This window comes from Coregonus lavaretus, assembly GCF_964263955.1.
Source record: "Coregonus lavaretus genome assembly, chromosome: 20".
Taxonomy (NCBI): Eukaryota; Metazoa; Chordata; class Actinopteri; order Salmoniformes; family Salmonidae; genus Coregonus; species Coregonus lavaretus.
In genome coordinates this window covers 41,283,707-41,355,410 of record NC_140007.1, presented here as the reverse complement: position 1 = coordinate 41,355,410, position 71,704 = coordinate 41,283,707, and the positions used below count along the sequence as shown (strand labels likewise).

At 43.3% G+C, this 71,704-nt stretch overlaps 3 protein-coding genes and 2 pseudogenes across 5 annotated transcripts in view; 2 read left to right on the top strand and 3 right to left on the bottom strand.

Annotated features, from left to right (window-relative positions):
- The window catches only part of LOC311147899 (protein FAM107B-like), a gene marked incomplete at both ends in the record, with an annotated part of 3,823 nt that extends 505 nt beyond the window's left edge, over positions 1-3,318 (top strand). Inside the window, 5 exons of the mRNA XM_084184736.1 lie at positions 1,050-1,089; positions 1,370-1,544; positions 2,018-2,093; positions 2,766-2,834; positions 3,214-3,318. Coding sequence (XP_084040862.1) covers positions 1,050-1,089; positions 1,370-1,544; positions 2,018-2,093; positions 2,766-2,834; positions 3,214-3,318 — 465 coding nt within the window. The remainder of the gene's footprint in view (positions 1-1,049; positions 1,090-1,369; positions 1,545-2,017; positions 2,094-2,765; positions 2,835-3,213) is intronic.
- Positions 3,319-14,379: 11,061 nt separating this feature from the next.
- On the top strand, positions 14,380-21,695 carry LOC311148169 (innate immunity activator protein-like; annotated as a pseudogene). The gene is made up of 11 exons: positions 14,380-14,431; positions 14,734-14,855; positions 16,847-16,969; positions 17,237-17,474; positions 18,795-18,848; positions 18,952-19,130; positions 19,563-19,675; positions 19,898-20,059; positions 20,341-21,166; positions 21,502-21,598; positions 21,640-21,695. The product of its transcript is annotated as an innate immunity activator protein-like (transcript).
- Positions 21,696-25,373: 3,678 nt separating this feature from the next.
- LOC311147900 (large ribosomal subunit protein uL1-like) lies at positions 25,374-29,939 on the bottom strand (annotated as a pseudogene). The gene is made up of 5 exons (XR_014615645.1): positions 29,922-29,939; positions 27,533-27,613; positions 26,644-26,782; positions 26,131-26,304; positions 25,374-25,835 (listed from the first exon to the last, which is right to left on the bottom strand). The product of XR_014615645.1 is annotated as a large ribosomal subunit protein uL1-like (transcript).
- Positions 29,940-30,087: 148 nt separating this feature from the next.
- Positions 30,088-35,789, bottom strand: fance (FA complementation group E). Its single transcript, XM_084184712.1, has 10 exons — positions 35,453-35,789; positions 34,657-35,284; positions 34,517-34,561; positions 34,375-34,431; positions 34,143-34,286; positions 33,792-33,915; positions 33,524-33,599; positions 33,338-33,404; positions 30,795-30,920; positions 30,088-30,589 (listed from the first exon to the last, which is right to left on the bottom strand). Exons 1-10 carry the CDS (start codon positions 35,659-35,661, stop codon positions 30,485-30,487), a joined length of 1,581 nt encoding a protein of 526 aa, XP_084040838.1. The 5' UTR covers positions 35,662-35,789; the 3' UTR covers positions 30,088-30,484.
- Positions 35,790-52,140: 16,351 nt separating this feature from the next.
- LOC311147887 (peroxisome proliferator-activated receptor delta-like) overlaps positions 52,141-71,704 on the bottom strand; it is a 20,047-nt gene continuing 483 nt past the window's right edge. The window contains exons 1-7 of the mRNA XM_084184714.1: positions 71,577-71,704; positions 71,132-71,283; positions 70,761-70,899; positions 70,323-70,522; positions 67,200-67,406; positions 53,152-53,395; positions 52,141-52,820 (exon numbers count right to left, since the gene is read on the bottom strand). The exon at positions 71,577-71,704 is cut by the window's right edge and continues 483 nt beyond it. Of these exons, the coding sequence (XP_084040840.1) occupies positions 52,573-52,820; positions 53,152-53,395; positions 67,200-67,406; positions 70,323-70,522; positions 70,761-70,899; positions 71,132-71,283; positions 71,577-71,704 (1,318 nt within the window). The 3' untranslated portion in view covers positions 52,141-52,572. The remainder of the gene's footprint in view (positions 52,821-53,151; positions 53,396-67,199; positions 67,407-70,322; positions 70,523-70,760; positions 70,900-71,131; positions 71,284-71,576) is intronic.

Here is a 71,704-nt window from a genome sequence, read left to right as displayed (position 1 = left end):
GGCTGTTACATTGTTCAGTTCTAATAGGTTGGTGCTTGTTTTCACTGGCCTCAAAGGTATAATGACAAGGACGGAACATGCATTGTTTACTACGATTTCTCCTTATATTTGTTGATTTTTGTCATCAGATGATTGACATGGCATTATTATCATGATGACATTGAAGCTCCTTAGTTGAAGCCCCTATGATGATGATGATGATGATGAGCTTGAGAATGGACCGGACTGGGAAACCTTGGCAACCTTGAGTGTAGAGCCAAACCATTAGTAATACCTGACTCTCTGACAGGAATTCCCTCCGTGTGACATCACTATGAGTAAATAGAGACGACAGCAGGCAGCCTAGCCAGGGATGGCTCTTCTTCTTCATGTGTTAGTAACACAGCAGACAGCCTAGCCAGGGATGGCTCTTCTTCTTCATGTGTTAGTAACACAGCAGACAGCCTAGCCAGGGATGGCTCTTCTTCTTCATGTGTTAGTAACACAGCAGACAGCCTAGCCAGGGATGGCTCTTCTTCTTCATGTGTTAGTAACACAGCAGACAGCCTAGCCAGGGATGGCTCTTCTTCTTCATGTGTTAGTAACACAGCAGACAGCCTAGCCAGGGATGGCTCTTCTTCTTCATGTGTTAGTAACACAGCAGACAGCCTAGCCAGGGATGGCTCAGGATGAATCAACAAGCAGCATGATTAACACAGGGAAGACTTGATTACGTAGCACATTGTTTGATTAAAATGTGCTATGTGACGGAAGATGTTTTACACTATAGGAAAATATTACCCACACATCCAGTGTTTCTGAGCAGATGCTTGAGATGGTGATCAAATAGGATGTTCAGACTCCACTCCACATAATGCACCTGTGGTTCATTGACAGTGTTTCAACCCTTATGTCTCCGTTAGCTCTCTAATGTTTTACACCATGCCCTTGCTACCGTGTGTTGCGGATGTGTGGTTCCCTACTGTATCATATTACTGGACATTTGCAGTACAATGTTTTGTTATACTCTGCTGGAGTTAATTAATGGCCGATCTTCTCTCACATTTCAGGTGCTTCCTCAGCGGCCAGGATTTTGGCACCATAGAAAAGGTATATCTATAGTAAAAGCTAAGACTGACTCAATTAATAAATGATGTGATCTCAGATTTGATGGTCCAAGTTGACTTGTGGTAGCCTGAGTTGTAAGTAAGCATTTCACTGTTGTATTCGGCGCATGTGACAAATACAATTTGATTTGTTTTGTCTGTTTTTGCCAACTCATGGAATTGTCTGACAATGACAGCAATGGAGTCTGCACACAGCACACAAACAGATCTGGAAAAAGGCTAGACTTGTGCCAGACTTGTGTGAACCCTTTTCTCTCCTGTAGAGAACTATGTGTGCCGCGACGCCCTGTCCCGGCAGTCTACAGAGTGTAGTGAGGTCCAGGAGGTGAGCCATACGCAGTCCCAGCTGCAGCAGCCCAGGGTGAAACTGAACGGCTCCACGGTGGAGACATCCAGTCACCTCGACCTGCACCGTGAACTGCTGGTCAGCACCAAACGGTGGTTGAAATAAACACTCACATATACTTACAATATGCACAGAAATCGACAAAAGGCTCTGTTATATGTCTCTGAAGTTTTAAGAAAGATCACATCTGCTGAAGCATAGACAAAATGAATAGTGCAGAGATAATAGTTTAGGTACAGTATTATTAACTAAACTATGCTGCTTTTATTCCCAGCACCACAAGGAGAGACCGAGTAGTGTGTGTGTGTGTGTGTGTGTGTGTGTGTGTGTGTGTGTGTGTGTGTGTGTGTGTGTGTGTGTGTGTGTGTGTGTGTGTCTGAGCCCCCTGTGTGTAATACCCTTTTCACACAATCATGCCAACCTGAACCGTTCTCTTCTGACTTAGGACAATGTGAAAATAAATATCTATCTAGCAACTATGGTGGATGCAAACCAGGCCAGCTCAGCTCTGCTTGGCGCAGTAGTGTAAATATGTCTGGACATGTTGTCTGTTGTGCCCATTTACAGGCCTGTTGCCAGGAGAGAAGCCTGAGCTGAAGCGAGTCCAGGAACAGAGGAGGCTGGAGCAGCATAGAGAGCAGGAACTGGCTCTACAGCCTCCTCTGGAACTGGAGCAGCAAAGAGAGCAGGAACTGGCTCTACAGCCTCCTCTGGAACTGGAGCAGCATAGAGAGCAGGAACTGGCTCTACAGCCTCCTCTGGAACTGGAGCAGCAAAGAGAGCAGGAACTGGCTCTACAGCCTCCTCTGGAACTGGAGCAGCAAAGAGAGCAGGAACTGGCTCTACAGCCTCCTCTGGAACTGGAGCAGCAAAGAGAGTAGGAACTGGCTCTACAGCCTCCTCTGGAACTGGAGCAGCATAGAGAGCAGGAACTGGCTCTACAGCCTCCTCTGGAACTGGAGCAGCATAGAGAGCAGGAACTGGCTCTACAGCCTCCTCTGGAACTGGAGCAGCAAAGAGAGCAGGAACTGGCTCTACAGCCTCCTCTGGAACTGGAGCAGCATAGAGAGCAGGAACTGGCTCTACAGCCTCCTCTGGAACTGGAGCAGCAAAGAGAGTAGGAACTGGCTCTACAGCCTCCTCTGGAACTGGAGCAGCATAGAGAGCAGGAACTGGCTCTACAGCCTCCTCTGGAACTGGAGCAGCAAAGAGAGCAGGAACTGGCTCTACAGCCTCCTCTGGAACTGGAGCAGCAAAGAGAGCAGGAACTGGCTCTACAGCCTCCTCTGGAACTGGAGCAGCAAAGAGAGCAGGAACTGGCTCTACAGCCTCCTCTGGAACTGGAGACTGAACTACGCAAGAGACAGCAGATACTGCTGGAGGTAACACACACACACACACCACACCACACACACACACACGCCAAACACACACACACACACACGCCAAACACACACACACACGCCAAACACACACACACACACACATACACTCACCAGATACACACACACACCACACACCACACACACATACACCAGACACACACACACCACACACACATACACCATACACACACACACCACACACACACACACGCCAAACACACACACCAGACACACACACCAAATACACACACACACACACACACACTATGTAATAAAACACCAATAACATTGGGAGAAAAACAAAGTGTATTTACTATTTACAAAAACAGCAGAAGGCTATGACCATGTTTGAAATGAATCTACTGTCATGTTTCAGTATGAGCAGGAGGAGATCAGGCTCCGGGAGGAGCAGGAGAGAGGAGTCCCTGAGTTTGTACGTGTGAAGGACAACCTGAGGCGCACACAGATGTCTGGGCAGTGACGGCTACTTGACATTCCGTCCCGTCTCATCACCCCCCGCAGCCTCTCACCACGGAAGCCGTGGCTGCGGCCCATTTCTTCACCCAAGGGTCCAAAGAGTGCACTTGTTCACCTCCCTCACCACAATGGTTCTGCCATTGCAATGAACCCATCCTCCTGTTTCTCCCTACACCAGCCTCCACTGCACCCCATAACCTACAGCTATATGATGAGGGTCAACTTCACTGCAGCAAGTTACTGAAAAGACTACTCCTAGGACTGATATGCATCTCTCGCTGGACTGTTGTAGGAAAACCGGTCATAGGTTTCATATAGAGAATGTGAAAGTGCATAGGTCTACTGAAAACAATGTGTATGTTAAGGACAAATATTTTATTTGATTTATGAATAAATGTTTTTTTTATAATGATTCACTTTTAGTTTTGAAGTCTGTATTCAACACAAGCAATTGGTTTACAGCAGCATGGTGTCATAATGTGGTGTGTTCCATGTCATTTTGGTTGGTTCATTTAATTCAAAGGCCATACATTAAGTATATGTTACTCCACTATTGGACACAGGGCAGTGACTGGAACTCTGAATTCTCTTTATGTAATGCAGTTATTTTCTATTTTCAGTTGTCACTCATATAGCTAAACCCATCATGACAGATGTTATGTGGATTAGTCTGTTGTTGTTGCTCCTTTTCTTTTCTTAGCAATGTGTTTACCAAGAAGACAATAAAGATTACAAACATTCCCGTTTAAATAACCCTAGTGTTGTAGAATCTAGGGGACAACAGCTGTGACAATCAATACTTGGCCTGGCCAGCTCTCCTGCGCTCAACTGTTCCCCAAGGGCTCTTCCGTCTTTCACATGGATATGGGACTTTGTTTAATTAGCCGATCTTTTCATTCCATCACGGGATGAGAGAAAAAAGCTGGCCATCTGGAGGGATGAGGCCGGGGGAGGGATGAGGCCGGGGGAGGGATGATGCCGGGAGAGGGATGAGGCCGGGGGAGGGATGAGGCCGGGAGAGGGATGAGGCCGGGGGAGGGATGATGCCGGGAGAGGGATGAGGCCGGGGGAGGGATGAGGACGGGAGAGGGATGAGGCCGGGGGAGGGATGAGGCCGGGGGAGGGATGAGGCCGGGATAGGGATGAGGCTGGGTGAGGGATGAGGCCGGGGGAGGGATGAGGCCGGGGTGGGGATGAGGCCGGGGGGGGATGAGGCCGGGGGAGGGATGAGGCCGGGGGAGGGATGAGGCCGGGGGGGGATGAGGCCGGGGTGGGGATGAGGCCGGGGGAGGGATGAGGCCGGGGAAGGGATGAGGCCGGGGGAGGGATGAGGCCGGGGGAGGGATGAGGCCGGAGGAGGGATGAGACCGGGGGAGGGATGAGGCCGGGGGAGGGAATGGTAGCTAAAGCGACATGCTTGCTCTACCTCTCCACCCCCCTCTCTGCCCCGACCGGGCAAGTAAAGGGATGACGGCGGGTCTGATCTGGTCAAGATGCTCCGGGGGTCATTTGTGACTCTGGGGGTTGGGTTTTTTAATTGATTTTAATGTATTCTACAATCTATCATCCTTCTTCAGTGACTTTAAATACCTTTTTATACCGTTAAATATAATCTGTCAAAACAGCATGAAACAAGTTAGATGTAATTGTGGATGCATGTCACGCATTTGAACTGTATGTCATTGTATTATTCAAGAGGCATGCTCCATCACACACTCCTACCAGCCAGCTGTCCACCGGCACTCGTCTCTGCCTCTCCCACTAACTTTTATTTTCTCCAGCTATTCTTCTCGATCACCCCTTTCTGACATATAACATATCATGTCTGTGTCAATGGGGCATAGCGTGTCTGCAGAAAAGAAAAATGCTCTCGAGTGAAAACGTTAGGAATAATTATCCAACATGAAGTTACATTTACTTTGCTATTCTTTCAAAAACTCGTCCAGAAACTATACCCCGTCAAATAAAAACATATGTGACAATTCTAACTAACTTCCGCAGCACGCTTCTCTCTCTTTCCAGAGAATGGTTTGATCCGAGGACAGACGTCCCACCATAGAACGGAACGCCCCCAATATCCAAAACACATCTGACTCGAGATAGACTCACCACATTTCTTCAACGAGATGCTGTGGTGAAGTTCTCAGGATTGCTGGACCAACGCTTTTAAAAGGTAAAAAAAAAAATCCAATTTTATAAACGTATTGTTATATGGCACAGTGAGAATACAGTTATAGTAACTGAGTGTACAGTCAGATTGTTACAGTGTAACAATGTAGACAGTTGAAAACTATGGAAAGTTACCGTATCATAATCAGATGAATGCATATAGACGTTCCAACAGGACAACTGATACAAAGTTTCAATTGATGAGTATGACTTTTCAACTCAGATTTATCTGAAAAGTATTATTTTATTCAGACATCAAATATTTTACAGACATTAGATGAGCAACTCTCAGAAGTCCTGTTATTTTACATGGCTATTATTTGTCTGATTAACGGTGAGTCATATGAGCGTTGCTAAAAGTTGACCTCTTAGACCCAGAATTAAACCTGCATTAGTCCTAACATATAACTCAGTGAGAGTGTTGAGTTTATACAACACGCTAGTCATCTTAGTGATACAATCATCAGTATATCCTGTCACATGTTGAAGGCTCTTTAACACAGGAAGACGAGTCAAAAGGACCTAATGGTCTGCAAATTGCTCATTACTGCTAGTTTATTCCTGTGTCCGTTGGAAAACGAAGCCTCTGATAATGGAAGTTGACATAGGAAACATCTTGCTAATATAGATGGGATTTGGCTTGGCATTGGAGTTTCATTTAAATTAATGATGATCACTCATCGCTGTGTTGATTCATTCTTTACATGCTGGTGTGGTCATAGAATTAGAATGAATGACTTTAGAATGCCCATTCTATTCATTCTAATTCTATGGTTGTGGTTGTGGAATTTCAGATGTTCTTCTCTCCCATCTCTGCCCATTGTTTTACCACTATGTTGATGGATACATGTTTTGACTTTACAGGACTGTTGGTCTAGAAGATGATCAAAGAAAGAGAGTGTGTGTATAAAACTGCTCCGAAATCACTCATTCTCTCATTCACTCTTTCACTCACTCACTCACTCACTCACTCACTCACTCACTCACTCACTCACTCACTCACTCACTCACTCACTCACTCACTCACTCACTCACTCACTCACTAGTCCCCCACATTGAATCCCTTTCCCTCTCCTCCACTCCAGCAGACCATGTTGTATCTATACAGACAGAACAGAATGAATCCATTTTGCTATTGACCAGCCTCTGAAATCAGGCATGCTGTAAAGTCATTTAGTGTTCTTTCATAGTATCAGCATTCACTAGAGAATCTTAATTACAGGCTTCACATAGGCCTTGGTTTGGTTTCAGTTGAACTCACACACACACACACACACACACACACACACACACACACACACACACACACACACACACACACACACACACACACACACACACACACACACACACACACACACACACACACACACACACACACACACACACACTCACACACACACTCACACACACAGAACGCTGAACACACACATGCACACACACACACCTCACTGTTTCCTAGGGTAGCTAGCCCCGTTGGTAATTCCAGCACCCTAGACCTGACCTCAGTGGTAATGACGATGGTGGTGGTGGTGGTGTTGTGGTGGTGGTGGTGGTGTTGTTGTGGTGGTGGTGTTGTGGTGGTGGTGGTGGTGTTGTTGTGGTGGTGGTGTTGTGGTGGTGGTGGTGTTGTTGTGGTGGTGGTGTTGTGGTGGTGGTGGTGGTGTTGTTGTGGTGGTGGTGTTGTGGTGGTGGTGGTGGTGTTGTTGTGGTGGTGGTTGTGGTGGTGGTGGTGTTGTGGTGGTGGTGTTGTGGTGGTGGTGGTGGTGTTGTTGTGGTGGTGGTGTTGTGGTGTTGTTGTGGTGGTGGTGGTGTTGTGGTGGTGGTGGTGTTGTTGTGGTGGTGGTGGTGTTGTTGTGGTGGTGGTGGTGTTGTTGTGGTGGTGGTGGTGTTGTTGTTGTGGTGGTGGTGTTGTTGTGGTGGTGGTGGTGGTGTTGTTGTGGTGGTGGTGGTGGTGGTGTTGTGGTGGTGGTGGTGGTGGGCTACATTCCAAAAGATCACAATTCCCAAAAGCGCACACACACTCTCAAAGGCTCACGGGACTAGGTGGTGGGTAACAGGGGAAGTCTGGGAGACAGACAGTGAATCCGCATCATCATCTCCTCCTATAAACAAACCATTTCCTGTTAGATGTTTAGTTAGGATGGGTGTAACAGAAAGCAGTGATCATGAGAAGCCATCCTTAGATATCTGTCGCTGTTTGCTGTAATCACTGATCATCACAGGACTTTGGGGTAATTAGCTTGTTATGACAACAGCAATGAAGCCAGGGTCTGTACTGTAGGGTGGAGCGTAAGGTAACAGTAATACTACAGGAATATATATATATACACAGTGATTTCAGAAAGTGCTTAGACCCCTTGACTTTTTCCACATTTTGTTACGTTACAGCCTTATTCTAATTTATTTATATTTTTTTATGTCCTCATCAATCTACACACAATACCCCATAATGACAAAGCAAAAACAGGACAACGACTGTATATTATGTCAAACGAGACACCTGTCTTATTCACGCCCATCTCAGTGAACTAATCCATTGCAGAGGCTGCAGGGATGGCACACTCCAAGGAGAAGGTGTGTTCTTGACCCAATGAAGTGATTTGTTGATTTTTTCCTCAGTCCTTTCCTCTGTTTTCAACAATCATACTCATACACAGTATGAAGGCTATGGTTATGTGTAATGTTAATATGATGATGTCAATGTCTTGGCAATTAGCTACAAGTTACAGAAAAGTTCTGATGTGTTGCCCACATTCTCCACGCTCATACACAGTATGAAGACATTATGGCAAATGATGTTTGTCTTGGCATAGGTTTACAACTTATAGAAAGGTCCTGAATCCTTTCCACTGTCTCAGTGTAGGCCCCTACCTCAGCCACTCAGCTCTGTTCCTTTCCCCTCTCCTCCTCCTGTAAGTCACACTGGATAAAGCATCTGCTAAATGACTAAACTGTAAAACAAATTCAGGGGATTTGTTTGCCTCTGTGTTTTCAGCCAGCAGTGGTGGGTTCACAGTAGACTACAGATATGAGTTACTATGCTGAATGGGAAGAGGATGGGCCAATATGGGCCGACTCAGCCAGTGGGATTCAACACAATAACATCATGGCCAGGGGTTTCTCATACATGGCACCCTATTCTCTGTATAGACGATATGGGCCCTGGTCAAAAGTAGTGCACTATAAAGGGAAAAGGGTGCTATTTGGGACGCTCACAGGGTGATGTGTCCTCCCCATCCCTACAGGAACAGGCCCGATACCCATCTCTAAACATCACTGCTCTAGATAGGACCAGTGGAGTGTCCTCCCCATCCCTACAGGAACAGGCCTGATACCCATCTCTAAGCATCACTGCTCTAGATAGGACCAGTGGCCCTTGGCCCTCCTGTAGCTCAGTTGGTAGAGCATGGCGCTTGCAACGCAAGGGTTGTGGGTTTGTTTCCCACGGGGGGCCAGTATAAAAAATGTATGCACTCACTAACTGTAAGTCGCTCTGGATAAGAGCGTCTGCTAAATGATTAAATTGGATCACAAAAAAAAATACAGTGGATTACTTGGGCTTGGTAACCCACAGCGGCTAAGGCTACATGACCTGAACGTGTAGAGACGTGAGCTACATGAGTTCCAACATGACCTGAATGTGTAGAGACGTGAGCTACATGAAAGAAGTTTACATACACTTAGGTTGGAGTCATTAAAACTAGTTTTTCAACCACTCCACAAATTTCTTGTTAACAAACTATAGTTTGGCAAGTCGGTTAGGACATCTACTTTGTGCATGACACAAGTAATTTTTCCAACAATTGTTTACAGACAGATTATTTCACTTATAATTCACTGTATCACAATTCCAGTGGGTCAGAAGTTTACATACACTAAGTTGACTGTGCCTTTAAACAGCTTGGAAAATTCCAGAAAATGACGTCATGGCTTTAGAAGCTTCTGATTGGCTAATTGACATAATTTGAGTCAATTGGAGGTGTACCTGTGGATGTATTTCAAGGCCTACCTTCAAACTCAGTGCCTCTTTGCTTGACATCATGGGAAAATCCAAAGAAATCAGCCAAGACCTCAGAAAAAAAATTGTAGACCTCCACAAGTCTGGTTCATCCTTGGGAGCAATTTCCAAACGCCTGAAGGTACCACGTTCATCTGTACAAACAATAGTGCGAAAGTATAAACAACATGGGACCACGCAGCCATCATACCACTCAGGAAGGAGACACGTTCTGTCTCCTAGAGATGAACGTACTTTTGTGCGAAAAGTGCAAATCAATCCCAGAACAACAGCAAAGGTCCTTGTGAAGATGCTGGAGGAAACAGGTACAAACGTATCTATATCCACAGTAAAACGAGTCCTATATCGACATTACCTGAAAGGCCGCTCAGCAAGGAGGAAGCCACTGCTCCAAAACCGCCATAAAAAAGCCAGACTACAGTTTGCAACTGCACATGGGGACAAAGATTGTACTTTTTTGAGAAATGTCCTCTGGTCTGATGAAACAAAAATAGAACTGTTTTGCCATAATGACCATCGTTATGTTGGAGGAAAAAGGGGGATGTTTGCAAGCCGAAGAACACCATCCCAACCGTGAACCACAGGGCTGGCAGCATCATGCTGTGGGGGTGCTTTGCTGCAGGAGGGACTGGTGCACTTAACAAAATAGATGGCATCATGAGGAAGGAAAATTATGTGGATATATTGAAGCAACATCTCAAGACATCAGTCAGGAAGTTAAAGCTTGGTCGCAAATGGGTCTTCCAAATGGACAATGACCCCAAGCATACTTCCAAAGTTGTGGCAAAATGGCTTAAGGACAACAAAGTCAAGGTATTGGAGTGGCCATCACAAAGCCCTGACCTCGATCCTATAGAAAATGTGTGGGCAGAACTGAAAAAGCGTGTTTGAGCAAGGAGGCCTACAAACCTGACTCAGTTACACCAGCTCTGTCAGGAGGAATGGGCCAAAATTCACCCAACTTATTGTGGGAAGCTTGTGGAAGGCTACCTGAAACGTTTGACCCAAGTTAAACAATTTAAAGGTAATGCTACCAAATACTAATTGAGTGTATGTAAACTTCTGACCCACTGGGAATGTGATGAAAGAAATAAAAGCTGAAATAAATCATTCTCTCTACTATTATTCTGACATTTCACATTCTTAAAATAAAGTGGTGATCCTAACTGACCTAAAACAGGGAATTTTTACTAGGATTAAATGTCAGGAATTGTAAAAAACTGAGTTTAAATGTATTTGGCTAAGGTGTATGTAAACGTCCGACTTCAACTGTATATACCTTTCATAATATTTCCCCTAATGTTATTAGCCTACCTCATCTTTCTCTCTATATTGTTGCTTCATTCATTCCTCGCTTTCAACAGTTTAAACTGAAATGAAATAAGTTTTGTTGTTCTTATCTTCATCATTGTAGAATTAGATGCAGAAGGCTTTCAGTTCTCTTCACGAAGATTGAATGGTTATGGGTCTGAATAAATAACTGCTATAGCCTACTGCCATCGCGCGTTCGCTCTTCTTTCAAACTACCCGTGAGTTCTATTGGCTGCTGTCTTCGAATACTCTATTGGTATAAGAAATGCAAAAACAGAAAAATGTCCAGCAAGCTATTCAAGTCTAGCTTTTCCTGCATTGGACTATAAGAGCTAAGGAGCGTTTTTTTAAGGAGAGAGGCCAGCGGAGCACAGGTGCTTGCGTACTGCACCAGAGACAGAGGCTATAAGTTAGAAGCTTATTATCAAATAAAATAAAATGTTATTTGTCACATGCGCCGAATACAACAGGTGTAGCCTTACAGTGAAATGCTTACTTACAAGCCCTTAACCAACAATGCAGTTTTAAGAAAGAATACACCTAAAAAATCACAAAAAAATACAATATAAAATAATACGAAATAAAAGTAACAAATAATTAAAGAGCAGCAGTAAAAATAACAATAGCGAGGTTATATACAGGGGGTACCGGTACCGAGTCAATGTGCGTGGGCACTGGTTAGTCGAGGTAATTGAGGTAATATGTACATTAGGTAGAGTTATTAAAGTGACTATGCATGAATAATAATAATAAACAGAGAGTAGCAGCAGGGTAAAAGAGGGGGTGGGGGGGCAATGCAGATAGTCTGGGTAGCCATTTGATTAGATGTTCAGGAGTCTTATGGCTTGGGGGTAGAAGCTGTTTAGAAGCCTCTTGGACCTAGACTTGGCGCTCCGGTACCGCTTGCCGTGCGGTAGCAGAGAGAACAGTCTATGACTAGGGTGGCAATTTTTAGGGCCTTCCTCTGACACCGCCTGGTATAGAGGTCCTGGATGGCAGGAAGCTTGGCCTCAGTGATGTACTGGGCCGTACACACTACCCTCTGTAGTGCCTTGTGGTCGGAGACCGAGCAGTTGCCATCCCAGGCAGTGATGCAACCAGTCAGGATGCTCTCGATGGTGCAGCTGTAGAACCTTTTGAGGATCTGAGGACCCATGCCAAATCTTTTCAGTCTCCTTAGGGGGAATAGGTGTTGTTGTGCCCTCTTCACGACTGTCTTGGTGTGCTTGGACCATGTTAGTTTGTTGGTGATGTGGACACCAAGGAACTTGAAGCTCTCAACCTGCTCCACTACAGCCCTGTCGATGTGAATGGGGGCATGCTCGGTCCTCTTCTTTTTCCTGTAGTCCACAATCATCTCCTTTGTCTTGATCACGTTGAGGGAGAGGTTGTTGTCCTGGCACCACACGGCCACGTCTCTGACCTCCTCCCTATAGCCTGTCTCGTCGTTGTCGGTGATCAGGCCTACCACTGTTGTGTCATCGGCAAACTTAATGATGGTGTTGGAGTCGTGCCTGGCCATGCAGTCATGAGTGAACAGGGAGTACAGGAGGGGACTGAGCACGCACCCCTGAGGGGCCCCTGTGTTGAGGATCAGCGTGGTGGATGTGTTGTTACCTACCCTTACCACCTGGGGGCGGCCCGTCAGGAAGTCCAGGATCCAGTTGCAGAAGGTGTTTAGTCCCAGGGTCCTTAGCTTAGTGATGAGCTTGGAGGGCACTATGGTGTTGAACGCTGAGCTGTAGTCAATGAATAGCATTCTCACAAAGGTGTTCCTTTTGTCCAGGTGTGAAAGGGCAGTGTGGAGCGCAATAGAGATTGCATCATCTGTGGATCTGTTGGGACGGTATGCAAATTGGAGTGGATATTACGCATAACCCATAATTAATTAGCTAAATATAAGACTAATACTGCATTGAATGTATTACCTGAAAGAGGTAGGCTAGGACATCTATATATAGGGCTATATATCAATCTAGAACAGGATTATCTATTTTGGATGCAATTTGAATGGAACTGATGGAGAGAGAAAGACCTGTGAGAGAGTGCTAGGCTGTTTCAAAACTCTGCAGCTGCAATAAAAAAATTAAGAAATCTTTTCAATTAAAAAACAAGTTGACCCCTGAAAGCCAGATGGAGATGGGTAAATTAGACGTGCATTCGGTCTTTATATTACTGTACCATAGGATATGCTGCAGCAAATGTAGGCCTACCTGTCACAAGAAAAAAAGTTACAATGGTGAGATGATACGTAGGTCTATATGCATTGTGAACTGCGCTCCTACTGAGATGGACTGTCTGTCCCCACCCTGAGCGTTGATTCATCATGCAGAGGATGTAGAGAAGCCAGATTTAGACATTGCATATAATTTAACAGTTCCATTTCACGCCATGCTGTTCATATAAATAATGTATTATAATTTACCGGTTTCTCTCAGTTATTTATCCTGGGGAACACACACACACACACACACAATAGAATGGACCATAAACATTGTTTATGTGTTCAACAGTGTGAGAATGTGTAAGTGAAATCCTAGATGTGCTATATCATGAATCTTCAGTGTCTTTATGTGAGCTGGCTGATGCTACAGAGACAGGCTCAGCATTGAGATATTGTTCCACTTCAAAAGCCCCTCGAGGGTTGTTTCTCTGGACACTGGTTGAAAGGAGAGCTGTCGGAGTGTGTGTGTGTGTGTGAGAGTGTGTGAGAGTGTGTGTGTGTGTGTGTGACTCTGGGAGGGGGGAACAGGTGAAGTCCATGAGAGGTGTAATTCCCTTGCCCTGAAGCCATCTGCTTTCCTGTTCTCTTTTTTGGGGTGCGACGGTGCGTCCCTTTAAACGCCTTCTGACATTCCTAATGGCAACACACACACACACTCCCTTCGGAGAACAGCGGTGCGCACTGTGACTGTTGCCATAGAGTCCGGTTTCGGATTAACCCCTGGTCCCATCCCACATGTGCCGAGTCAAGCATGGGGGCTGCTGTCTATTGTGATGGGAGAACAGGGCAGGAGGGAGAAGGGAAAGGAGGAGAGGGAAGGAAGAGGAGGAAGAGGAGGAGGAAGAGGAGGAGGAGGAGGAAAGGAGGAGGAAGAGGAGGAAGAGGAAAAGGAGGAGGAGGAGGAGGAGGAAAGGAGGATGAGGAAGAGGAGGAGGAGGAAGAGGAGGAGGAAGAGGAAAGGAGGAGAGGGAAGAGATAGGAGGAGGAGGAAGAAGAGGAAGAAGAGGAGGAGGAGGAGGATGAGGAAGAGGAGGAGGAGGAGGAAGAAGAGGAGGAAGAGGGAGATGAGGAAAGGAGGTGGGGGAGAGATATGAGGAGGAGGAGGAGGAGGAGGAGGAGGGGGTAGCTAGTAGGGAGTGGATCAGTATTAAAAGAGACATTCAGCATCAGGAATGGAAACTGATATTTTTTAGGTGAAGCAATGTTCCCCTTTCCTGAGTGATCATAACATTGGATATGTTTTCTAGTGAATAATGATGATTTAATAAATCTGATTGAATTATTTCTCTCTTTTTCCAACAGGTGTTGTTTTAACACTGTGAAAAGGCCTTCCAACAGCCATGGTGGATAAAGAGGTCAGTGACACGGACACTGGGATCATTCTCAACTCTGGTAAGAGCTTAACACATCAACAATGCTGAACCATACATTTGAAAGCTTTAGATCCATTCTAGGTTCAGATATAAATCCTTACGGAAAGCACAGAACGTATTACTAATGCTAAGACCTAAATCTATCGTATCAAATATTGAACTTCAGGGATAAATTCAGGAGCTAGAAGTTTATTGATAGTAGGGTAGCTAGCTGAAATATCTATAATCTATTAATCTGTTAATTCTGTGATAAAAGCTCCAAATGTGATGCCTGCATGAGGCCTGTGCTCTGTGGAAAAAGCCCCATTAACATAATCTCAGGTCCCGACAGCTCCACGTCGCCGGGAAAGGACCTGACCACCCACACCCGGGTCATGAGGCTGAAGCAGCAGGTTCTAGAGGAGCTGCTAGTAGACCTCAAGAAGCTCTGCATTAGAGAGGCTGTGAGTAGTCACACTGTTGTATTTATGCATATCTATACCGTTGTTGAGATATATACAGTTGAAGTCGGATGTTTACATACACATTAGCCAAATACATTTAAACTCAGTTTTTCACAATTCCTGACATTTAAACCTAGTAAAAAATGACATGTCTTAGGTCAGTTAGGATCAGCACTTTATTTTAAGAATGTGAAATGTCAGAATAATAGTAGAGAGAATTATTTATTTCAGCTTTTATTTCTTTCATCACATTCCCAGTGGGTCAGACGTTTACATACACTCAATTAGTATTTGGTAGCATTTCCTTTAAATTGTTTAACTTGGGTCAAACGTTTCAGGTAGCCTTCCACAAGCTTCCCACAATAAGTTGGGTGAATTTTGACCCATTCCTCCTGACAGAGCTGGTGTAACTGAGTCAGGTTTGTTGGCCTCCTGGCTCGCACAAACTTTTATAGTTCTGCCCACAAATGTTCTATAGGATTGAGGGCAAGGCTTTGTGATGGCCACTCCAATACCTTGACTTTGTTGTCCTTAAGCCATTTTGCCACAACTTTGGAAGTATGCTTGGGGTCATTGTCCATTTGGAAGACCCATTTGCAACCAAGCTTTAACTTCCTGACTGATGTCTTGAGATGTTGCTTCAATATATCCACATCATTTTCCTTCCTCATGATGCCATCTATTTTGTGAAGTGCACCAGTCCCTCCTGCAGAAAAGCACCACCACAGCATGATGCTGCCACCCCGTGCTTCACAGTTGGGATGTTGTTCTTCGGCTTGCAAATTCTCCCCTTTTTCCACCAAACATAACAATGGTCATTATGGCCAAACAGTTATATTTTTGTTTCATCAGACCAGAGGACATTTCTCCAAAAATATGATGATCTTTGTCCCCATGTGCAGTTGCAAACCGTAGTCTGGCTTTTTTATGGCGGTTTTGGAGCAGTGGCTTCTTCCTTGCTGAGCGGCCTTTCAGGTAATGTCCATATAGGACTCGTTTTACTGTGGATATAGATACTTTTGTACCTGTTTCTTCCAGCGTCTTCACAAGGTCCTTTGCTGTTGTTCTGGGATTGATTTGCACTTTTCGCACAAAAGTACATTCATGTCTAGGAGACAGAACGCGTCTCCTTCCTGAGCGGTATGACGGCTGCGTGGTCCCATGGTGTTTATACTTGCGTACTATTGTTTGTACAGATGAACGTGGTACCTTCAGGCGTTTGGAAATTGCTCCTAAGGATGAACCAGACTTGTGGAGGTCTACAATTTTTTTTCTGAGGTCTTGGCTGATTTCTTTGGATTTTCCCATGATGTCAAGCAAAGAGGCACTGAGTTTGAAGGTAGGCCTTCAAATACATCCACAGGTACACCTCCAATAGACTCAAATGATGTCAATTAGCCTATCAGAAGCTTCTAAAGCCATGACATCATTTTATGGAATTTTCCAAGCTGTTTAAAGGCACAGTCAACTTAGTGTATGTAAACTTCTGACCCACTGGAGTTGTGATATTATAGTGAAATAATAAATAATCTGTCTGTAAACAATTGTTGGAAAGATTACTTGTGTCATGCACAAAGTAGATGTCCTAACAGACTTGCCAAAACGATAGTTTGTTAACAATAAATGTGTGGAGTGGTTGAAAAATGAGTTTTAATGACTCCAATCTAAGTGTATGTAAACTTCCGACTTCAACTGTATATATTCTATTTTTTTGGGGTGCATCAGGGAGGCTGTGACTGTCTAACCTAGCCTGAGACCTGAAGACTTATGTTAGCTCCCTGAGGTAATGCCTAGGCTGTAGTTCAGTGGGCTAACATAGTCTTGTGACGTGTAGGAGACCTGAGACTCATAAATACATACAAATGGTTCAGAGAAGTTACAGACTGCTCTTTCAGCAGTAACAGAGTTACAGACTGCTCTTTCAGCAGTAATCTCTTAGGGGTATGTTTAGAAACGACTTCATTTGACTTTGGATTGTATTTATTTTACAGGAGCTGACAGGTAAGCTGTCTTCAGACTACCCTCTACTTCCTGATGAGAAGCCCCCTCGTGTCCGCAGGAGAATAGGAGCTACCTTTAAACTGGACCACAGTCTCATCTACCAGGATGGAGAGGTACAGACCAATATGAACCCTTCCCACGGTCACCCTTTACACTTCCTATATTACACAGTATTGGTAATCGGTAGGGTCAGGAGTTTTTCCTAACAATATGTTGTAAAGCCTATAAGCAAAGGCAAAGTGCATATCTGATAAGAGCGATTTGAACACAGAATACAGTATTTACTTACTTAAACCCAGCTCAATCAAGAAGGCTATTAAATTGATAATTAATGGTTATTCTTCTAAACTGAAAAAAAATAAATACTTTCTCTCCCTCAGGATTCAGAGCTTCACTCCTTAGAGACAGACCTGGCCTTGCAGCTCCAGATCGTTGAAGCGGCTCGTAGACTCTCAGTGGAGGAGCACCTGTCCAAACCACAGAAGAAGAGCAGGCTGCAGCAGTGTAACAGGGAAGAGAGGAAAGTCAAGGATCTCCAGGAAGCTGTGTTTCAGCACAGGATCAGGAACGATTGCTCCTCTCCACCGACCAACAAGAAGAACAACACAGCCAAACACAGTGAGTGCTGTGCCTGTGCTACTGCTGCCACCATCTGGCCACATTGGGCTCTGCAGTCTGCAGGGAGCTTAGGTTATACAGTATCACAGAGTTTCTAAACCCAGAGGCACAACATCGCGATACTTCTGGGAACGCTTGCGAAGCAGACTAAGCAGACCAAGCCCGGGTTTGAGGTTTGAGAAGTCAATGAAAGAAGTAAGAAGTTAGAAATTATTCCTTAGTTGTTAATTTTCTCAAAATGTAAAGGCACAACCTAGATTGGAGCCAATGTCTTAAGTAGTTGAACATGGTATTACTCCAACCTCGTGAAAGTGACAAACTGACACCTTGTGCCTTAGATTTTTATAGTACTGTCGTTCATGCTTAATTGGGACCAATTAATTTATACAGATATTTTACGGATGATAGTAACAGGATCACAGGCGGCCGGTGGCACCTTAGTTGGGGAAGACGGCTCATAGTAATGGCTGGAATGGAATAACTGGAATGGTATCTAACACATCAAACACACAGTTTCCATGTGTTTGATGCCATTCCATTGACTTCATTCCAGCCATTATTATGAGCCGTCCTCCCCTCAGCAGCCTCCTGTGAACAGGATATACTGAAAAAGTATTTCAGCTACTATTTTTATTGGACTGTTAGACCCAATTACATGTTTCTAATCATGAGCTTAGCTAACCAACGTCTCCATGACATCACCTAAGCATGATCAGGGATTTCTATTGGAGAAGCAGTTTCTGCACATCAAATGTATTTATAAAGCCCTTTTTACATCAGCAGTTGTCACAAAGTGCTTATACAGAAACCCAGCCTAAAACCCCAAACAGCAAGCAATGCAGATGTAGAAGCATGGTGGCTAGGAAAAACTCCCTAGAAAGGCAGAAACCTTTGAAGAAACCTAGAGAGGAACCAGGCTCCGAGGGGTGGCCAGTGGGGATTATAAGAGATTATACGAGTTATATGGAGATTATAAGAGTACATGGAGATTATAAGAGTACATGGAGATTATAAGAGTACATGGAGATTATAAGAGTACATGGAGATTATAAGAGTACATGGAGATTATAAGAGTACATGGAGATTATAAGAGTACATGGCCATTAAGGCTATGTCTATCTTCATACTGTACGGTTTCTGGTTATATTCTCACTCAGTCTGATGGAGGTTGGAGTTTTTTTTTCCTCACAATTGTTTAGTTATTGAATCACATAAGCAGTACATGTCATAAGAATTACACTGCAATGTTGATAATTTCCACAACCCCTTCCCCTAATTGAATGAAGTCTTAAATAAGCCTTATTTTATTTCTGTCCCCAGATCTGTGCATGTCTGACGACAGCTCCCTGTCTGATGCAGTGGCCCTGGACGATGGTGAGTTATCAACTAACACAGTAGAAATGCCAATGCAATTCAACTATACCAAAGTGTCATCATGTCTGACCCTTTGTATTGTGTCTCCTCTGTCTATCCATAGACTCTCTCTCTTCCTCATCGTCTGTAGACCCTCTCCTACAGTCCTCTTTGGGCTCCCTGTCCCTCCAGTCCTCCTCCTCCCAGGGCAGTCTCCATCACACCTCAGCCCAGAGCCAGAGCCTCGGCTCCAGCTGCAGTGTGGAGCAGACCCAGAGCCAGAGCCTCGGCTCCAGCTGCAGTGTGGAGCAGACCCAGACCCAGGGCTCCAGTCTCGGCTCCAGCTGCAGTGTGGAGCAGACCCAGACCCAGAGCCAGAGCCTCGGCTCCAGCTGCAGTGTGGAGCAGACCCAGACCCAGGGCTCCAGGATGGGCTCCAGCTGCAGTGTGGAGCAGACCCAGACCCAGGGCTCCAGGATGGGCTCCAGCTGCAGTGTGGAGCAGACCCAGACCCAGGGCTCCAGGATGGGCTCCAGCTGCAGTGTGGAGCAGACCCAGACCCAGGGCTCCAGTCTCGGCTCCAGCTGCAGTGTGGAGCAGACCCAGACCCAGGGCTCCAGGATGGGCTCCAGCTGCAGTGTGGAGCAGACCCAGACCCAGGGCTCCAGTCTCGGCTCCAGCTGCAGTGTGGAGCAGACCCAGACCCAGGGCTCCAGGATGGGCTCCAGCTGCAGTGTGAAGTTTCCTGAGCGCTCCCCCATCCAGAACTCCCCCTGGAGGGAGTCTAATCTGGACCAGCCCTATCTGAAACCTAACACACCCCTCTCTGTCTGCAGCAGCAGGCCCAGGTAAGAGTCCACATCCTTTTTGGATCAGAATTCTGTTAACTAATAAAGGTGGAGCAACTGAGTTTGCAGGTCCTACTTTACTTCTATAATATTTATTCTGCCCAGAACCCCATACAAATAGATTTGCTTTTGACTACATAAACTGTACTACTCTAGCAGTTGTCTAACTCCTGCCCTGCCCCCCCCCCCCCCCCCTCTCTCCCTCCCTGTTTCTCTGAGCAGCACCCCAGTAGGGACCCCAGTGTTCCCTGCAGACAGCAGAGTCCTGCCCTCCCACTTCCCCTCCATTAAGAACATGGCTCTGAGACATGGACAGACCAACTCCTCCAGCGCCCCCTCTACTCCAGAGCTGCATGTACGCAGACAGTACTCCCAGTCCTTCAGGTAACCAACCAACGCTTCGCAACGTCACCACCGTTACACAGAATGATGACACCATAACACAGAACGCCAACACCATAACACAGATTGTCAAAACCGTAGACTGTGTTGATTACCTTTATTGTGTTTTGTGTGTCTATTGTTGTGGGTGTGTAATAAATTATATTGATAAAATACATTGACTAGACTAGATCACGTTTAATAATGAAGTTGCTGTATTAATTGCACAATATAGGGAGACAGTAGCTCACTTTTCTCTCCCCTGTCTTTTTTCCACTTCTCAGGCTTCCCAGAAGTCAGTCACTCATGACCTGGGTGAGGGACGTGGGCGAGCCAGGTTGCCACGCCGACGGCCAGAGTTCCTGGTTCGGTCTCCACAGTATGCCCACCAGCGGCTGTACCAGTCCAGCTCTGAGCACAGCAGCTCTGAACACTCTCTCCCCTCCTACACCAGCCCCCTTAGCGGCTGTACCAGTCCAGCTCTGAGGACAGCAGCTCTGAACACTCTCTCCCCTCCTACACCAGCCCCCCCAGCCGGGACAGGGATAAAGATAATCACAAAGACAGGGAGGGCCCCGCATCCACCGAGATCCCCAAGCTCTGCCCTCCTCCCTATGGCTTCCACTACAGAGCCCAAAGTCCGACCAGCCCTGCGTTGAATGGCTCCAACAGCCCCAGCTTTTACAAGAGTAACACCAAGCACCAGTCCTCTCCCAGCTTGAGAAGAAGAATGGCGGCGGAAGGCACCTGTTCCCCTCTTTCCCCACAGGACCTGGATAGTCCCTTGGGGAGGGTTCTTCACCTGTCCCCCTCCCGGCCCCCCCAGCAGCAGCACAGATACTGGCAGCAGGCCCCCCACCGTCATCCCCCAGGAGAGTTCTGAAGCCTCCACCCCCCTACACCCGCCTGGTACGTACCCCGTCACTGAGGGAGTACCCCAACCAATCCGCCCGGGTGCTGCCCAGGGAGATGGCGTCAGAGCTCAAGTCCTGGAACCAGCGGAACCAGTTCCAGAACCAGTTCCAGAAGACACACCCTGGTTCCCTGGAGCGCCTGGGGTCATTGAGAGTGAAGAGCCCCACATCCCCTCACCTCCCACCCTACATGCAGGTGAGGATGCCCCCTAACACTCACGACCATAGCATTACTAGCATTTCCCATTGATATTAGAACAGATAGATGTCGAGCTAAAGGAACAGGAATGTAATGTAGGGCGGCAGGTAGCCTAGCGGTTAAGAGCGTTGGGCCAGTAACCGAAAGGTCACTGGTTTGAATCTCCGAGCCGACTAGGTGAATAATCTGTCAATGTGCCCTTGAGCAAGGCACTTAACCCTAACTGCTCCTGTAAGTCGCTCTGGATAAGAGCGTCTGCTAAATGACTAAAATGTAAAGTGTAAATATACATGTAATGAACATGAATGAAATGTGTTGTTGTTGTGTTTCAGGGTCCCCATCAGAAGCTGGTCCTTCAGAGGGCTGCAGATGGAACTCCAGTACAGTGGTTCGTTGAGCCAGAGCCAGGTGTAACCACAGCCATAAACGGTATACGGTACATAATATATATTATATGTATATCTATGCAGTATATGGCTCTGGCTGTAACCCGGGGGAGTTGCCCTACTGCAGTAAGCTATGCTAAACACGATGAGGGAAGGACCTTCTCTAGAGTATTGAGTATGTCTGTATTTATTTAGTCAATGGACTCTCTGTGAGATTATATGTCCCTGGTGAGGGACAACTGTCCTCGACAAAATGCAGAAGAAGACCTTGGCTCCATGGGTAGTTGGGTACCATGATAAGTATCTAGCTTTAGCACTATTTTATCTAATGCTTTATGTAAAGCAAGTTTGACATTTCTATAAAACGCGCTTTGCCAATTTATTTATTTTATTTGAAAAATAAAGTTATTATTATTTCAATTAGATTATTTTCTACAGGTTAAATATGACATGTTTTTGTAACAAGTTTCATAAATTTGTTAATGACTATAACATTTCAAGATAGCTTACTGTAAAAGTTATTTGTGTCTGGCACAACAAGGTCCAAATGAAGTTACGGCATTCTTAATATAGTGATTTCTTTCTTTAATTGAATTTCTATATATTTGTTTTCTTTCTTTATCGATTACATTCGGAGTAATAAAGCTGCAACATTCCTAATATCATTATTTCTTTCTTTAATTGAATGTCTACAGTATCTTTGTTTTCCTTCTCTATCTATTAGCAGGATATGCACAACATAACTATCACAAAATCCTTAATATAATTGTATTATGTTATTTTTAACATCATTTAGAAAATAGAACTAGAAAATGCTAGAAGCTGTTTCTCCGTAAGCTGTAGTACACTAACAATAACATGAAATAAGCTGAACGTTAACCTGTTAAACTATTAATATATATTAACCTAAGATGCATTTGTTTCTAATTGGTTTGTTTGAAGCATGATTGTGTTGGAGGTTTTCACTGCATTGCGGTTTTGTTGTGGTACTAACCAGTTGATTGTGCACGTTTTGATATCGTTTCCATATTTATAATTAAAGGGCTTGATATGACTGATCGTCAAGTGGCATTTCTTTTTAGAGAGATTCATTTGCAGAGGTGCTTGTTTCTAGTCAGTATAAAATAACTTCATAACAATATGATTAACATCTTTTAAAACTCAGGCATGCGCCATGTGACAGCTTGCAATAGAAGATAACAGGAAGCATGTTACTTCCTGCCACTACATGCAAATTAACACATTGTCATACTTCAATTGATTAATCACAGAATTGAGACATGAAGATTCTTTCAACTCCATGAAATAGGAACGTTTTATTGAGTGAAGCTGTTCAATGACCAATCTGAAGCCAGGGGCCAGAACCAGGAAGGGCTGTGTCTATCTGTCTCCTTCAGGAAGTGTTGAAGCTCATCACCAGAAAGGATCTTTGTCTTTCACAGCAGACGTTTAGGACTGAGCCAGAAGAGGATGATCTGTAGTACCACAGCAGAGCACTAACAGATACACGCTGAGGACAACCCAACGGCAGTGCCACAGCCAGTGTGCCAAGGGGCGCTCTTTGCACACAGGGCCACACCTAAAGAGAGAAGCTGGGTGTTGCCTTCATGGCAGTAAAGTACGGAAGCATATGTCTGCGCATACATTTTGACAGCAATATGCTTCCATAGTAGTGACATCAGAGGAAAAAGTATAGCCACAGATTGAACAATGAGCCAGATATTTCACCGGATGTATAAATTTGAAGCATCCGGTTGGAGTTGCCACTCCCTACCAAATATGGTGATGAGAGAAGCCCAGTGGCCGGCGGTGGGAGAAGAATTTTGGCCAACATTCTGCTAATTGTCAAAACTAGAATATGTAACAGAGACTGCGTTTTGTAGACTTTACCCTTTGCCAAAGTTGTAAAATATTGCGTTGTTTAGAAGGAGTGCAAGGGTGAATTGAGTTATTGCACACACGAACTTCACAGAGTAGGCGTTCCCTCACGGAAATATGCAAATAAATGCTAGAACGCGCCAATAGGATCTCACTACCTCATGCTTGGCTCTGCCCACCTCCTTGCTTGTTCTACCCACTATGATTCATTTGTTACCATTGGAAACGACAGGCTCTGGTCTATCTTGGGTTAGTCATACAACTCTTTGGTATACTGTAACTGTTACATTATAAGTGACTTACATTCCAGTGGTGCGTTGGTTGGTGAGTCCACTTTGTTTTCTCTCCACCCTTTCCTTGCCTTTATGTCTGTGCCTTATTAGAGTATCCAAAGGTGAACTTCCACAGACACGCGTCATGGTAGAATACAACAACAAGCCCCTTGTTTGGACAATGCCTTGTTGTGTTACTGTGCCTTTGTCATGTTAATATTGTACCACTGATCATGGTTGATCAAGATGATATACTGTACCTGATGATGTTTTTCTTGGTGACCACTTCGTTTGGCTTGTGAGTGGACAGGGTGCTGGACAGACTGGAGAGGGGTCTGGCTCCGGTGGTGACTGGAGAGGGGTCTGGCTCCGGTGGTGACTGGAGAGAGGTCTGGCTCCGGTGGTGACTGGAGAGAGGTCTGGCTCCGGTGACTGGGCTGAGCTGGACCCCTCTCCAGTCTGTTGGCTAAAGACGGCACGCTCAAGAGTTTTGGAGAGAAAAGAAAGAAGGGATACTGGTCTGTAGTTGTTGACATCGGAGGGATCGAGTGTGGGTTTTTTGAGAAGGGGTGCAACTCTCGCTCTCTTGAAGACGGAAGGGACATAGCCAGCGGTCAAGGATGAGTTGATGAGCGAGGTGAGGTAAGGGAGAAGGTCTCCGGAAATGGTCTGGAGAAGAGAGGAGGGAATAGGGTCAAGCGGGCAGGTGTTGGGCGGCCGGCCTTCACAAGTCGCAAGATTTCATCTGGAGAGAGAGGGGAGAAAGAAGTCAAAGCATAGGGTAGGGCAGGACCAGCAGTGTCATTTGACTTAACAAACAAGGATCGGATGTCGTCAACCTTCTTTTCAAAATGGTTGACGAAGTCATCCACAGAGAGAGAGGGGGAGGGGGGGGGGGGGTTCAGCAGGGAGGAGAAGGTGGCAAAGAGCTTCCTAGGGTTAGAGGCAGATGCTTGTGTGTGTGTGTGTGTGTATACAGACTGGTTACTAATGACAACCAAGGTGATTTGATCAACTACTCCCTGTCCCTTGGACTAAATATGAAAGTGGAATACAGGGCAAATAATCAGGTAGGCAAGAACAAGATCAGATCTCTTCACTCTCTCTGTCAGTTCCAGAGGACTGCACTCAGGATGTCATTAATCCTACTATGAGATCCAGTCAGTCAGGGAACGAGACCAGGACAGGTACTGTGTGTGTGTGTGTGTGTGTGTGTGTGTGTGTGTGTGTGCGTGCGTGCGTGCGTGCGTGCGTGCGTGCGTGCGTAATGTTACGAAATCACATACATCAGGGCTGGCTGTGCCCTGGTTAGAGCCGGAGGTTAAGAAGCAGTCTGTTGTCTGTTCTAAACGGACATCTGGACGCCAAGACTGACTCTCTCCCACCTACTTACTTACACTAATCATCTTGAAACGACGTGTTGTTTAGTCAAGCTAATGCATTTCTGTTATTGACACAGATAAGTTGTGTATGGCTTCTGCTGTATATTTTCAGATCTACACTACCACACTATTTATTCAAGTCCACTCTATTAAAGTCCACTGTTTATTTTTTGTCTACTGTTTATTCAAGTCCACTCTTTATTGAAGTCCACTGTTTATTAAAGTCCACTGTTTATTAAAGTCCACTCTTTATTAAAGTCCACTGTTTATTAAAGTCCACTGTTTATTAAAGTCCACTCTTTATTAAAGGTGTCTTAGAGAAAAAGTTCACAACTAGAACACAAACAAGACAGAAGATTGTAGGATCTTGGCAGGCTTATTCATAGAAAAAAAGAAAGACAGTTTGACAGCTATTTCAAGGCACAACAATAACCAAAGGAGTTGGCAAGACAGCACAAACAGATCTGGGACCAGGCTAATTTGGTTCTCTAGGAGAGGCGTTGGGGTTTTCCCATGGTGATCCTGATTCACAGGGCAGTGTGATTCTCTAGTAGACTCTAGTGGAGAACAATAGAGACTAGGAGAGGCGCTGAGGTTTTCCCATGGTGCTCTTGATGTAGAGGGCACGTACGTTCTGCCAGTTCTTCTTGAGCAGAGAGACCAGGAAGTTGATGGCCAGGTGGATGTTGTACACCAGCTCCTCCTCTGTCATCTTTATGTGACCCACCGCCACAGCCAGACACAGTACCTGGAACACACACAGGGAGGGACGTTTAGCACAAAACCAAAAGTGTTGCAATAAGAAGAGTGTTGTCAACCTCAATCAGTGAGATTCTCCACCATTCTCCCCGAAATGTGTACTTGTTCACCCACTCCTGGATTTACGAATGGACTGGTGGAAGGAAAGCGTTGACTACTCCCTCTAGCCCATGCTAACGCCAATTCAATGCTTCAAACCCATTAGGGAAAGTGATTCGAGCTTCAGGGATAAGACCAGAGAATCGGGACACAACCATTGACTGAGGATGGTGAAGCCCATTTACCTTCTTCATCTGAAACTTGATGGTGAAATTTGACCTCGTCCACCTTGGTGCTGAGGTTCTCGTTGTGTGTGAGCAGCGAGGGGAACTTGCCAGCCTTGTTGAGGCCAGGACCCGGGATACGAGGGATCTGCTTGATCAGAGACTCGGACGCCAGGAATGCGTCATACTTCTTGGCTCAAAGACAGAAACACAGAAAAGAGGTTAGTCACAATATACCTTTTGACAAGGTGTGGTGTTGTGTGGTATGTACTCTGTAGAGGGAGCTAGAATCTTATAGAAGCCAGAGTATGCACCGTTTCCTACTACATCTCATATGCTGCCCATCCTTCTGCAATTATGCAGCAACAAGTGTCCCTCGTGTCTAGGCAATGTTTGTATGTATTGGGAAACTACTTTGTGACAATACATTCAAGTCATATTGTCACGTTGTCATGACCACTCATCTCTCTGTAGCAATATTGATGTTACACTCATATTGATATACAACACAAAGCACATTGAAACACTCCCTACAGAGTTTCTTGACAAGCTTCTTGTTCTTGTTGAGTTTCTTCAGGGCTTCAATGTCCATGTGGGGCAAGTCTGCAGCCTTAGCCTCATCACAGTGCTGCTGGTCTCCCCTAAGAACTTGGGCCTGGGCAGGGTCTTCAGCCTGGGGTAAGAAGGGGGGAGGAGAGAGAGAGACACACACAGAGAGAAAGACAACATTGACCCTCACTGGATAACGTCTGCAGTTGACCCTCCCTCTAGCCTGGTCCCAGATCTGTTTGTGTCATATTGGGAGTTCTCAAGACGGCACAAACAGATCTGGGACCAGACTCACTGCCTCCTCCAACAGACTCAACATATAAGCTTTACCCACCTTGGCTGGCTTCCAAACAGTCAGTCAGACGGTCTACCTTCAACGACTGGTACAATATTTCATAGCACCATGGTCGGCTTGGGGACATGGAATATTTCACCCTCAGCCTACCCTCATATTTTAAGACCCAGGGTAGGGGTCCGGCTGCTTTGCTTGCCCCTGAAGTGGTACAGGCTCAGTTAGATTACACATTAATTCTTCAATGAATTGTCCTACCCAACCTGGACTTCGCCTGGGGGTTGTGGGTGCATCTCAATACTCTAAAATGGCCTCCTTTCCTCTACTTGTCTTCTTTCCTTCAGAACTGGACAGGTGAAAGAAAATTCCTGATTCATCACAAGCCATTGCTATTCTGTTTTGATCCATTTTGTTAAAGAGGATGACATGTTAGACTATTGAGAGACAGGCTGTGATTGTGAATGTGGCCAATTTGTTGCCAACTTGCCATACAGAGGTGGATTCTCACTCTTCAAACAGTGTTAGGGTTAAGGAGCAGACAGAGAGAAGGTTGGGTTAGACAGTAGAGGACTGGGACCAGACCTGACGGTACCAGAGAAACGCTTGTCCTTCTGGGGATCGTAGTTCTTCAGGCTGATCTGTAGTTCCACCATCTCCACAAACCTGAGCAGAGAGAGAAGATACAATTGAAAGATGTGTCATGCATATCAAGGCTTTAAAGGGGAAATCCGTAGTTTAAACAATAAAGCAGATACCCCGCCTCTGTTTTGGTAAAAAAGCTAAGGGGTGGGCCTGGAGAAATGTAACCACTCTTAAATTCATAAACAGAGCTGACCATCCAAGATATAAAAATTATAGTTTTAAGCACATTTTGAGGCTATACAGAAGATAGCCCTATTTGGTAAAAGACCATGTCCATAATATGGCAAGAACAGCTCAAATAAGCAAAGAGAAATAACATTCCATCATTACTTTAAGGTGAAGGTCAGTCAATACGGAACATTTCAAGAACTTTGAACGTTTCTTTAAGTGCAGTCGCAAAAACCATCAAGCGCTATGACGAAACTGGCTCTCATGAGGACTGCCACAGGAATGGAAGACCTAGAGTTACCTCTGCTGCAGAGGATAAGTTCATTAGAGTTACCAGCCTCAGAAATTGCAGCCCAAATAAATGATTCACAGAGTTCAAGTCACAGACACATTTCAACATCAACTGTTCAGAGGGGACTGTGTGAATCAGGCCTTCATGGTCGAATTACTGCAAAGAAACCACTACTAAAGGACACCAATAAGAAGAAGAGACCTGCTTGGGCCAAGAAACACGAACAATGGACATTAAGACCGGTGAAAATCTGTCCTTTGGTCTGGAGTCAAAATTTGAGATTTTTGGTTCCAACTGCCGTGTCTTTGTGAGACGCGGTGTGGGTGAACGGATGATCTCTGCATGTGTAGTTCCCACCGTAAAGCATGGAGGAGGTGTTATGGTGTGGGGGTGCTTTGCTGGTGACACTGTCTGTGATTTATTTAGAATTCAAGGCACACTTAACCAGCATGGCTACCAAAGCATTCTGCAGCGCTACGCCATCCCATCTGTTTGCGCGTAGTGGGACTATCATTTGTTTTTCAACAAGACAATGACCCAACACACCTCCAGGCTGTGTAAGGGTTATTTTACAAAGAAGGAGAGTGATGGAGTGCTGCATCAGATGACCTGGCCTCTACAATCCGCTGACCTCAACCCAATTGAGATGGTTTGGGATGAGTCGGACGGCAGAGTGAAGGAATAGCAGCCAACAAGTGCTCAGCATATGTGGGAACGCCAAGACTGTTGGAAAATCATTCCAGGTGAAGCTGGTTGAGAGAATGCCAAGAGTGTGCAAAGCTGTCAAGGCAAAGGGTGGCTATTTGATGAATCTCAAATATAAAATATATTTTGATTTGTTTAACACTTTTTTGGTTACTACATAATTCCATATGTGTTATTTCATAGTTTTGATTTCTTCACTATTATTCTACAATGTAAAAAATGAAAAACTCTTGAATGAGTAGGCGTGTCCAAACCTTTTACTGGTGCTGTATAATTTATTTATAAGTCCCAAAAATGGATGTAGCAACTGCAGATTGCCCCTTAAAAACATACTAAATGTTGTTAGCTAAGTGTCATACAATTACTTTTACACTTAGGAAAGACTATTCAAGGTCATTCAGCTATGGTATATCTCTAAATCACAGAAATACAATAATGTGCAATATTTGCCATTACAGTACTATTACACTTTATATTTTGTTATTGTAATGACACAGTAATGCTCAGTGGTCTTACTTTCTGGGCTTAGCCAGAGAGCCCTGCTGGACCTCCCTAACAGCCTCGTATAACGTGTCCCTGGAGACCTTACTGTGAATGGGAAAAAAACCAGGACAAACAACAAATTACTACATACATTTATAGTATAGGGCAGCAAGGGATTTATTTACCACAACCCCCCCCCCCCCCCCCCCCCCCCAACAAAAAAAAAACACAAGGTATTATGAAGTTAATTTTTTCAAGGCTAAAAGAAACTTAAGCAAAGCTTTGTGCTCCCCCTCATAGCAGGCTATAATTAGATGGTTTAACATACAGTATGTTGACACATGACTCTTGAACAATTGTTGCTTTAACAGTAATAAATCATCAAACTGCTTTATGTATTCGATTAGATAAGATTTAATTTAACTAAATCAAGGATTTAAAGAAGAAATTATAATTATATTGTTAGAAGTGTCTCCAGAAGTCCTTGGGTAAATTTGACATTCCAAATTTTTTTTAAATCATGTGCCACAGATGTTAGTTAAAAATGTTCTCTGTAACTATGTAAATCCATCCATTAGACGATTTTTGAAGTTCTGATTTACAGAAATATATTCCTTAATAATTGTCAAAAAATAAAATAATAATAATTAGAAGAGATTTATAAATTCATTTTGAACTGACCTCATATTGGCGGTTTCACCTTCTTCACCCTGCGCTGGAAAGGAAGTCTACCCGGAAATTGCGCTAAATAAACTGGACACGGAGTTCAGCCATATTGGTAGTGGAAAATATTAAAATATTTTTCCATCATGCCACCAAAGAAAATCTGATAGAGGCTTAAAGAGAATGCTGTGGTACCATCTTTATTTTCCCTTCCTCTCTGACAGCAAAATAAAAGTTTAAACAGTCAGACATTATACTCTCCAAAAGGTAACCAATAGTTAAGGGCATATTGGCTTTTACACAACCGGTGGGACTAATCCTGAATGCTGATTGGTTAAAACCGCATTCCAGACATTTGCAACATTGTTTATACATACATGCTTATGTATACTATGTAAGTTCTTGCAGAATTCCAGAATTTGGACATTTAAATCAATATGAAACAACAAAAGTCCCACTTGTAATAAAAAAACACAGCTGACATACTATTGTAGTAAAATGACTTTAAAATAACCTACCATGTTCCCAGGCATTATCATTCATTTAATAGTTCATTAGGGTATAGGGATTCAGACAGTATTTCATGAATGTTTGATTCTCTTCAGGGAAGCTTGAAGGGACTTCTTCAAGAATGTCTCATTGGAGGACAAGCAGCAGGACAGAGTGTGTTTGTGAGCCATAGTGACCTGGACAAATACAACCAGACAAGAATAGGAGTGTGTCAGTAAACAGACTAAGTTACAGTTGTAGACTGGACTTAAGGGGTTTTCATAACCAACGTGCCTCTGCTTCCTCTTTAGGATCTAGGCCAGGTTACTGTACAGCTCTTTTCGACAACTGCTGATGTAAAAAGGGCTTTACAAATCCATTTGATTGATTGGTATAACCTACATGCGTGTTATACTTGGTGAGCACAGTTAGCATCATCTTGGCAAACTTCATGGACTTGGTGAAATGAGGTGCCTGGGAGCTTAGCTGGTCAGTGAAGAGTGTGAACAGCTCTTCATTCAGCTCCAGCTGAAAAGTGATACAAACAGATTCAAATCAATGAGAGACTAAGGATTTTATGAATACTCTTGTTTTCACATACAATACGGTCAAATCAATTGGTCTGGTTTGGATAGGTATGGTACATTAGAGAACTATACTGAACATAAATATAAAATGCAACATGTAAAGTGTTGGTCCCATGTTTCATGTGCTGAAATAAAAGATCCCAGAAATGTTCGATACGCACAAAAATCTTATTTCTCTCAAATGTTATGCACAAATATGTTTACATCCCTGTTAGTGAGCATTTCTCCTTTGCCAAGATAATCCATCCACCTGAAGATAATCCATCCACCTGACAGGTGTGGCATATCAAGAAGCTGATTAAACAGCATGATCATTACACAGGTGCACCTTGTGCTGGGGATAATAAAAGGCTACTCTAAAATGTCACACAACACAATGCCACATGTGCAATTGGCATGCTGACTGCAGGAATGTCAACCAGAGCTGTTGCCAGATAATTTAATGTTAATTTCTCTACCATAAGCTGCCTCCAACGTCGTTTTAGAGAATTTGGCAGCACGTCCAATCGGCCTCACAAACGCAGACCACATGTAACCATGCCAGCCCAGGACCTCCACATCCGGCTTCTTCAACTCAGCTCCATCATTCATTGAATCAGATGCCTCATTCATCACAAAACCAACTGATATTGCCAACTACTTTATACTTTTTTCATTGGCAAGATTAGCAAACTTAGGCATGACATGCCAGCAACAATTGCTGACACTACACATCCAAGTATATCTGACCAAATTATGAAAGACAAGCATTGTAATTTTGAATTCTGTAAAGTGAGTGTGGAAGAGTTGAAGAAATGATTGTTGTCTATCAACAATGACAAGCCACCGGGGTCTGACAACTTGGATGGAAAATTACTGAGGATAATAGCATACGATATTGCCACTCCTATTTGCCATATTTTCTATTTAAGCTTAATAGAATGTGTGTGCCCCCAGGCTTGGAGGGAAGCAAAAGTCATTCCGCTACCCAAAAATAGTAAAGCCCCATTTACTGCCTCAAATAGCCGACCAATTAGCATGTTACCAACCCTTAGTAAACTATTGGAAAAATTGTGTTTGACCAGATACAATGCTATTTTACAGTAACACACTTTCAGCATGCTTATAGAGAAGGAGATTCAACAAGCACAGCACTTACACAAATGACTGATGATTGACAGAGAAATTGATGATAAAAAGATTGTGGGGGCTGTTTTGTTAGACTTCAGCGCAGCTTTTGACATTATTGATCATAGTCTGCTGCTGGAAAACATGTGTGTTATGGCTTTACTCCACCTGCTATATTGTGAATACAGAGTTACCGGTCTAACAGAACACAGAGGGTGTTCTTTAATGGAAGCCTCTCCAACATAATCCAGGTAGAATCAGGAATTCCACAGGGAAGCTGTCTAGGCCCATTACATTTTTCAATCTTTACTAATGACATGCCACTGGCTTTGAGTAAAGCCAGGGTGTGTATGTATGCAGATGACTCAACACTATACATGTCAGCTACTACAGCGACTGAAATGACTGCAACACTTAATAAAGAGTTGCAGTTAATTTCAGAGTGGGTGGCAAGGAATAAGTTAGTCCTAAATATTTCTAAAACTAAAAGCATTGTATTTGCGACAAATCATTTACTAAACCTCAACTAAATCTTGTAATAAATAATGTGGAAATTGAGCAAGTTGAGGTGACTAAACTGCTTGGAGTAACCCTGGATTGTAAACTGTCATGGTCAAAACATATATAACGGTAGCTAAGATGGGGAGAAGTATGCCCATAATAAAGCGCTGCTCTACCTTCTTAACAGCACTATCAACAAGGCAGGTCCTACAGGCCCTAGTTTTGTCACACCTGGACTACTGTTCAGTCGTGTGGTCAGGTGCCACAAAAAAGAACTTAGAGGACAATTGCAATTGGCTCAGAACAGGGCAGCACGGCTGGCCCTTGGATGTACACAGAGAGCTAACGTTAATAATAGTGTGTTGTGAAATCTGTAAATGTATTGTAATGTTTTTTAAATGGTATGAACTGCCTTCATTTTGCTGGACCCCAGGAAGAGTAGCTGCTGCCTTGGCAGGAACTAATGGGGATCCATAATAAATACAAATACCTGCGGGATCGTCTGAGACCAGCCACCCGGACAGCTGATAAAACTGAGGAGTATTTCTGTCTATAATAAAGCCCTTTGGTGGGGAACAACTCGTTTTTTTAATTGACTGATTTCCTTATATGAACTGTAACTCAGTAAAATCGTTGAAATTGTTCGATTTTGCGTTTATATTTTTGTTCAGTATAGTTTGGTCTGGTTTGGATAGGTACGGTACATTAGAGGACTAGTTTGTATGTGAGTGGAGTAGATTCATGGTTCACCTTCTTGTCCAGCAGGGCATGAATGACGGACAGCACTCCTTCACACCAAATCCCTTTGAGTGTCATCCTGGACAAAAGAAGAGCTTATGAGACTGTAAAAGAGTATTAAAATGCATATAATCATTACAACCAGAACACTTCACTAGTTGTTAGATCCACTACACCCACTGGGTTGATTTGTCTTACTGAAACATCAGCAGTCTGTAGTGGGGATCAAGGCAGTCTTCTATCAATCTGATGAGCAGCTCAGCCTGTGCACTGCCTGATGGGACATTCCAGATTTAAATATACGTGGTAAATAAAAAGAAATTATATATAAATAGAACGATTATTAGTGCCTGAATAGAACATCATTAGGTGGTGAATAATATATCGACGGCTAAATTCATTGACTGACAGTTAATGCTTGTCTATTTTGGAGTCCACAATTGATCAATGCGTGTTTCCCACTCACCTGTCTGCCCTTCCTCCAGGACTGGTCCAATCAAAGCATGGCAGGTTGGCCTGGGGTAGCGACTGCATAGTGACGTCACAGCCATGACTAGACAGCGGGAGGCAGGTTCAGAAAGGGACAGGACCTGCCAGAGGTAAACAGTATGGGATACAGTTAGCCTAACAAGCCACTGTCTTACTCACACTATAGGGCCGACTCAAACTGTGCTGGCTCTGATTTTTATTTTCACATTGTCCTTTCCAGCAAAGAAACTATGATGGATTGGTAACCAGGCCAGCCCAGTGCAGCGTGGCTTGGCTCAGTTTTGGTCAGTAGTGTGAAAAGGGTACATGTGAATGAACTGTGAGGTACCTTTCCCAGCAGGATCCTCTTGATGAGTGTGACTGCTGTGCTGTGACTGAGATCAGGCGAGAGGTCCAGCAGGCAGCTACAGAGCTGAGGTAGGGTCTGTTCTGGAGTCTCAGACAAACTCAGCATCCTACATAAGACCTCTACCTACAGAGAGAAGGGTTGTTATCGGAAGCAGTGATCATGAGTGACCTGATTTTGTGTACGTTTTAGTGTCAATTTTAAAAAGTCCAACCTGGGAGGGATCACAGTCGTTCAGCACCTTGAAGACATCCACTGAGCTCTGGTCCCACTAAACAAAGAGGACACAGGGGATTAAGGCACTTTCATGTGAGTGTATCTCAGACATGATCACTTAGTTAAAATAGGTATCTTACCTCCACCTCACTTTCCAATAGTTCCTTGATTTGAGGGATAGAAGCCTGAACCAAGAAAACACGTAAGTTAATTTCAGTTCTTCGGTGTTGTCAACAGAATACTAATGTGACTGAAGAGTCAAGTTCTTTATTTGTCTCACCTGTACTTGCTCAGGCAGGGCATCACTTGGACTTTCTGCTGCTGGCTGCTGTGGTTCCACAGCTTGTTCTGGGAAGACACCATCCACCCGGTCCGTCTCCATCTCATCTTTCAAACCCTCCGTTCCCACCGCATACACCATACTGCTACACCTCCTCTCAGTGTCCACAGGAGAGAGACTTATCTTCATCCTCTTACGCTGCTGTCCGGAGTCCTCCTCAGGTTCTGAGTCCAGATCCACACAGCTGCTCTTCCTCTTCCTCTGTGGAACCACATCATCTAGCCCACTCTGTGAGGATAAGGCCGGTTGTGGCTCTATTGGCCCACCTAAACATGAGGCCCATCCTGTTGCTTGATCACCACCACTACCCCTCAAATGCTCACATAGTACCCTTAGTCTTTCTCTGCACTGGTGGGTGATTAGAGGCTCCTTCCCCCCAGGGGCTCCAAGGTCTCTCCGGAGCTGTACGACCAGGGCAGACACCCAGGGGTTTGGGGCATGCTCCCCCTGGCTGAGGCAGTCTAGCAGGCAAAGGACACTGGTCCGGGAATGCAAAGGGTGGGTGAGATGGAGGAAGGACACGAGGCTCCGTTGGAAGGCAACTGGAAACAGGCACACGAGTGGTTTGCTAAGGACAAGAGCAGTGGGTTATCGAAGAGAATCGTATATTGTATGTATTTTTTCACATTAAAATACACATCACTAGTCTGGTCAGTCTAGAGAAGTCAAACAACGAGGCCAAAAAGCCTAGCTGATTAACTTTAGTGGAATAAACGAGTTTGGACTATTTTCTCACGTTGTCAGGGTTTGAGCATCACTATTCGGGCATATTTCCTGCTGGCAAAGAGTCTCGAGACAGTTGTGCAGGCAGAAGTCCGGGTCTGACCGTCGCTGCCGCTGAAACACCCACAGACCTCGACGGGCACCGGTAGCTCCCAAGAGTAGAGAACGGAGCAGCAACCGGGAGCGTCCATCAAACCGGAGCAACAAAGTATTTGTGTCCATGGTCGTCTTATAGTTCAAGTAACTGCCTAAAATAAGCGTAATGTCTTGTCAATTTGGACCTCTGGTTTTTGCCACCAACTAACCAGTGACACAAAATGTCATGCTTTGTTTACGTTTTCACAAACTTTGAGATTTCCCTCTTCCTGAGACGTGAACGTGTAACATGAGGGTCTGGCGCCGCCTACTGACCTGGAGTGGTAAGATCGATAACTGCTGGTCCCGGGTGATGTAGCTCTTGCTGGCTGACTGGAGTCCTGGACACACAGTACATAAAACACATTCAAATGTTTTTTCCCTTTTTGGGGGCTATACTGAACATGTGTGTTTGAGTCATCCATACCAAGCAGTCGTTATGACAACCGCTGTGTACAGTTTTGGCTTCAGTATAAAAAGGTTAAACAAAAACAAACCAGTGCCCAAGTTTGATGTGAAGTCAACTAAGACATACAGGGGTCTCAATATTTATGTAAATAAGGTATTTCTGTTTTTTATTTGTAATACATTTGCAACAATTTCTAAAAACCTGTTTTTGCTTTGTCGTTATAGGTTATTGTGTGTACATTGATGAGGAAAAACATTAATTTAATCCATTTTAGAATAAGGCTGTAACGTAACAAAATGTGGGAAAAGGGGTCTGGATACTTTCCGAATGCAGTGTAGCACTTGTGCATATGTGGGAATTCACTAACATTAGACATGGCCATTGCCTGCAGCAGGAAAAAAATGAGTAGCGAATTAAAAAAAATAGGCAAACTGTGAAATAATATTGTATTCTCTTTTCTGTGTGCGTGAAAATACAAACAAGTTAGAATAAATAAAATCTGACATTGGGTCTTCAATCAGCATGTCAACACCGCAACAAGAGTGTCTGTCATTCATGCCCTGTCAACAGTAGAGGTAAGCATCTCAAGTATGTAAGACAAGTGAAAAATAGCAGGGCAAGGTATTGCCCTGAGGCATGGCTAGATTATTATGGCACTATAGGAGTCTAGCCATATCTCAGAGCAAGGCAAAGTATACTTTCAATCTAGACTTACATAAAATATATAAACTACACATATCACAACATTATAAAAATTTCACTAACTTACTAAATGGTGCAAACGACAATAGTGACACAGCGTTGGCACAACAGGACCAACCAACAGATGGCAAACCAACGGGTCGGAGCCCACCACATCAATTAACCTACTCATTAATTAACCCATCAACTTGAAGAGCCAATCTCCCGGTCTAAGAGGATGACTCCAAGCAACAACCAACACAGCCCTGGGATCCAATCAAAAGGTTAGTACATGGTAAGGATTGTTCAAGTCAAGTCTGAGAGGCTTAACAAGACTAGTAAGTGAACCAGTGGTAGTCCTAGCATTTGGTACAGATCTTGAGGCAACAGGTCTGCAAGTGCTAGGCCTATAACCTCACATTTCTTTTTCCCCACCAGGAAATATTATTTGTACCAGCATCTATAGGGACTAACAGTTCAGAAAGGCTATCAGGGGCAGTGACTGAACAAATATTATTCTTAAAATGGGGCCAGAGTAAAGGCCCTAGTCAACCCATTGCAGTCCAAACCCACAGGGCAGGCTGGCGGTGCTTAGAATAGGTTATACTCGTCGTATTCACTCAGGTACAGCAGGAAGTCGTCATCATACAGCAAGTCATTCAGTAGAATCAGTGCAATCAGTAAATATTTCCATGTGCCATTAGAGAATACTATTGATGTATACAAAGCAATAACAACATTGTCACATGCTTCGTAAACGGGTGTAGACTAACAGTGAAATAGTTACAGGCAATGCAGAGAAAAAAGACAAGTAATAAACACGTAATAAATACACAATGAGTAACGATACCTTGGCTATATACAGAGGGTATGAGTACCGAGTCGATGTACAGGGGTATGAGGTAATTGAGGTAGATACAGTGCATTCGGAAAGTATTCAGACCTCTTGACTTTTTCCACATTTTGTTACGTTACAGCCTTATTCTAAAATGGATTAAAGAAACACATTTCCTCAATCTACACACAATACCCCATAATGACAAAACGAAAACAGGTTTAGACATTTTTGCAAATTTATAAAAAAAAAAAAACATAAATATCTTATTTACATTAGCATTCAGACACTTTGCTCTAAGACTCGGAATTGAGCTCAGGTGCATCCTGTTTCCATTGATCATCCTTGAGATGTTTCTACAACTTGATTGGAGTCCACCTGTGGTAAATTCAATTGATTGGACATGATTTGGAAAGGCACACACCTGTCTAGATAAGGTCCCACAGTTAACAGTGCATGTCAGAGCAAAAAAACAAGCCATGAGGTCGACGGAATTGTCTGTAGACCTCCGAGAAATGATTGTCGAGCACAGATCTGGGGATGGGTAGCAAAAAAAATTCTGCAGCATTGAATGTCCCCAAGAATAAAGTGGCCTCCATTGTTCTTAAATGGAAGAAGTTTGGAACCACCAAGACTCTTCCTAGAGCTGGCCGCCCGGCCAAACTGAGCAAATGGGATTGAAGGGCCTTGGTCAGAGAGGTGCCACTCCTCAGTAAAAGGCACATGACAGCCCGCTTGGAGTTTGCCAAAAGGCACCTAAAGGACTCTCAGACCATGAGAAACAAGATTCTCTGGTCTGATGAAACCAAGATTGAACTCTTTGGCCTGAATGCCAAGCGTCACGTCTGGAGGAAACCTGGCACCATACCTACGGTGAAGCATGGTGGTGGGGATGTTTTTCAGCGTCAGGGACTGGGAGACTAGTCAAGATCGAGGGAAAGATGAACGGAGCAAAGTACAGAGAGAACCTTGAGGAAAACCTGCTCCAGCGCTCTGAGGTCCTCAGACTGGGGCGAAGATTCACCTTCCGACAGGATAACGACACTACGCACCACAGCAAAGACAACGCAGGAGTGGCTTCGGGACAAATCTCTGAATGTCCTTGAGTGGCCCAGCCAGAGCCCGGACTTGAACCTGATCGAACATCTTAGAAAATACCTGAAAATAGCAGTGCAGCGATGCTCCCCAAATACAGGTGTGCCAAGCTTGTAGCGTCATACCCAAGAAGACTGTAATCACTGCCAAAGGTGCTTCAACAAAGTACTGAGTAAAGGGTCTGAATACTTATGTAAATGTGATATTTCAGTTCATCTTTAATATATTTGTAAAAATGTCTCAACCAGTTTTTGCTTTGTCATTATGGGGTATTGTGTGTAGATTGAGGGAAAAATACTATTTAATCCAGTTTAGAATAAGGCTGTAACGTAACAAAATGTGGAAAAAGTCAAGTGGTCTGAATACTTTCCGAATGCACTTTATGTACATATAACTAGGAATAAAGTGACTAGGCAACAGGATAGACAACAGTAGCTGCAGCGTATGAAGAGTAACTATTTAGCAGTCTTATTGCTTGGGGGCTTGCTACCGCTTGCCGTGCGGTAGCAGAGAGAACAGTCTATGACTTGGGTGGCTGGAGCCTTTGACAATTTTTAGGGCCTTCCTCTGACACCGCCTGGTATAGAGTTCCTGGATGGCAGGTAGCTCGACCCCAGTGACGTACTGGGCCGTACGCACTACCCTCTGTAGTGCCTTGCGGGCGGATGCCAAGCAGTTGCCATACCAGGCGGTGATGCAGCCAGTCAAGATGCTCTCAATGGTGCAGATGTAGAACTTTTCAGTATCCTCAACTGACTTTGAGACAGCATAAAACATTCCATGAGGTAGAAAGTAACACCAGAATAGTCTTATTTTGAGAACATACTGACAAACTTGCTGACTGACTGGGGGCCTCCATTCACCTGCTTGAGCTGACCGTGTGCTGGATGGAACTGTAGTTTGGGCCAATGTCTCGGAACACTGTTGGACCAAAGCTTGGGAAACTGACGTTAGTGTGTGGTGACTCCTCTGCGAAAAATGGGCCATCGGTACAACCAAGTCCTGCCTGGGTATAGTCAGAAATTCCTCTGTACAGCACTACAATATACTAGCCTGGTCCCAGATCTGTTTATTCCGTCTTGCAAACTCCTATGGTCAGTCATGCCAAACATTTGAGTTGGCAAGATCGCACAAACAGATCTGGGACCAGGCCAACAGTATACCCCAGTACCAGGGTAAAGCCTAAGGGGACCAATTGAGGTCATACCCATAACCTGTTGCGGTGAAGTTGGCTATGAACCCTCTGCTGTATCGTTCTCTGTAATATCAGTGGTGCGATGGCCATAGTTGTGCTGTAGATGGCTGCCAAATGTATAGGTGTCCCCATAATATTTACATTGAGGAAGTGTGATCATAATCATTATTTTAGCAATCTATGGCAAACCTCCCTCTTAATAAAAATGCCCCCCCATCCTGCTGATTTGAGCTGCTGAACAGTATAGGCATAATTAAACTGACTATGGCAACCACTCAGTCTCCTCTGTTGCAAAAATCTTAGGAGAATGGGCGTCGACACCGGGAGTCGAGGAATCTATAATTTTGGAGTCGACTCTCCACAACTAGCTATAGCAACTGGAGGCAGTAAAGTCCATAGCAAGGACATTTCAAATTCAAAGTTTGAATAATGTTATACCGATTTTCAACTACAAGCTAAATTAATAACAGAAATCAGTTATGCTTTAGTCACACAAGTTCACCAAAACAACTTTTGTGCGCTTCAACCGGATATGTTAAACATTTTAGCAGATCGAAGACTGAACAATTTAATTTTTTGAATAAATTGGCTGTGTTAGAAACCTCACCCAGTTCTGAAAAATCCATACCTGCAAATCAAAGGAAACCCGTATTATTCCATTATTGTTTTTCATGAACAGACTTCCCCAAAGTTGCACATACACCATGTCTAAACAAACCAGTGCATCTTGTGCTCAAGCATCAGTCACTCAACTTCACATTTCTTCATGTTTTTCAACATTATTGTAACAAGTCTGCAAACATTTGAGTCAAGAGACCTGTGCAGCAGCACATTTTCAGGATATTTTTTTTTTTTTTAAAGCCTGAACACAAATGAAGTGCATTTTGTCACAGATTGCTTGAAAACAAATTGCATTGAAGGCTATATGTTACAAGTTAATCATAGGATGCCTACCAAGTTACACCACTACAAACAGACAAAGTTCGACCTATCCCTGTGTCCATTTTCTGGCCTGCCTCTTGTATGTCTTGCCTGTTCTTGCACCAAAAATCTAGTTAAAAGCTTTTCAGCGTTCCAACTTATCCAAATAGGAAAGGAACCAACGAAAAGCATTGATCAAACACGTCACAGGACGGCTCATAGCCTGTGGCAAAGATGAGGGGACATGAACAACAGGTATAGGCCAATCAAAAGGTTATTTATTGTAAACCAAAAACGATTAACTTTAAACAAAGAAAAAGGAATGAGGTGTGGAAATGTCATAATGTAGGGTGTAGGTAAGGTGCATGGATGCATGAATCGGTGTGTGTGTGAACATGACTGAGTGGAAACTAAGTAAACCTACAAAGGAAGAAACAAACCAGGATCATACCTGGAGGAGCAGGGAGAGAGAGAGAGGGGTGAGTGAAGCAGTTTTAAATACCCTGAGCCCAGGTGGCTCCAATCACACCAACTCCAATCACTAACGACCCTCCTCTGCCTGCAGGAGGAACCGCCCCTGCACTGCAGAGGAGGGGCCGTGACAAACATGACATCTGACCAATAGGAACACCACCCTAATTAGGCAGAAACGTATATATTTTTTATTAAATTGATTTTATGTTCATATAGTACAGAAATGTACTAAAGACAATATGAGAGACACAATCATGTACAAAAAACATTAAAGTGCTGCACATTGTATCTGCTCATTATTTGGGCATAGTACATACAGCTAGTCACAAAAATAATGTTGCTTTTTTCACCCCAGATTTCCTTAAAAACTGTTTCAACTGAAGAGAGGGAGGCATATGAGAACTTGGGGCAGCTCAGGTCACAAGAGCATTGTGGCCAAGCGATACATTGGGAACAATAGAATATGTTAAAAACATTTCCCTGGCCGCCCAGAGAGACACAGACTTCTAAAACCTACAAGACATTTAATTTCTCACTTTACATTTCCAATGTACTTCCAGTTGTGCGGTGCCTTGATTAATTTACTATGGCCCTACGCATGAGTTAGTTGAGACCCACAACGTTATATAAACAAACACTTGATTTGCCATTTAGCGTTTAATAAAGGCCTAACCCCAGATAGTGTAAGGTTACGAGTGCAGACCTAGAAACAACAATTACACTGTAGCCAGAACAACTACTAACATATCACATACAATCGTTGAAAAGTGGATGCAGAGTTCAAAGGGCTTTGTGACTTTGGTAGAGGCTTGATAGTAATCTCTCAGCATTCAAATGTATTATGGCAGATATTGCTTTCATCCACAAGGCAGCTCCGTTGTCTGTCCTGAGTCGTGGTAAGCCATGCAGACACCACTACATTACATGAACCGGTAATGTAAGCAATACACTAAAATTTTTAGGGACTCCATTCATTCATCTAGAGTAGAAATAGAATCACACTTCTAAAAGTGAACTCATCTAGAAAATATAATTTTCACCATCTCAGTATTTTTACAAAACATGTTGGGGTAGTCACATTTCACAATGGTACCTGTCCATAACCAAATGATCACTGAATGGTGAGAATAAAAATAGAACGATTAGAAAGGGCGTCTCCATTCAAGTCAATGATGGCATAATGGGTGGACTGGCAGCCATTGAGTGTACTCAAGCCAGGACGTAAAAACAGGAAGTGTACCCTTCAATCTGTGCTGTGATTTGTTGAGTCAACTGATATTACTAAAAATACATACCATCAGCATAGATGTGGTAAAGAGGTCAATAGAACGCAGACCGTTGGGGGATAGGAGGACGGCGGAATAGCGCACATTCAACAAGTCTGATCTAACAAAGTGGATATTCTAACTGTAAGTCGCTCTGGATAACAGCGTCTGCTAAATGACTAAAATGTAAATGTAAATGTATTTGTCAAATCCGACATGAGCGATATATTGTAACATGCCCACAATGTGGTTACTAAAGTCAGATTTTTATATATTAGGCTGTTTTAGAAGTTGTCCCTTATCAGGTTCAGAAGAAGTAACTGCTAAATGCTAACTCCCGTTCGTATAAACTGGTAGCATAGCTAGCATAGAGAAATTGGTGGTGCTAGTCAGGCATTTTTAACTAATGCAATTGATTGGTGATAACATGAACATGTATTGGGGTTGACATCCATACTAGCATTATACTCAGACTTTTACCTCAACATAGTGTGAAATACACATAAACAACATCCTAAACGTAGGCTAATTTTGCCGAGGGACAATGAGGTGATTTGGGATCTTTCCCCCATGCATTCCCATTGTTTTGGTCGAGTTCCATTGACCTCTTTACCAAATATATCATTTGAATGAACATTCTACATTACCATGGCAATCCAGCATCAGTTAATAGAACATTACAAAGCACCATGGAAATGATTGCATCACAATACCAGGCAGTCATTGCGAGTGTAACCATGAGTTTACCAGTCAATTTGCCAGGGTTAGGAGCTTCCAAGCCCGTTCTATTCATTCTATTTTTATGGGTGAGAGCCTAAAAATAAAATGTTAGTCATTATAATAATCTATACATTTATAATGTGTACCCAGGTATGTTAACAATACAACTCACCACATAGGTACATTGGCTAGCACACATCTGTACAATGTAAGAAAAACACCGCCATTCTTCTTGTGAACAACTAAATTAACGAACTTGTTCATTCCCAAACTACAATTAAATTCCCTTACAACAACCACAAACATGGGTGCTTATAAGACACCTCAAGGAGTCAAATTAACATGATGTGAGTCAGAAAAGCTGATTCAGCAGATTCTGCTCAACATTGACAATAGGGTAGAATAGTAAAATATTGCACAAAATAAACTATTATTAGATAGCTCTACTGCTAGAAGTACCAATAGACCCAAGGTAGTGTGTGAAACGATCCTGAGATAGAGGTAGGAGTAAAATGTTAAACAGTATAACCAGGACGGGTAGACTATAGGCTCATGTGTTAAATAGAAACTAACACTAACCATATTAAAATGAACATCAGTTTCCCTTTTGACCTAAACCATTTGTTGTTAAGAAACTTCCATCTACTCTCTTTAGAATGTAAAAATACTTTGTAACATAAAAGTAATTTCCTTAATAGCAAACCTCCTAATGCACTCATGTTCTCCATTTTACTCCTAATATGACGTGAAACCAGAATTTGATTTGGGGCAGTAGTACCCATTCACAACATAATTTTGGAAGAAGAGCTCTATATGAATGTTCTCCTTTCTCCATTAGTGTTACTGGGTCACTCCACCTAATTCAGTGCCTTTTGAGAAGTGTAACTTGGTCAAAAATTACTTTGGATTTTTAAAAAAATTAACATTCAGCACATGCTCATAAAAAATAAAAATAAAAGTTTTCCAATCCCAAGACGTTAAATTAAAGTCTATAGCAAGTGCCTATTAAGTGCCAAATAAAGTAACAGGGTTGACCGTAACAGGGATGACCGTAACAGGGTTGACGTTTTCTTCTTAAAAATCAGCCATGAATCCCCTTGTGACAGGGGGAATGGAAGCTTGTTGTGAGCAACAGCGAGTGGCAACTGAATGCAAGCTTCACCCAAAAAAAAAAAGAGGAAATTGTTAAAACATGTTTAGCCTGTCCACATATGGGTAACATGATTGACGTATAATGCTCTACCCGCTCAGTTTTCCACCACAAAACGGCCAAAAACAGTAGAACCAGCTCACCTAATAAAGTGCTGCTCTACCTTCTTAACAGCACTATCAACAAGGTAGGTCCTCTACAGGCTCTAGTTTTATCGCACCTGGACTACTGTTCAGTCGTGGGGTCAGGTGCCACAAAGAGGGACTTAGGACAATTGCAATTGGCTCAAAACAGGGCAGCACGGCTAGCCCTTGGATGTACACAGAGAACAAACATTAATGTCAATCTATCCTGGCTCGAAGTGGAGGAGAGATTGACTTCATCACTGCTTGTGTTTGTGAGAGGTGTTGACATGTTGAAAGCCCCGAGCTGTCTGTTTGAACGACTGGCACACAGCTCAGACACCCATGCATACCCCACAAGACATGCCACCAGAGGTCTCTTCACAGTCCCCAAGTCCAGAACAGACTATGGGAGGCGCACAGTACAACATAGAGCCATGACTACATGGAACTCTATTCCACATCAGGTAAGTGATGCAAGCAGTAGAATCAGATTTAAAAAACAGATAAAAATACACCTTATGGAACAGCGGGGACTGTGAAGCAACACAAACATAGGCACAGACACATGCATACACACACGATAACATACGCTCTATACACACACGTACACATGGATTTTGTGTTGTAGATATGTGGTAGTGGAGTAGGGGCCTGAGGGCACACAGTGTGCTGTGAAATCTGTTATTAATGTATTGTAATGTTTTTTAAATGTATAACTGCCTTACTTTTGCTGGACCCCAGGAAGAGTCGCTGCTGCCTTGGCAGGAACTAATGTGGATCCATAATAAATACAAATAACTGACGGAACTATGATTTGACTATTAGATGTTCAATGTTTCTTTCGGAAAACATTTAAAAAGGAATAGTTTCACCATATTAAAATGAGAGTTCAGTTCACGTAACAGGGTTGAACTTAAAATGGACGGACAGATGTAAACAAATCACATGAAATAAATAATCTTCAGAAATTACTGTCAAAGCAACAATATAATGATGGTGAAACTTGGGAGAAATGTTGGAATTAAGTTGGTTAAAATCTTCCTAGAAGTGACACAGGGTTGACGGAGGGACATGTCAAAATGCAGAATATTGGCACAATGGCAACCCTTTATTCATATTTTAAAAAATAATCAGTTGGTCTATATTAAAAAGGGCACTTCATATAACAGGCTTTTAAAATTAAATATCGGAGCACAATTTCTACTGAAAATATCAAAGGGTACTCATTCTGTGGAACGACCCTACTGCTGAAGTGCCATTTAGCTTTTGGGTCAATATCACCATAAGGTGCCTTTGAGACTTCCCCATTTCCCCCAAAAAAAGCTGAGATTTTCCATTGAACTTCATATTCATTGTATTAAGTATATGTTATGCTGTTAGAAATGCATATTGGTCAAGCTCCCACACTTTTTATAAATTAACTGCAAGCAGACAATTTACATGCAAACAGCAAAATATGTCCACCCTGTCATGGACAATTTCAAAGCAGAATAAATACATTGTAATTACATAGTGATTATAAAACGTACATTTTCAGAAAACTATTTAGTCACTTTCTCAACAATATATTTTAGTTTATGGGAAAAGTATTTGGATAATAATGAAATTATGGCAAACTATTTGTTTCTCTATAAAATCTGCGAGAGTTGCACTTTCTTTTCTAAATAAAATCTAACAAAAAAGATATCTGGTCAAACTTTCAAACAATACTATTTGGCCCTCATTTGTTTATAAAGGAATCACACAAAAGATTTTGCTAACTTGTGAAAATAATTTGTTTATTTTCATAGAACATGAAAATAACAGGGTGGACAGTGACATGACAGGGTGGACCCTGGGCATGACAGGGTGGACACGTTGTGAAATGTCATTGAATGGCCTCATAAATGCAAGGAACAATGCAAGAAAATGATGTAAAAAATGCCTTTTCCCATGTAGGGGGAAATTACAAGTTGAACAGACTGTTTTTGATCCACTTTACCTGCATGCAGCCACTGAATAAAGATGCCCAAAATGAGACATTAAATGTGGCCTTCTAGCGTTAAACTCTGTACATCATTCTGCACAGTGAAAGTCAAACATTCAACTGTAGAACAAGAAGAAAAATGTTTTTTAAGTGGAGAACAGTTGATTTGAAAAAACAGAATATTACAGAAAGATCACTTGGACGCATCTCCAAACAGTCTCTCCCTTTCTGCAGAGACATGGCTCAGTTCTGCAGTTGCTGTTCCACATACTTCCATGCAGACACTTCAATCTGTACAGAGCGCTTGTTCAGAGCCTGTGGTTCTGGTATTAGGCAAAGTACCTGCCAGTCATGGTACCAACAGATGTCGCCCCGAAGACTTGGCCATTTGAACTTGTTTATGCCATGGCGTTGCATACACTTAACTTTCACACTGTGCCCTTCTGCATCCATGATGATACCTGGGTATGCTTCATTGTCATAATTAACGACGCACCACTCTCCAATGTGCTTTACCTCAATCATTTCTGGTCTCCCAGGATTATCTGGTGTCTTTCCACATGCTGGGGACTTGTCAGATGAAACAGGAACATTAGCTAGAGTGACCTCTTGAAGGTTAAAGCAGGGGCAGTCCAAAACACCTTCCTCCCTTTTACACAGACATGAAATGTCTCTGTATTTCATTTGGCCGGGTGTCAGACTGATAGCTTGGTGGATTCTCATAGTGCCTTTTATGGCAGCTATTGCAGGTACCTCAGGCTTTGATTCAATATCCCTCTCTGGGATGAAGAACAGCTCGACAGATGTGTCCAGGCTTTTCAGCTTGTTATACAAGCTCTGGGCATCAGGAATGTCTCCTCCATGGGCTACAATCCGGTCTGCTGACCTCTTGAGGGCCCCACCCACACCGTCTGGTGCCCCCTTCCCATGATTAGCCTCAAAGAAATTCCACGTTATTTCTTTGAAGCCATACTTGTAGGGTTCCGTTGAGAGGTAGAAGAAATTTCCCTTTTGTCGATACTGCGTTGCAGGCCCATCGCTGAAAAAATGAAGTGTGCTGACTTGAGGGTGTCGTTCTCTCACTACCTTCAGAACTGGATCAAGGTGGGCCCAGATGGCCACAGGGTCGTGTCTTCTGGAGGGTGATATGGAGCAGAAGGTGTGTGGCGCTTGTTCACCAGTGGTGTAGAGCACTCCAGTGTGCAGACTGGCCTGCTTGTGTGAGCCTCCAAAATGCACAGATTGTATTTCTTCGCTGTACTTACATGAGTAATTTTCGCTAAAATCTATATGCAAGAGGGACTCATTGTGCTTCAGACTCCTCCTGAGCTCCCTGTAGGCATCAAACTGCCATTTAATGTTGAAGACATGGCTCCTAAAATGGAGAAGCCTCTCCTGGAAATCTGTGTTAAACTCATGCTCTGTTGTTGTTATCTCCCTTTTCACTGTTATTGTTGACACCTTCTCATCCTTCTTGATCTTCTCTGTCATCCACTGAGATAAACTAATGTTCTCTTCCCCAGGGGTTTTCAGCATCGGGTGACAAGTTAGGAGGCATTCACTGCACTCACCATAAGCACATACCTTGGCTTTCGGGTCACACATGGTTGCTTCAGACATTTCCTCAATATTTCTTGAGGACAGTAACCCTTGGCTCTGCAAGGCATTGGCAATGAATTGCAAGTTCTCATGTTTTTTGCAGAGACATGTGTCACGGTCAGAGGAAGAAGGGGTTACCACCCAAAAGGGTCTGAGACGGCAAAAGGAGGTGTATGACATTTGGCCAATGTGCTCAGAGAGAAACCTCCTATGCAAGTTCTTCATTGTATCAGTAAGCAACCTCTTTTGCATTTTTTTCTTCAGCCGTGTGACTGTTTGTTTGCGGCCAGTTGTCATTCGACTAACATCATCTCAAAGAAAAAATGATGTAACGTTCTTCCTAATCTCATTTCGACTGAAGCACCTCCTCCCACGGTAGGTCAGATCCACAGGATACTTTGCTCTCTTCATAGAGTAGCCAAAAGCAGTCTGGGCATGCTTTTGGAGCTTATACTTCTTAAGAATGTTTCCACTGACCACTTTTGCTATCAGCTGCTTCTCTCAGTTTGTTTTTGCATGTTCATATTTTCTTCTAATATCTTCAATCAGGGATGTATGGAAAAGAAGAGCTCTTTTGATGGGTGAATTCACTTTTTGATGTGCCAACAAAGCATTGACTTTTGTACGTGGTGATTTGGACGCACTTTCTTTCTTGGCCCGATAGTACCTCTTCTTATATTTCTTTTGTGAGCTGTGCCTCTAATATTTCGATCAGTTTTTTCAGTTTTCTCTTCGAACTCCTTCGAATGCTTTCCCCTTGACGCCGTTGCCTGAAACACAAAATATTTGTAAGGATTTTTTTTAGCAAGTTAGTTATCAATATGTCATTTTATGGGGACATAAACAGTTGATAATTGTCCTTCAAATAAATCTAAACTTTCTAATAAGTCTCATCAGCTAAACTCCCAATGATCTAACCTGGAGGGCCCTGGCTCATGCTGATTTTCAGGAGTTTCAGCAGGGGAGTTGGGTGGTGTCTCTGACTGTAGCAAAGCACTGGCCCTGTTTCTGGCTCTGGCTTGACTTTTTGCCTCTCTCCATTTCTTTCTTTTTGCCCTCTTCTCTCTCTCACTGAGCTCATTGACACCCTTCTTCTTTCCAGTCTCTCTGTCTTTTTTCCATTTGACCCTTTCTTTCTCAAGGTACTTTCTTCTTCTGTCTGGGTCAGCATCACGACGTTCCCGATATCTCCTTGCTATCTCAGCTCCTTTTGATCTCATTCCTTGAAAAAGACGATTCAAAATGTTCCCTTACACTTTAATTGGCAGTCCCGGTAAACTAGGCTTGCATTATCAAACTAGGTTTGCTGATACCGATATCGCCAAAAAAATTGTCCATATTGTCCATTCTTACTATGTATAGCATGTACTGTTATAAAATGTGTGTAATAGCTGTTGTAATATGTGTAACATTATCAGTATGTGGCCTAAACTATGCACATGTCCTTCCTGTCATGAACCATGTCTACCCTGTCATGGAAGGCTTGCTGACAGGGTGGACAATGACAGGGTGGACATTTTTGGCTAATGTTAGCATTTAATGAGCACATGGTGGACCTTCACTTAGCAACATACTACAGTTAGCAAGCTGACTGTGTACTCTTTTACAAATATATTTCAAAGTTCTGATAGTGAAATATCAATTGATATTTCACTATGACAGAGTGGACATGTTAAGCTTGACAACATCCAACTACACACATAATATGATGAAAATTATGAAACATAAGTGTAAATACTTACTCTGCAACTAGACACTGCTTCAGCCTTCATTGAAGAAAGACAAAATTCTCGTAGTGATGTCACTGAAAACATCAGTGGGTTTCTTAAAGGGGCAGTTACCCCATAATGACAGGGTGGACAGCAATTTCAGGGACACATGCAAAATGTTCAATATGATTATGAAAATACAATATACATGATCAAAATGACTTGTTTTATCAAATAACTTATTGTGGACAGTAAAACCATGTAAAAAAAAATTGGATTTAGTATCATTTAACCACTTATTACACACACTGTAGTTAGCAGAGCAGTGTGTGGGACATGCCAAAATCACGTACATCCAATGAAAAAAAAATTAATAAAATGAAGGAAACACTTTTTTAGAGACTTATCATTCTACTGATATGTGTGCAAATGTTTGGCCACTTATAATAAGACCTCAGACTTTCATTATTCTGCTACATTTTCATGATGACTGAGTGAGTCTGATGAGGACACCAAAGGCACCTCATAGTGATATTGACTCTTTTAATATAGGCCTAACCCCAGATAGTGTAAGGTTAAGTACCATACCTATCCATCTAGCTAGCCGTTAACCACGTCTATCCATCTAGCTAGCCGTTAACCACGTCTATCCATCTAGCTAGCCGTTAACCACGTCTATCCATCTAGCTAGCCGTTAACCACGTCTATCCATCTAGCTAGCCGTTAACCACGTCTATCCATCTAGCTAGCCGTTAACCACGTCTATCCATCTAGCTAGCCGTTAACCACGTCTATCCATCTAGCTAGCCGTTAACCACGTCTATCCATCTAGCTAGCCGTTAACCACGTCTATCCATCTAGCTAGCCGTTAACCCACGTCTATCCATCTAGTTAGCCGTTAACCACGTCTATCCATCTAGCTAGCCGTTAACCACGTCTATCTAGCTAACTATTAACCATGTATATCTATCCATCTAGCTATTAACCACGTCCATCTATCTACAGTGCATTCGGAAAGTATTCAGACCCCTTGACTTTATCCACATTTTGATAAGTTACAGCCTTATTCTAAAATTGATAAAATTTGTTTTACTCAATCTACACACAATCCCCCATAATAACAACTCAAAAAACAGGTTTTTATAAATATCACATTTACATAAGTATTCAGACCCTTTACTCAGTACTTTGTTGAAGCACCTTTGGCAGAGATTACAGCCTCGAGTCTTCTTAGGTATGACGCTACAAGCTTGGCACACCTGTATTTGGGGAGTTTCTCCCATTCTTCTCTGCAGATCCTCTGAAGCTCTGTCAGGTTGGATCGGGAGCGTCGCTGCACAACTATTCTCCAGAGACGTTAGATCAGGTTCAAATCCGGACTCTGGCTGGGCCACTCAAAGACATTGAGACTTGTCCCGAAGCCACTCCTGCGTTGTCTTGGCTGTGTGCTTAGGGTCGTTGTCCTGTTGAAGGTGAATCTTCGCTCCAGACTGAGGTCCTGAGCAGATTTCCACCAAAGAACTCCGTACTTTGTGCCGTTCATCTTTCCCTCGATCCTGACTAGTCTCCCTGCCCTCTGAAAAACATCCCCACAGCATGATGCTGCCACCACCATGCTTCACTGTAGGGATGGTGCCAGGTTTCCTCCAGACGTGACGCTTGGCATTCAGGTCAAAGAGTTCAATCTTGGTTTCATCAGACAAGAGAATCTTGTTTCTCATGGTCTGAGAGTCCTTTAGGTGCCTTTTGGCAAACTCCAAGCGGGCTGTCATGTGGCTTTTACTGAGGAGTAGCACCTCCCTGACCAAGGCCCTTCAATCCCGATTGCTCAGTTTGGCCAGGCGGCTAGCTCTAGGGTCTTGGTGGTTCTAAACTTCTTCCAGTTAAGAATGATGGAGGCCACTGTGTTCTTGGGAACCTTCAATGCTGCAGAATGTTTTTGGGACCCTTCCCCAGATCTGTGCCTCAACACAATATTTTCTGAGGTCTACGGACAATTCCGTCAACCTCATGGCTTGGTTTTTGCGCTGACATGCACTGTCAACTGTGTGACCTTATATAGACAGGTGTGTGCCTTTCCAAATAATGTCCAATCAATTGAAATTTACCACAGGTGGACTCCAATCAAGTTGTAAAAACGTCAAGGATGATCAATGGAAACAGGATGCACCGGAGCTCAATTTCGAGTCCCATAGCAAAGGGTCTGAATACTTATGTAAATAAAAGGTATTCGTTAATAAAGGTAATACATTAGCAAAAATGTAAAAAAACCTGTTTTCACTGTCATTATGGGGTATTGTGTGTACTTTAATCAATTTTAGAATAAGGCTTTAACGTAATAAAATATGGAAAAAGGGAAGGGTCTGAATACTTTCCGAATGCACTAAATATATACATGTGAAATGTACATTAATATATACACATCATCATAATGTCATGTATTGCTATGAACCACAGTCAGTATTTGCCCTAAGGGGAAAATAAAGTTGTATTAAATTGAACAGTCCGTAGTTGTGCTTATGAAGAAGTAGTACTGGGGGCAGCGAGATCCGGTCTGGTCCAGTTTAATCCGGTTTAGTCCAGTTCCTATCTAATCCAGTCAGTTCATATATTTATAGATCTGCTGTAGTAGCAGGTACAGCGAGGGCTCAGACTCAGGGTGCGTCCCAAATGGCCCCCTATTCCCTATATAGTGCACTTCTTTTGAGGTGACCAGTACATGTCCTTGTGGTTCTGCTGCAGTAGTAGGTGCAGCAAGTTCTAGTCCAGTTTATTCCGGTCAGTACAGGTCTGATCTGTTTCAGTCCAGTCCAATCCGTTTTAGTCCAGTCCGTACAGGTTCAGTCTGGTCCAGTCAGTACATGTCCTTATAGATCTCCTGTAGTAGTGGGTGCAGAGAGGTCTCAGACTCGGTCTTCTTGATCTTCTGCACCAGCAGGGTGTTCTCTGTGACCAGCTGTCTGAGGTCGGCCATCTTGTTCAGCAGCTTGGGGAAGAGGTAGAGGGAGTCCTGGTGGTTTGCCTGTAGGTGCTGGTCCAAAGCCTGGAGAATACCATCCTGACTCTGTTCTACCTGCTTCACGTTCATCAGCCCTGGACGGTCTGCAGATAGATCGAGAATAGTTAGATCACAGACGTGAAAGTTACCAACTAATAGCACAACCTTTCCGCTATTCCTCGCATCATATCTTCACCTCCTCCTCAACCATATTGGAAGAAAAAAAAGGTAATGTTCCCTCCCCTCGGACCTTCCTCTCCAATGTGTTTTGAGGAGGCGAGAGGATACCAGGAATCTAGGGAAAGATTAATTGAGAAAGAGCTCCCCTCAACTCCACACAGGATGATAGCAGCTACGAACAACGTTAAGGTCAGGGTTATCAGGGCAGAACAGTACTAGTGTCAGAGTTACTACTAGTACAGAAGTACACCATACCTCCACACAGGATGATAGCGGCCACGAACAGAGTCAGGTCACTGTCATCCAGCTCCAGAGCATTGAACTTCACAGCAAACTCAAACTTGGGCTCCATGATCTCACTGAAGGGTTTACGGAGGCTCCTCAGGAACTCCCGGGTCACAAAGCCCTTCCCGTTGGCCACCAGGAGGCCATCTTTGTTCATGAGGGAGGGCAGCATGGCGAAGATGGCCTCGTGGACGCCATACTTCAGTAGTGTTACCTGAGGCAGATAAGCAGAAGAAAATAATAAGAGCATTCTCTCCCTTCATCTGAGGAAGACGGGCAAACACGTAAGCAAACTGTCAATCCATATCAGGGTTTTTCAAATTATACAGTACGTGCCCAAAAGCAATTGTGTGCTCTTTTAGTTGTAGCTAGCCATCAGGGAGATATTGTATCACATAATCCCTATTAACATTTTTAAAAACTGGGGGTTGGTAAAGTTAGCTCAGTTTCAGTTCTCAGTTTCAAGTTTGTAATGTCACATGCACAAACAAGTACAGTGAAATGCCTTTCTTGCAAGCTCTAACCCTCTGGTGATTGAAGACTGTCACGCCCTGGCTCTGGGGACTATGTTATGTTGAGCCAGGGTGTGTAAGTCTATGTTTGTATATCTATGTTGGCCTGAGTGACTCCCAATCAGAGGCAACGAGTGTCAGCTGGTTGTCTCTGATTGGGAGCCATATTTAACTATCGGTCTTTTCACTTTGTGTTGTGGTTTCTTGTTCTCATTTTGGTTTGTTTATGTAACCAGAGACATCACGTTTTCGTCAGTTATTTTGATCGTGTGATCAGTCTAATAAATACTATGTTCACTTTCAACGCTGCGCCTTGGTCCTCCTCATTAGACGATCGTGACAGAAGAAACCACCAAAACCAGACCAAGCAGCGTGACGAGGAGAAAGGCTGGAATTACGAGAAGTGGAGAGAGAATTGGACGAGAACCATGGAGGCCTGGTCCACGGGGGAGAGACAAGCCCAGAAAATTTTTAGGGGGGGGCTCACGCCGTGGACGACGGGGCAGCAGGAGTACGGGATAGAGTGGTGCAGAGGGTTGGCAGAGAAGGCCGCCAGGTTAAGGGGGCCACTGGTCACAGAGGAGAGGGAAAGTGTGGAGGCACGGCGAGAGGTACTGGGGTGTGTTACCAGTCCGGTCCGGCCCGTTCCTGATCCCTGCGTAGGGCCAGTGGTGTGTGTCCCCAGTACGGTCCGGCCTGTTCCTGTTCCTCGCATCGAGCCTGTGGTGCGTGTCGTCAGCCCGGCGCGGCCCGTTCCTGCTCCCCGCCCCAAGTCAGTGGTGCGCGTCGTCAGCCCGGTCCGGCCCATTCCTGCTCCCCGCACCAAGTCAGTGGTGCGCGTCGTCAGCCCGGTCCGGCCCATTCCTGCTCCCCGCACCAAGTCAGTGGTGCGTGTCGTCAGCCCGGTCTGGCCCGTTCCTGCTCTCCGCACCAAGTCGGTGGTGCGCGTCGCCAGCCCAGTCCGGCCCATCCAAGCTCCCCGCACCAAGTCAGTGGTGCGCGTCGTCAGCCCGGTTCGCGGCTCATTCCTGCTCCCCGCACCAAGTCTGTGGTGCGTTTCGTCAGCCCTGTCCGGCCCGTTCCTGCTCTCCGCACCAAGTCGGTGGTGCGTGTCGCCAGCCCAGTCCGGCCCATCCAAGCTCCCCGCATCAAGTCTGTGGTGCGCGTCGTCAGCCCGGTCCGGCTCATTCCTGCTCCCCGCACCAAGTCAGGGGTGTGCTTCGTCAGCCCAGTCCGGCCGGTCCCTGCTCCACGCACCAAGCCTACGGTGGGCGTCGTCAGCCTGGTAAGGCCCGTTCCTCCTCCACGCACCAAGCCAGGGGTGCGCGTCGTCAGTCCAGCACAACCCGTGCCTGGGTCATGTCCGGAGCCGGATCCGCCGCCGAGGCGGAGTGCCCACCCGGTCCCTCCCCTGTTGTGGTTGTTTGGCGCGGTCGGAGTCTGCGCCTTTGGGGGGGGGTACTGTCACGCCCTGGCTCTGGGGACTATGTTATGTTGAGCCAGGGTGTGTAAGTCTATGTTTGTATATCTATGTTGGCCTGAGTGACTCCCAATCAGAGGCAACGAGTGTCAGCTGGTTGTCTCTGATTGGGAGCCATATTTAACTATCGGTCTTTTCACTTTGTGTTGTGGTTTCTTGTTCTCATTTTGGTTTGTTTATGTAACCAGAGACATCACGTTTTCGTCAGTTATTTTGATCGTGTGATCAGTCTAATAAATACTATGTTCACTTTCAACGCTGCGCCTTGGTCCTCCTCATTAGACGATCGTGACAAAGACCTTGCCATACCATAGAAATAGGTAGATATCTATATACATTGAGTATAACAAACATTAGGAACATCTTCCAAATAGGGAGTTGCACCTCCCCCTTTTGCCCTCAGAACAGCTTCAGCCTGCTACTCCTACTGCTCTCTCCTCGTCTGACCATGTGTTCTCGCATACCCCGAGAGCATCTGGTAAGCGGGGTGGTGGCACAGGAATCCTCATCTCTCCCAAGTGGACATTCTCTCTTTCTCCCCTGACCCATCTGTCTATCTCCTCATTTGAATTCCATGCTGTCACAGTCACTAGCCCATTCAAGCTTAACATCCTTCTCATTTATCGCCCTCCAGTTTCCCTTGGAGAGTTCATCAATGAGCTTGATGCCTTGATAAGTTCCTTTCCTGAGAATGGCTCACCCCTCACAGTTCTGGGTGACTTTAACCTCCCTACGTCTACCTTTGACAAATTTCTCTCTGCCTCCTTCTTTCCACTCCTCTCCTCTTTTCACCTCACCCTCTCACCGTCCCCCCCTACTCACAAGGCAGGCAATACGCTTGACCTCATCTTTACTAGATGCTGTTCTTCTACTAATTTGCAACTCCCCTCCAAGTCTCTGACCACTACTTTGTATCCTTTTCTCTCTCGCTCTCCTCCAACACTACTCACTCTGCCCCTACTCAGATGGTAATGCGCCGTCGCAACCTTCGCTCTCTCTCTCCTCTTCCATCCTATCATCTCTTCCCTCTGCTCAATCCTTCTCCCTCCAATCTCCTGATTCTGCCTCCTCAACCCTCCTCTCCTCCCTTTCTGCATCCTTTGACTATGTCCCCTATCCTCCCGGCCGGCTTGGTCCTCCCCTCCTGCTCCGTGGCTTGACGACTCATTGCGAGCTCACAGAACAGGGCTCCGGGCAGCCGAGCGGAAATGGAGGAAAACTAGACCCCTGCGGACCTGGCATCTTTTCACTCCCTCCTCTCTACATTTTCTTCCTCTGTTTCTGCTGCTAAAGCCACTTTCTACCACTCTAAATTCCAAGCGTATGCCTCTAACCCTAGGAAGCTCTTTGCCACCTTCTCCTCCCTGCTGAATCCTCCTCCCTCCTCCCTCTCTGTGGATGACTTCGTCAACCATTTTGAAAAGAAGGTTGACGACATCCGATCCTCGTTTGTTAAGTCAAATGACACCACTGGTCCTGCTCACACTGCCCTACCCTTGTGGTGTTATTTTATGTATCATGAAGGCAAGTGTAGGCAAAGGTAAAATAATAATATTAGTAATAAGCATGGATATGTTGTAAAATTGAAAATCTATATGCCTTGGAGTGTTTATGGATTGAGAGCCAGTTGAATTCAGAGCAGAGATAATTATGTGTTTTTCATGAAAACTCCTGCAGCTGGTTTAGGAATGTCAATGACGTGATGGCTGTGGAGATAGAAGTAACAATGGAGCTAGTGTTTGCGTTTCTTTATGTTTATGACCTTATGACCTGACACATGGCCACATGCACATCATCTCAGGGGCTGAGAGGATGATGAATGATAAATGTTTTATAATGTATTATGAAATGATAATGGTGAAACAGAATGAACATGTTTGATATTTTATAATCCAGATATATGTTTAAATAATGAATATAGACATTAAGGATATGATGTGTTATTTTACAGGTTTTTTTTAAACTGAGGCCATGGGGTTGTTCTAGACATCTGGTTTGCATTTACATTAGTTTTTTAAGAAGGGGCTTTTGAGAAGGGGCCTAGGCACGCAGCCAATAGAATGATCGAATGAGAGGGTGGTACGAACTAAAAAAAAGTTAGGAATGTTTGTACATGTGGCTATAAAATTGAGCTCTTGGCGAAAAAGGGACAGTCTTTGTCTCTTTGGAAAAAGGCTCGGCTTTGTTTTTTAAATAAAGTCTAAATTCTTAAATTCACAGGCTCTGATGTCTTGAGAGATATTTTTGAGTTAATTATCTAGTCAAATGTTTCTACAACATAATTGGCGACCACGAAGGGACTTGATAGGGATCAGTGACGGTATGTATTTGCAGTTGTGAAACGGCTTGGACGGACCATACAAACAAAAGCGGCCGCTTTTAAAAAGGTAAGAAGTTCTTACTAAAATAGTATAAAGTTTGTGTGGTCCGATCCGGGACTCGGCAACATCTAAAGAAATACCAAGTAGGTCTCTCCAAATTTAAGAACCAGAAAGTTAGACACTATGAGCTTTTGAATTTAAGAATACATGTTGCTGTTGTTTGTCTGAACCGTCTGTTCAATTGATTTGATTCATTTGATTCATTTGATTCAGTTGATTCATCTTGCTGATTGCTCTGTCTGGGTCATTTTGACATGGGTGGTTGTACGGCTGGTTGAGCGATCAGACAATAACAGGTTAAGTCCTGCAGATACCGCTTTAGACGTTAATCGTCTTGAGGACTGCATAGGTAGGCAGAAATCCTGGGGTAATACCGCTTCTTTTTCTGTGTTGAGGAAGTGTAACAGAAAAATTAGGGCAGAATTAACAGGTCACTTAGGAAAGTGTAGTATAAATAGAAATCTTGTGGATACCGCTTTGGAGGGCTATAATTAGCATTCCATTGGCCTGAACAGACAAGATTACTTACGGATACCGCTCTGATGATAAATTCTTTGTTAGAGGTCTGTAAGTAGTGAATCATCCTGTGTTGTGATGATGTCAATGTTATTTAGGGTCTATCAGGTAAAAAAGTTAGGTCATCCTGAGTAGGTGAACGGGTTAAATAGCTACAAGGGCTTCCAAATTTTGATAAAGTGTTATATATAGAGTAGGTCTGCTCATCTGTGTGAGTGAGAATATAATATTAAATCCTGTAAGTAGATAGTCTTTCTGTAAGGAAAGGAAATCTATTTGAGGTTGTTTGAAGCTTCTGTCTGATGGAGAAAGGGTGTGCCCAATCACTTAGGAAAGAGAAGAATAAATGGTGCGTGGATATTCATTGACCAACTGAGTGTAGAAAATTCACGTTACCAGGAGGGGTAGAATAAATCCTGTTGGAGGAACAGGTCACGTTTATTGGTGTGGTCATATGACGTCTATGCATTGTATTTTGATACATCTGTTAGAGTATGTTTGGACGATATATTTAGAAACTTTAGAGGTAATGCAGTATTATGATAAATTGACTACGTAAAATAATAAAATTATAGGTGTTGACTTGTTCAAAAACGTAGGTGGATGTGGAAATGGGAGAGAGTACATAGGACATGTGGTAGAATTAAGCATAATAATAAACTATATATTATTTCAGAAGCAGATATATAATTCATTTGGTTAGGTTGTTAGATCTGTTTCCAAATCAATGAATGTGGGGTTTGACTTGTTGACTGTTAAGTTGATTACGTTGAGCGTGTGAGAACTGTGTCCTTCAGAACTATTTTCTGATAAAGTGTGGTATGTTCCAGATACTAATACTACTGACCATTATCATTGGAATAAAAGAGGATTAACTTGTCATTTCGATAAAGCATAGATTCTGCATCGCTGAACAGAGTCTAGGTTTTCTAAGTATAGTTTAGCTATAGTTGGGGTTGTTTAGATTGAAGGAACAGTCAGGATAAGATTGGAAGATCTAGTAGCCTGCGTCTTTTCAGACTGAAGGACTCACTTATTCAACGGGAAAGGAGGAGTGTCTATAGTCTAAATCAGAAAGGACAGTTACATTTGAATAGCGGACTGGCAATTTGGATAAGAGATTTGGCCATAATTTGAATTGTTTAGGTAGACTGGAATGAAAGTAAGGTATTTTAATAATATTAATATACATATATTATTGGTTATTGTTGGGATGTGAATAGATTTTACTAAAAGCATGAATTAGTTTCCGGTAAAAAGAGAGTCATACTTGTTTGACTGTATCGAGCTGAAATAGTTATTTAAAGAAATTTTGAATAGTTGGATGGAAAACATCTATTTGACAAAATTCTAATTGTTATTATTTTATTCTATGGTTTGCGTCACCAGTGGTGTATGCGAATATTTGGTGAATTGTAGAATCATAATGTATTTTCATTACGTGAACTAGGGGATGCAAAGAGCTTTGGTTATTATGCTGAGTGAATAAGCACCCATTTATAGTGGGTTCTAGATTTGTTGACTGAACAAACGTATATTTTAAACAAAAGTAATGCAATAGGCTACAATTATAACATTATCAGAAAAGGGCGCTATACGCTTATCTGTGGCTGTAGCTCAGTTGGTAGAGCACGGTGCTTACAACGCCAGGGTTGGGTGTTCGATTCCCGAGGGGGGCTAGTATAAGTATAATAATGTATGAGCCTACCAATTGTGAGTCGCTTGGAATAAGAGCATCTGCCAAATGACTAAAATGTTAACGGAGAGGAGACCATATGTGGTAGTAATTTTTAGTCATTTAATGAGGTTTTGCTAGATTAAACGAGTCACAATGGTGAAATATGTCTATAGATAAATTGGATTGTGATAAATGGATGATTTTAATATATGATGGTAAACTATAGCAAGTGTTTGGTGTTACTTGTAGCTTACATAGCAAGGATAGTTAATTCATTCTGTAATGGCGGAGTGATGGTTTAATTATGTGGCTATGATTTTAGTTGATTACAGGAGAAATAGGATATAGTTTACTACGCATGGAGAAGTGAATGTCTTATATGGTAATAGATCAATTGAACCAAACATGACGTTACTACGGCAATTTAGGATGGTTAATGTTGTTAAGTGGGGTTTTTAAACCCTATGATAGAGGTAAATGCAGAACGCTGTTTGAAAGTGGTTTTATTTCGTCTGCTAGGAAAAATTGAAGAATTTCCAATTTTTCTCTGTGGATGTTAAACTTGCTGAAATGTGAGAGCGCTATAATGGACGTTGTGGGTTACGTTAGGTGTATGGGGATCGCGTGGTGTGGGAGGTCGTTGAATGTTATTGGCAGGAGATTGCTAGCTAGTTAGCGGTGAAAGCTAGTGTGGTTTTCGTTGGGTGATGTCATTTGCTCTATGAACTGGAAGTAGATGCTTTGTGTGGCACTGGTGGAGCGACGGGTAATGGTACTTTTATGGTGAAAGTTGTCAATGTGTGCAGAGGGTCCCTGGTTCGAATCCAGTAGGGGACAGAAAGCAAATCTTTTACATTGATGTTATTGATGTGAATTACTGGTTTCGTTGATAACATTATAGGGAAGATGTCCTACCAATCTATGTCGAATAGGATAACATAGTAATTGAAATAGCATATTGGTGAATTGGATGTTTTATTGGTTTATATTTAGGAGAATGAGAATATGTTATTAGGTAGTATTGCTTTGTGGAGACGATTAACTAATGAAGAACATGTCTCGATAGTTGAATAAGGAACGATATTTGATAATTGATCATTTTATTATGACATTATATAGTTTGTTTAAACAGCAGTGAGTTATGATGATGTTTTATTACTTCAGATAACGATGAATTGTTTATAGTACGTTGAACCTGGGGAGGTAGTTGTTGCTATTGACTTGATGGATTAAGTAGACATTTTATATGGGTTTTGGATTATGAAACAATAAGTTTATATTTGGGGAAAAAAAAAAGAAAACATCGATGCAACAGTTTGCGACGTTTAAATTACTAAAAAGGGGTTATAGGTTTATGATGTTTTGTGTGTAATTGCTATCTTTGGATTGATGATTATATGTTAACGACATGTATACTTTCTCTTCCAGGAACATGGGGATTTCTTTATTGGGAGGTTAGAAAAGTATGTAGGCTAGGGTGGAACTAGTTAGTAAAATTAAGTAGTTTTATTCTTAGGTTGTCATAGGGAGCTACAAAAATAAATAAGGCCTGGCCATTTTTGTTTGTTTATTGTTTTACTATATGGTGTTCAAATAACCACAAACAAACTACTTAGTATGAAATGGTTAGTTGTATAGGATTTTTATTTCTATTTGTTTTGTTTTTTGACAGGATGGAAGTGAAATATCTTAAAGGGGCATACACATGTAATGTGGGGGTTATTTACTGAGGGATGAGTAAATATGTGTGATTTATTTTGAAAAGAGCTGTACTAAGGAATTACAACATTTATGAAAGGTTTTGATGGTTGTTAGAAGTAGTATACTATAGGATGAAACAATTCATTGAATGATTTCAATGACCTCTGAAATCTGTCCTGGCTTTATAGTGTGATCTGATCACCCGCACTATGAATTCTAGAGGCATGCTGAATTAAGGGGTTGGATAAAATAAGGATAATTGTGAAGAAGTTTACAAATTGGAAAAATCCTATATATATATAAATGAGTCTAAACAGGATAAGGATGTAGTGAGAGAGTTAGTCCTGAATGAGAAGTATTCATTGAATAGTGTTATGGAATACAGTTAAGTAAAGATATGCTCAAGGGTTGTTATTTTAAAGTTAGTTATTATTTTAGGTTTGATAGGCAATATTGTTTTGTTTTGTTTTTTGTACACATGAATCACGATGTGATGTATGTGTCCAAGGGGGGAAGTTGGGTTTATTAGAGGTTTTAATGTTTTATTATGGTTTTGTGGGGAAATATGCAAGGTGTATTAAGGATGTGAAAGTAGTAATAATGTGTTATGGGTTAGGTTAAATCATTTTTGTTTTTGTGATAGGAGGCATGGTGTAGAGGTGGACTACAACAAGCTGGAAGCAGGTGTGCTTCATAATCTCAAGGCTTCTCTTGACGGATGAGAGGACATGAGTAGCATACTGTGTCTCACCTAACCTAACAATGTTCTTAAGATTTTCTTTTCATGGGTGAAGATAGCTATGTCCAACTGAGTAGGAAAATCTGAGTATTTTCTGTGCCCTGGAGACTATGTGATGGCAAAAGACTATAGTACCAGGTGTTGTTGGCTGCCTTAATGATGGTAAAACTGGTGGAGACAGATACTAAGATTAATGTTTTCCACTATAGGAGTGTTCCAACCTCAGCCATTGGGTAGTATTGTTGTTTTTTGTGTGTGTCTGTGCTTGTGTTTTTGCAGCAGAAACTCTGAGTTTCCTTATGAGAAGGCTGATAGAAGGACACTTTTCACAGACCGATGTCGATAGATTGAGAGGGACTTTGGCTGATCCGGAGATCCTAGTGATGGGGGAAGGTTAACAACAGAAGTGACCTACATATTGTTGTCCAGGTTATACCAACGATGGTACGGATAGAGGGGAGTATTGGGTATCATTTTAACCATTGTACCAGAGTGAGGGAACTGATGATTGAGAGATTCCAGATCTCCAAGACGCACCAGATATCCTTATGATTGATTTCTATGTATTTGACTAGTTACCTGAGAATAAGGGGAATGGAGTACTGATAATAATAATAAAGAGCAGAAGAACAAGACATAGAAGGGATATAGAAAGGAGTAGAATGTAGATTCTTGCACAGGCAGGAACCATAACTAAAAATACAGGAAGGGATCACTATTAAAATACTAGGGTTAAATATTATTGGTGTGTGAGAAACCAGCACAAAGAGTATGGGGAAGTCACATGGGGTAGTGTGACCTTAAGATAATGAAAGAAAGAGACAAGTGAATCATAGACATAAGGAGAACAGTCCAAGACTTAGATAACCAATTTGATGTAGTATTTGGTGTTAGATTTCCAGGGGAAAGTGTTATTAGAAGAGAGAAGTATAAGCAAGTGTTAGAATAGGAACAAGGAAAGGGAAACTTAATGTCAAATAGAGTATGAGAAAAATATAGGAATGTTACAATAAAACAATTGGGTTATATAATTTGGGAAGAATTCAAGGGAGAATGTGAAACATAATGATTTGTCATGTAGATGATGTTACTAGGGATGTTTTGGATTGGAAATTAACTCAACTGAACTGTTATGATCTGTCCTTTCCTGAGGTTACAACGGATGGTGTCGTAATGCATTGCAGAGATCAATTGGCTCAGAACGGTGTAAACCTCAATAAAAACCAAAAATTCTCTACTCGGCTGAAGAGGAACAACAAAGGCGTTGAAGATGTTCCTGTCTGACCCACCTCTGCCCTGAATCCAGCATCAAATCAAAGCAATCAAATGCCTTCTCTTTTGTGTTTTTTCTTTCAAGAATGTGAGGAAAGAGGTTTAAGCAAAGGCAACGTTCTTCCTAGTTTGGGTATACTGGGTTGCACATGGACAAAACAGGATGATGGTGGAGGTGTGGTGGTTCAGGTGTGACATTGGAATTGGGACATTGTTATGGGTAATTCAAGATGAACTATGAACAACATAATGAAGAATAATGAAGACGCCAGAAGATTGAGTGCTGGTAGAGGAAGGAGTGTTAGTTGAGGTAGTATGTTGATTAAGGAGGTATTATACACTACTAAATTTATAGTAATTTGGACAATGCATTAGGGTACTGATCTGATGTAATTCTTGTTATGAGGAAGTTAATGCTAGAATTATTATAATATAAATATACATTCGGCCAGTATCGATATGGGCCAAGGTGAGAGTTTTAACTTGAATGATGGAACAAAGGTGACTAATTAAGAATTGTCATTCTAAAGTTGTTTTGGGTAATTCATTTGATTATGATTATAAATTATAAGTGGACTGACTGATCTGAATAACTTATAATATTAATGCTTAGTGATGTTGACATGGCAATTAATTGATTAAGATATGGATATTGATTATTTTAATTGTTATAATACTTGTGATATGAGTGATTAATTTTTGTATTGATGGGACAATATTATAATGTCCCAAAGGGGGGATATGTGGTGTTATTTTATGTATCATGAAGGCAAGTGTAGGCAAAGGTAAAATAATAATATTAGTAATAAGCATGGATATGTTGTAAAATTGAAAATCTATATGCCTTGGAGTGTTTATGGATTGAGAGCCAGTTGAATTCAGAGCAGAGATAATTATGTGTTTTTCATGAAAACTCCTGCAGCTGGTTTAGGAATGTCAATGACGTGATGGCTGTGGAGATAGAAGTAACAATGGAGCTAGTGTTTGCGTTTCTTTATGTTTATGACCTTATGACCTGACACATGGCCACATGCACATCATCTCAGGGGCTGAGAGGATGATGAATGATAAATGTTTTATAATGTATTATGAAATGATAATGGTGAAACAGAATGAACATGTTTGATATTTTATAATCCAGATATATGTTTAAATAATGAATATAGACATTAAGGATATGATGTGTTATTTTACAGGGTTTTTTTAAACTGAGGCCATGGGGTTGTTCTAGACATCTGGTTTGCATTTACATTAGTTTTTTAAGAAGGGGCTTTTGAGAAGGGGCCTAGGCACGCAGCCAATAGAATGATCGAATGAGAGGGTGGTACGAACTAAAAAAAAGTTAGGAATGTTTGTACATGTGGCTATAAAATTGAGCTCTTGGCGAAAAAGGGACAGTCTTTGTCTCTTTGGAAAAAGGCTCGGCTTTGTTTTTTAAATAAAGTCTAAATTCTTAAATTCACAGGCTCTGATGTCTTGAGAGATATTTTTGAGTTAATTATCTAGTCAAATGTTTCTACAACACCCTATGCTTTGACTTCTTTCTCCCCTCTCTCTCCAGATGAAATCTTGCGACTTGTGACGGCCGGCCGCCCAACAACCTGCCCGCTTGACCCTATCCCCTCCTCTCTTCTCCAGACCATCTCCGGTGACCTTCTCCCTTACCTCACCTCGCTCATCAACTCATCCTTGACCACTGGCTATGTCCCTTCAGTCTTCAAGAGAGCGAGAGTTGCACCCCTTCTCAAAAAACCTACACTCGATCCCTCCGATGTCAACAACTACAGACCAGTATCCCTTCTTTCTTTTCTCTCCAAAACTCTTGAGCGTGCCGTCTTTAGCCAACTCTCTTGCTATCTCTCTCAGAATTACCTTCTTGATCCAAACCAGTCAGGTTTCAAAACTGGTCAAGACCAGTCAGGTTTCAAGACTGGTCATTCAACTGAGACTGCGCTTCTCTGTGTCACGGAGGCTCTCCGCACTGCTAAAGCTAACTCTCTCTCGTCCTTCTAGACCTATCTGCTGCCTTTGATACTGTGAACCATCAGATCCTCCTCTCCACCCTCTCCGAGTTGGGCATCTCCGGCGCGGCTCACTCTTGGATTGCGTCCTACCTGACAGGTCGCTCCTACCAGGTGGCGTGGCGAGAATATGTCTCCGCACCACGTGCTCTCACCACTGGTGTCCCCCAGGGCTCAGTTCTAGGCCCTCTCCTATTCTCGCTATACACCAAGTCACTTGGCTCTGTCATATCCTCACATGGCCTCTCCTATCATTGCTACGCAGACGACACACAATTAATCTTCTCCTTTCCCCCTTCTGATAACCAGGTGACGAATCGCATCTCTGCATGTCTGGCAGACATATCAGTGTGGATGATGGATCACCACCTCAAGCTGAACCTTGGCAAGACGGAGCTGCTCTTCCTCCCGGAGAAGGACTGCCCGTTCCATGATCTCGCCATCACGGTTGACAACTCCGTTGTGTCCTCCTCCCAGAGTGCAAAGAGCCTTGGCGTGACCCTGGACAACACCCTGTCGTTCTCCACTAACATCAAGGCGGTGACCCGATCCTGTAGGTTCATGCTCTACAACATTTGCAGAGTACGACCCTGCCTTACACAGGAAGCGGCACAGGTCCTAATCCGGGCACTTGTCATCTCCCGTCTGGATTACTGCAACTCGCTGTTGGCTGGGCTCCCTGCCTGTACCATTAAACCCCTACAACTCATCCAGAACGCCACAGCCCATCTGGTATTCAACCTTCCCAAGTTCTCTCACGTCACCCCGCTCCTCCGCACACTCCACTGGCTTCCAGTTGAAGCTCGCATCTGCTACAAGACCATGGTGCTTGCCTACGGAGCTGTGAGGGGAACGGCACCTCCGTACCGTCAGGCTCTGATCAGTCCCTACACCCAAACGAGGGCACTACGTTCATCCACCTCTAGCCTGCTTGCTCCCCTACCTCTACGGAAGCACAGTTCCCGCTCAGCCCAGTCAAAACTGTTCGCTGCTCTGGCACCCCAATGGTGGAACAAGCTCCCTCACGACACCAGGACAGCGGAGTCACTCACCACCTTCCGGAGACACTTGAAACCCCACCTCTTTAAGGAATGCCTGGGATAGGATAAAGGAATCCTTCTACCCCCCTTACCCCCACCCCCCAAAAAATTTATAAAAATATATTTGTAAAGTGGTTGTCCCACTGGCTACCATAAGGTGAATGCACCAATTTGTAAGTCGTTCTGGATAAGAGCGTCTGCTAAATTATGAAAATGTAAAATGTAATTCGTCGGGGCATGGACTCTACAAGGTGTCGAAAGCATTCCACAGGGATGCTGGCCAATGTTCAATCCAATACTTCCCACAGCTGTGTCAAGTTGGCTGGATGTCCTTTGAGTGGTGGACCATTCTTGATACATACAGGAAAATGTTGAGTGTGAAAAACCCAGCAGCATTGCAGTTCTTGACACAAACCGGTGCGCCTGGCACCTACTACCATACCCCTGTCAAAGGCACTTAAATCTTTTGTCTTGCCCATTCACCCTCTGAATGGCACACATACACAATCCATGCCTCAAGGCTTACAAATCCTTCTTTAACCTGTCTCCTCCCCTTCATCTACACTGAAGTGGATTTAACAAGTGACATCAATAAGGGATCATAGCTTTCACCTGGTCAGTCTGTCATGGAAAGAGCAGGTGTTCTTAATGTTTTGTATACATCTCTATGTGCCGTACCTGGTCGTTAAGGAAGAGATCCACAAACCCTGGGATGCTCTTGGCGAACTTAGTGAGCTCCTGTACGGTCTCCACCGTGTTGCACTGACAGCGGTAGAACACGTGTACCCCTATCTCCTTGGTGAGGGGCGCACCCGGGACTAACTGGTCCCATACTAAACCACTCTCTGCCTGCCACAGGGTGTCCACATCATGGATCACAAATGTCTGAGGGGACAGAGAGAAACATTCATCTTTAATGTTCCTCTTCCTCGTATAAAACTCTTTAGCTTGTTATAGGTCTCGGGATAGACAAAAACATCTATATGTCAGTGTTCACATCAAGTTAAAATCATTATGAAAAACAGATTGATGAGAGGCAGTCTGTAAACGTCAGAGCTCTACAAATACCCTTTTCAAATAAGCCACTAAACTTTTCAATGAGGTTACTAGTAACATTCATCTAGATTGGTGCAACCATAAAAAACATCCCCATCATCAAAACTCAAGAGGGGTTGTTTTGAGTTGTGACCATAAACATAGTGTCTTCAGAGTATTGACACCCCTTAACTTTTTCCAAATTTTGTTGTGTTAGCCTGAATTTAAAATTGATTAAATTGAGATATTGTCACTGGCCTACACACACACACTCACATAATATCAAAGTGGAATTTTGTTTTTAGAAATGTGTACAAATTAATTAAAAAATGAAAAGCTGAAATGTCTTAAAGTCAATAAATATTCAACCCCTTTGTTACGGTAAGCCTAAATAAGTTCAGGAGTAATAATTTGCTTAACAAGTCACAAAAGTTGCATGGACTCACTATGTGCAATAATAGTGTTTAACATGATTTTTGAATGACAACCATGCTCAAAGGGATGAGATGAGGTAAAGTTATTAATTACACTTTGGATGGTGTATCAATACATCCAGTCACTACAAAAGATACAGGCATACTTCCTAACTCCGTTGCCAGAGAGGAAGGAAACCGCGCAGGTATTTCACAATGAGGCCAATGGTGACTTTAAAACAGTTAAGAGTATAATGGCTGTGATAGGAGAAAACTGAGGATGGATCAACAACATTGTAGATACTCCACAATACTAACCTAATTGACAGAGTGAAAACAATGAAGCCTGTACAGAATAGAAATATTCCAAAACATGCATCGTTTGCAACAATGCACTAAAGTAATACTGTACAGGCACCTTGACTTACACATTTTCTTGTGTTACAGCCTGAATTTAAAATAGATTATCCCTCCTCACCAATCTACACACAATGCCCCAGAATGACAAAGTTAAAACATATTTAGAAATTTGAACACATTTATTGAAAATGAAATACAGAAATCTCATTGCCGTGACACTCCAAATTGAGATGTAGCTACAACTTGATTGGAGTCCACCTGTGGCCAATTCAATTGTTTGGACATGATTTAGAAATAAACTCACCGGTCTATATAAAGGCTCCACAGTTGACAGTGCATGTCAGAGCAAAAACCAAGCCATGAGGTCGAAGGAATTGTCCGTAGAGCTCCGAGACACGATTGTGTCGAGGGGAAGTGTACCAAAACATTTCTGCAGCATTGAAGGTCCCCAAGAACACAGTGGCCTCCATCATTCTTAAATGAAAGAAGTTTGGAACCACCAAGACTCTTCCTAGAGCTGGCCACCCGGCCAAACTGAGCAATCAGGGGAGAAGGGCCTTGGTCAGGGAGGTGACCAAGAACCCGATGGTCACTTGACAGAGCTCCAGAGTTCCTCTGTGGAGATGGGAGAACCTTCCAGAAGGACAACCATCTCTGCAGCACTCCACCAATCAGTCCTTTATGGTAAAGTGGCCAGACGGAAGCCACTGCTCAGTAAAAGGCACGACAGCCCACTTGGAGTTTGACAAAAGGCACCTAAAGACTCTCAGACCATGAGAAACAAGATTCTCTGGTCTGATGAAACCAAGATTGAACTCTTTGGCCTGAATGCAAAGGATAACGTCTGGAGGAAACCTTTCACCATCCCAACGGTGAAGCATTGTGGCAGCATCATGCTGTGGGGATGTTTTTCAGCGGCAGGGACTGGAAGACTTGTCAGGATCAAGGGAAAGATGAACGGAGCGAAGTACGGAGAGATCCTTGATGAAAACCTGCTCCAGAGCGCTCAGCACCTCAGACTATGGCGAAGGTTCACCTTCCAACAGGACAACGACCCTAAGCACACAGCCAAGACAACGCAGGAGTGGCTTTGGGACAAGTCTCTGAATGTCCTTGAGTGGCCCAGCCAGAGTCCGGACTTGAACCTGATCGAACATCTCTGGAGAGACCTGAAAATAGCTGTGCATCGACGCGCCCTTTCCAACCTGACAGAGCTTGAGAGGATCTTCAGAGAAGAATGGGAGAAACTCCCCAAATACAGGTGTGCCAAGCTTGTAGTGTCATACCCAAGAAGACTCAAGGCTGTAATCGCAACCAAAGGTGCTTCAACAAAGCACTGAGTAAAGGGCCTGAATACTAATACTTACAGTTTTTGCTTTGTCATTATGAGGTATTGTGTGTAGGTTGAGGAGGGAAAAAAGCAATTTAAATCAAAATAAGGCTGTAACGTAACAAACTATGGAAAAAGTCAAGAGGTCTGAATACTTTCCGAATGCATTGTACATACACATTATACACACTTTTACACTCATTTGCTTCTGCTACTCTGTTCTTTATTTTACTCTTATTATTATCCATCCTGATGCCTAGTCACTTTACCCTGCCTTCATGTACATATCTACCCCAAATACCTTATTATTATCTATCCTGATGCCTAGTCACTTTACCCTGCCTTCATGTACATATCTACCTCAAATACCTTATTATTATCTATCCTGATGCCTAGTCACTTTACCCTGCCTTAATGTACATATCTACCTCAAATACCTTATTATTATCTATCCTGATGCCTAGTCACCTTACCCTGCCTTCATGTACATATCTACCTCATACCTCGTACCTCTGCACATTGATCTGGTAATAGCTCCATTTATGCGTTTTTATTTCTCGTGTTACTATTTTATTTTAAAACTCTGCATAGTTGGGAAGGGCTCGTAAGCAAGTCTACGCCAGTTGTAGTCGGCTCATGTGACAAACACTATTTTATTTTTACCGATGTGCAGCTGGTCTTGCCGGTGAGGATACTGCGGGCCTTCTTCTTGGTCATGATGAGGTTCTGCAGGTAGGCTTGGTACACCTGTTTAGCAAGGGTCTTGAGGTCCAAGCCTCCAGGGTGTTGGGTATCTAGCTCCTCAGCTAGCAGGCCAGCCATAAGCTTCTTCTCAGCCTCCGGCATACACCCATACCGGATCGCTGGGGAAACAGACAGGATAGCATTAAAGTACTAAAAATAAACAGTCAATGTTGATCTATATAACCCAAATGATGCGTGTGTAAATGTAAGTAAATATGCCTGAGAAGAAAAACAAGATGTGTTATTGAGAATATTGAAATACCGGTAACTAGGTAATGAAATTGTTACATTAAGCAGCTTGTAATGTGTCAAAGTATCATATTCAAACTTTCCCACCAGTGTCAGTCCTATTCTCACCATCATGTGACATGCCAAGGGCTAGGCACTTCTGGAAGCGACAGTATTGGCACTTGTTACGGTTTTTCTTCAGGATCATACAGGCTCTCTCACAGCGCTCATACTCCAGCCTCAACCGAAGGGTCCGCCGGAAGAAGCCCTGGACCACATGATACACACAGACAGAGGTGGTCAATGAACTTGAGTTTCAGGTTAACTAACTTCAATGGCTAGAATGCTGCCACACAGGACACAAAGTAAACTCAAGCTAAGCTCTGGTTGAGGATGTTAGCAGCCATGCCAAAACCTCTAAGATTTAAGACCTAAGGACATTAGGCTAATGTTTTTCTGATGAAGAAGACCCATTCGTAGATCGGCGGAATCGCTCTCACCTTGCAGCCCTCGCAGGCATGCACACCGTAGTGAAACCCTGAAGCTTTGTCCCCACAGATCCTACACTCCACGTTGATCCCAGGGCCGGTGGCCTCGTCCCGGCCCAAACACAGCTGCTCTGACAGTGAGGGAGATGACGTGCGAGACAGGTCTGACACACAGAGACACACACACACACACACAACACCCATCTGAGCATCACAACGATTAATAGGAGGACATTCATGTACAGACTCGTATCACCTCAACCCAAATCTGTTTGTGCCAACGACAATAGGAGTTTGCAACAAGACAGCTAAAACTGATCTTGGACCAGGACGTACCCATATGCTCTGCTGATGTATTCACTATAAGTCCAAAACATTACAGTGAAGCACATCACCTCCCGCTTAGCGTCTTATTTCGAATATAACCAACGCCACATGTATTTAAATGTACTCTTACCAGTGTAGTTGGTAGCAGCAGCTGGACTGTCTTGTCTGCTGTGGCTGGTCTTCACCTTCTCCAGTCTCTCCTCTTCCCCTCCATTCTGTTGGCTGCCAGTCCCATTCCTTGATACCATTGAGATGGGG

Coding starts and splice junctions, on each gene's coding strand:
- fance (XM_084184712.1), bottom strand. CDS start 35,661: ATGGACACAAATACTTTGTTGCTCCGGTTTGATGGACGCTCCCGGTTG. Junction 35,285..35,452: donor GATGCTCAAACCCTGACAAC/GTGAGAAAATAG, acceptor TCTTGTCCTTAG/CAAACCACTCGTGTGCCTGT. Junction 33,600..33,791: donor CCTGGAGGAAGGGCAGACAG/GTGAGTGGGAAA, acceptor ATGTCCCATCAG/GCAGTGCACAGGCTGAGCTG.